The sequence below is a fragment of the Polyodon spathula genome, chromosome 12 (genome assembly GCF_017654505.1).
Source record: "Polyodon spathula isolate WHYD16114869_AA chromosome 12, ASM1765450v1, whole genome shotgun sequence".
In the NCBI taxonomy this organism is placed as follows: Eukaryota; Metazoa; Chordata; class Actinopteri; order Acipenseriformes; family Polyodontidae; genus Polyodon; species Polyodon spathula.
In genome coordinates, this window is record NC_054545.1 from 37,260,241 (window position 1) to 37,321,188 (window position 60,948).

At 41.9% G+C, this 60,948-nt stretch overlaps 3 protein-coding genes and 1 pseudogene across 3 annotated transcripts; 2 read left to right on the plus strand and 2 right to left on the minus strand.

Annotated features, from left to right (window-relative positions):
- Positions 1–13,249: 13,249 nt before the first annotated feature.
- On the minus strand, positions 13,250–23,512 carry LOC121324885 (rho guanine nucleotide exchange factor 37-like). Its single transcript, XM_041267089.1, has 12 exons — positions 22,962–23,512; positions 19,925–20,048; positions 19,401–19,548; positions 18,792–18,991; positions 18,490–18,620; positions 17,891–17,995; positions 17,039–17,152; positions 16,617–16,943; positions 16,125–16,214; positions 15,548–15,743; positions 15,174–15,418; positions 13,250–14,270 (listed from the first exon to the last, which is right to left on the minus strand). Exons 1-12 carry the CDS (start codon positions 23,160–23,162, stop codon positions 14,043–14,045), a joined length of 2,109 nt encoding a protein of 702 aa, XP_041123023.1. The 5' UTR covers positions 23,163–23,512; the 3' UTR covers positions 13,250–14,042.
- A 6,403-nt stretch (positions 23,513–29,915) lies between these two features.
- LOC121324886 lies at positions 29,916–32,141 on the plus strand (annotated as a pseudogene).
- An 824-nt stretch (positions 32,142–32,965) lies between these two features.
- On the plus strand, positions 32,966–39,498 carry LOC121324931 (toll-like receptor 13). The gene is made up of 2 exons (XM_041267137.1): positions 32,966–33,245; positions 34,442–39,498. Exon 2 carries the CDS (start codon positions 34,598–34,600, stop codon positions 37,484–37,486), a length of 2,889 nt encoding a protein of 962 aa, XP_041123071.1. The 5' UTR covers positions 32,966–33,245; positions 34,442–34,597; the 3' UTR covers positions 37,487–39,498.
- Positions 39,499–39,768: 270 nt separating this feature from the next.
- Positions 39,769–41,853, minus strand: LOC121324887 (toll-like receptor 13). Its single transcript, XM_041267091.1, has 3 exons — positions 41,644–41,853; positions 41,326–41,531; positions 39,769–40,238 (listed from the first exon to the last, which is right to left on the minus strand). Exons 1-3 carry the CDS (start codon positions 41,851–41,853, stop codon positions 39,794–39,796), a joined length of 861 nt encoding a protein of 286 aa, XP_041123025.1. The 3' UTR covers positions 39,769–39,793.
- Between the last annotated feature and the right edge of the window lie 19,095 nt (positions 41,854–60,948).

The window sequence follows — 60,948 nt, forward strand, 5'->3', positions numbered from 1 at the left end:
TAAAAAACCTCTGTGTTTCTAGGGAAAGTTTATCAACGAAATTAATTATTCGTACATTGATTAATATTTAAGCAGCCACAGACTAGAAGGGGCCCAACTGGGATTACTAGCAGAGACCCAATCCTGCTCCATCTGTCAGAAATCCCTCTCCATCCTGCAGTGACTGCTCTCAATTACATCTCTCCTGAGACCGCAACACCCCCTCCAGCCAACTTCCTGTTTGACCCTGATCAAACCCAACTGAAAGGGGAATGTGAAGGCCAGCTCTGCCTTTCCACCCTTCACTGCACATGGTAGGGCATCGTCCACCTTAACGCAATTCATATGCATAGACTAATATCCCAAGGTCATGGCACTGCCCTTCAGCTCCTATTGTTACTCCAGAGAGCTGGCTTTAGCAATGGGAGACCTCGCAGCTGGGAGGAGCCCCCTGTGTGTGTGTGTGCGTGTGTGAGTGAGTGTGTGAGTGAGAGTGTGGGAGCCATGTGGGAGCCTGCTGTACAGAACACATCATGTGTGTGAATCAGTAGTCGTGCTTCAGTGGGAAATCTGGTAGAAACCCTGCTAGTGCCTTCTTCAGAGCATGCTACATTAGGGATGCTTTTACTTGATAATTCTGACGGAGCGTTCTGAAGTCATTGTATTGCCCTTCTAGAATGTTAGCACGGTGACTTCAAGTTGAAGTTACAATGCAGGAAAAATGCAGCTAAACTAAAGTTACACTGCAACAGTATGAGGTTGGGTTTATGAGTTTTATGGCTGTAGCCTCGTGGCTATAGATATTGACTTGGCCATTGAAATAGTAAGTCTGCCACCAAATGTTGGAATGTGACAGCCAAAGGTTTTAGCACTGATGCCAGCTACTGCATTTCTCACCCTTTGAACAATATTCAGGACGATGGGGCATATTTTTGTTGAATTTTTCCTCTGACGGTACCACGAAATTAAAATCACGTTAAAGTATTTGAGTGAAGACACTCCATCAACTTGTAAAAGATGAAGCAAGATGTGCAAATTGAACTGGGACAAATAATCTGGAGTTTAACTCATTAACTAATTGCAGATTCATTAGAACGAACTGCACTTCCCCATGAATGGAACTCTGAAGTAACAGCAGTTCTAGTTTCATAATCTGCTGGCAAACTAAATTACTTTCCTGCTGGAAAGGAGATGGGAGAATGGTGACAGCAGCTTTATAACCCCCCAAAAAACCTTGGCACGGTAATAGATGAGAATATCAGAGCAGAGCCTTGGCTGCATCTTGGCTGGGGGACCAAAAGGAGTGTTGAGTCGGCCCTCACATTCCCATGGGAAGGGTTCAAGTTCAGCACTCTGCACATGCAAGTGGAGACTCTTCCAAGGCTGGATACTTGCTTACGGGGTTCAGCAGCTTGGCTCTTGAAGCTTGGAGCATCTTTAACTTTGGTTCAGCAGGTTTAAGGGGGCATTTGACTTGACAGTGGGAATGGAGGTCGTCCATTGATCTTCAGTCCTCCTGGTCAGTGGCGGGGTGAAATTGGGCATTTAGGACGGGGTAGAAAAACGGGGAGAATTATTTTTTTCTTTAACCAGAATGGGAACTTATTGAATGGAGACAAAGGGGGTCCAAGACAGAGATGAAATGCAACCAAACAGAAGCTGGTTATACTTCTCTCTGCATTAAATTCAGATTATTTTTATGATCCGAGGAAGAAACGAAACAAAACATTAGAGCTTGTGTAATGCTTATAATGCAGATATAATGTGTGATAGTGTGCCACTCTGTGCCCTAGTCCTGCTCTATTTGCTGCTCTCACTTTTGAGAAAGTTAAAGAGACTGTTTAACAATAGGATTTGTACTTTGTACTGTAAGCACTTCCTTCAAATAACATACAGAGGGGACCATTAGACACACTGCCCTGAATATTATATCACTCTACCAAAAGACTGCAGTAGATAAGGCTGACAGCTTATTGTGGTTCGGTGCTGCTTTACTGTGGAGTGCTTTGAGGGCTCCAGCACTTTAAGGTTGTTCTCAGTGACCTGCAGTGGAGGAAGCCAGACTTGCCCCAGCCTGCGCTCACCTGTTCTATGTGGAAGGGAAATGCTGACTGTGAAAGATTTGTTCAGTATGAGCAGCCTATGAACCATCTGGTCTCTGTCCGAAAACAAAACCCAAGCGACAGCTTTTTCCTTCAGCTGAGAACGCTGACCTTGAAACACAATTTACATTGAAATCCATTCACCTCGTCCTGCCAGTCTCCTACCATAACAATCCTTTCATGCTGTGGACTGGCAACTATAACAGCTTTCTTAAAATTGTCACCCTGACACCGAGGGGATCTGAATTGAATATTTTTCAGATTGTTGTAGGAAACAATAGTCTCTTGAGGCCTTGATTGATTTCTTTGAAACAGCTGAAGGTTGGCGCATAAACGGCTAGAAAGCTGGAGCAACCTGGCTGATCTTTTATGATGCAAGCAGAGTCTTCCAGTCCTAATGGGTTTTGGCTGCAAGCTCAGCAGTGGCCATGAACAACCCCGATTGAAACACAACCTTGCATTCAGGCCGGTGCCATCCTTTGTCCTATAAATATCTTGTAGTATAAATCTCTACTCCACAGCTTGTAAAGCTGGAAGCTGAGCGATGGGATAAGAATAGAACTAGACTAAAAATGATGTATTAGCCTCTCACACTCCTTCCTGTCAGCCCTGTCCAAAATACGAATAATTATACTTATAGATTTATACGCAGACCCACACAACCTGTACATGTCTGACAATGGTTACGGCTATTGCTAACCGAAACGGTAACACATTGGACTATATATATATATATATATATATATATATATATATATATATATATATATATGTGTGTGTGTGTGTGTGTGTGTGTGTGTGTGTGTGTGTGTGTGTGTGTGTGTGTGTGTGTATAATATATATATATATATATATATATATATATATATATATATATATATATATAAAGCATGAAATGCAAAATATTGTACCTTTGGAGCCACACTGTCACATCTAGCAAGAAGGTCATTTTCTATTCTGTAGCTTTTTCAAACTTCCTTTGGATTAATACTGGAGACTGTTGAATCCTCCTTGTTGCGAGCTCAGGTTACCCTATACTGTAAATTATTCAGTGGTTTTAATGCCTCAATGAACTCTCCTGCGGCAGTCTCTCTAGTCTGACCATGAAGCATATGGCTCTGGCTGAGTGTAAGTTTGCTTATTCCCAAGGAGCAATTTTTACTCTGAAGACTGAACCTGAAGTGCTGCTCTCCCCAGCTCTGTTTGTTGTCCTGTCTCGCTATGCTTGTGACGTTATTCAATTATAAAGATAGGCACAGAGATACACACGCAAGCACGCGCACTGTGACAGAAAAAGATGCACACGAATACAGAGATGCATAGATTCACTGAACTGCAAATGGCACTCTATTAGACAAGACTGAAGCAAGAAGAGCGCTACAGGGGATTAGAGTCTTACAAGGTAAGGAAAACTTGGATCAGCATAAGGTGTAAACACCAATACAGTCTAACCATCTGTGAGCAGGGGGATTCAAACCAACCACCACCCGAAGGAGGGCAGGGCTCTTCAATTGTCGATCCAGTCTGGCAGTCTGTAAATCCCTAGTTTGAGTTGCAAAGGAAAGCGACCCACACGAGTCAACACCAAGCAGGTCAGCTCTGCAGAAATTACTGCTCTCATATGCAAGGTTGATCAGAGACCTTGCTGAGTTTTGTGATCCTGTGACCTTTTCCCCTTATCCAGCAGAGCATATAACCTTATAATGTGTTACCTATTAGGTATTATACAGTATATTACTGTTTTGTCTTTAAGTGTCTGGACATCCAAAAGAGTTATGGGATCTCTGCAGCTGCAGATCATGAGCAGACGCTGGAGGAGTTGCCCTGACCCCTCATGTGGTTGAATGTTTGTACCTTAGCATTTTGCAAATAATAAACTCGAGAATGCAGACTCTTACAGTGACAGTCAAGCAATGGAAAAATGATAGTAGTCAAAACCAATTCAAAAGATGAGCACTTTTAAATGCTGTTCCCCAATGTCCCAGCAGAATGTACATTACAGGTGCAAAGTTTCAACCATTTCAATGACGAGTGAAAACATTACAGCGTATCAGAAGACAATGTTTCCTGGCACGTATGCTGCAGTAAAGCAGAAATGACTTGGAAATAAAAACATAAGTACAGGTTTATAAGAAGCATGAACAAAAAACAAGATGGATAAAGTCGTGACTTTGTCCCTCGCTGATTATTTTGGTATAGTCACTTTAACTCATGCTCTGTCGAGATCAAGGTTAACAAAAGAAGAAAAACACATTCTGGATGCTGGCATCTCTCACAGGACAGATGATAGGAATCATACGTTATTGAAGAGCGGTTTTCTCAATGGTTAATCTTGCTGTTCAATGCAGCGTTAAAAGTTTAGCTGTAATACAAACATCAGCAGATCCATTTACTATTATATGCAATTTATTTTGTGAGAATCTAGCTCCCCCTTGGTGTTTTTTGACTCAGTTCATTGGGAAGAAAAGAAAATGAGTCAAGAGACTCACTTAGAGACTCATAAACACCTTGACAATAAATGACACAAGCATATCATGACATGTTTTACTCTCTCAAACACCTTTCTCTAGAGTGGTTTCTTGCTGTTTCTCCTGCTACTACTATGACCACTGCCAAGACTTTGTGCTTTCCAAAAATGTCCAGAGAGTGCTTTGTGCTTTTGCATTAAATCTTCTCCAATGCCATGTTTATTACTGTACTTTACCAAACCGCTCTCCAGTCCTTACTTGTGCTTTGCCATGCTTTCGTTGTGCTTTATTACACTTTGCTATGATTTTACTATGAGACACTTTTATAAGAGTGGTAGTATCCACTTGAAACTTAAAGTTTCCAAGCCAGGCCTCCAGAGATAAGAAGTTCTCCATCTACAAGTGTGTCCTTTGCAAAACAGACCCATAATACAGTGAGCTCCCAGTTACAGAAGAGGAGCCAGGAGCCAAGAGCCACCAGTAAGTGGAATCCTGGATCCTGGCTCCTGGTTAATGTGTGTCCTCTCCAGGAATTACTCCTGAACTACTATAAATGAGTTGCCATTGATTTTTCCACATCAATTATTTTGTGTTAAGAAATGTATGCACCTAGTCCCAGTTCTTTTCTATTTTTAAGATGCTAAAAGTAAACATAAATCATTTAGTCAATGGATATGTGGGTTTTAGTTTTATTTTAAAAATGAATTATTCAAAGATTTATATAGTGGACGTCTGGCTGATTTAAGATTCAGAACTGCAAGCTACCCTGGCTTCCTGAATGTAGACTGAATTTTGTACAAACTAGAATAACTGCAAATAACAATACTGCAGCCCAGCACTCTAACCACTGAGCTACTCAAACCTACTACCTTTCACACTGCAACCCAGCACGCTAACCACTGAGCTACTCAAACACACTGCCTTCCACACAGCAGCCCAGCACTCTCACCACTGAGCTACTCAACTCCGGTAGCTTCACAATCCAGATCTCTCCCTACCAAACCTCTTATTCCATTGAATTGTCTTTTTTTCTCAGAACATGTCGTCTTTCTTTTTTACCCAACCCTATAGGGTGGGACTGCTCACTCTTCACATATCAGATGAAAGGCATTGCATATCACAGCTTCTGTAGAAAGCAAATAATACAGTCTGTTTGAACAAACAACACTGAGGTGAAGGACATTTTCAAGACAAGAGTCTGTGTGATATTCATCAGAAGATATATCCAAAAAAGCTAAACAAAAACAAAAAACAAAACAAAAAAACTTGAATGGCTGTAAAACAAAATGTGATAGATAGATAGATCAGCATCGTGTATATTATGGTGTATATATGTGTGTGTGTGTGTGTGTGTGTGTGTGTGTGTGTTAGGGAAGCAAGAAAAGAAAATATATCAAATCCGTCTCTGATATTAAAAAATACAATCTGTGAACTGTATTTCATTCCCTCTCATCCCATCCTGTCACTGTGACTAACAGTCTGTGGGATTAAGAAGCTGACACCCATTTTTCACTTCCTCAGGGTGGCTGAGTTAGTTTCAGGAGATTACAAACTGCAGAGTTTGTGTGCTGTGTCACACAGCCAGGCCGAGGGGAAAATCAGCAGAGCCAGGCAGCTCTGCAACACCCCATGTTTGGCTTGCATGCATTGCATAACAACAATGCATGCAGGCCTATCTTTGTGCTGGTGCAGATACAGAAGCATTGCATTGCCAGTGTAGCTCCGAGAGTTAACACGATAGGATCTGCTACTGATACAGCTGCACTAGCTCTGCAGGTAGAAATATTGCATGGCTACTCAAACGTCAGGAGCCTAGTTTTCCTCCTTACTGCACTTCTGTTATTTATAAATCAGAAAGGAAACATTTTTCAACCAAAATGCATCTCCAAACAACAGCCAACCCTTTCTAGGCTGTTAATACGGGGCGGGGAGAGCCAATAAGCTGAGAGACCCACGAGGTCAAGGGCATGATCATTTCTCTCTCTTGACATTTCATTGAAATTCTTATAACAAAATGTATAAAGAAATTGCAGATTTAACAAATGGCACAGAAGCAGAGCGTGAGAGCACAGAGCAGCAGATTGTACCAGCTTCAGCTTCTAGTCAGTATTGCAGCATTGCAGAATTTGCTGTCTGAGGACAACACATTTGCCCATGGACACGGTATTGAGGAACACTGTATAAGAGATAAAAACACAGAACTGAACTGCAGACATACGTACCTGTAACCTGTGTGTTAAAGGAGCTGGGGGAGCACACATTATGAGCACAAAATTCATTGAAGTTGTTGTATTGAATTAGTAACATGGCAGGCTGTGGTCTTGATAGTAAATACTGTGGAACATACTATGATGTTACTCCAGACCACTGGTGTGTTAACAGTAAGGCTTATTTGTTTCTAGCCTCATTTTGTACAAGCCTTGCTCAGCACCATTCACCATCACTTTCATCCTCTTCCATTCTTCTTCTCGTGGCCAGTGAGCAACCACAATGCACTAAAGCATTATGTGCGCTAAACTGAAATATAACATAGATTCAAATGCACAGGGATCAGCTTGTGCACCTGTAGTGAGGACCTGCACCTCTATTGAAACACTCAGCTGTGTAAGTGTTCAATTATGTGATAAGTATTAGGATTTCATATTCCACCTCAATAGACGTGCAAGATGACCCCGCTATTAAACTCACTGAGTTGCTGCTTAGAACAGACCTGAGATGCATTAGAAACTTGGCTTTATAAGGATGACCTTGTCACATTAGGGCAAGCCAGTCTTAATATCATAAATTACATCACATACCTTCCAAAATGCAACTTTAGGTCCCTCTGGTGGGAAAAGCGAGCACTGCAGAGCTCCAGGCTAACCTTTTAATGGTAATGCTTGTGTATTTTAAAGTATTATAAAACAGAGTGCATAAGTGGCAACTGCCTGACGAGATTGGATCCATTCAAGGTTATAATGAAACCCCATTACTTATCTGTTGAGAACTTTTCTAATGAAATATAAAAGGATGAAATGCATTCGCAGTGAGGAAGGCGTTTAGTGAAACAACTAGACCAGGGGTGGGCATTCCGGTCCTGGAGGGCCGCTGTCCCTCCTGGTTTTTGTTCTAACTGTACCCTAATTTACTTAATTGGACCAATTAAATGTTTATTAGAAGCTTAATCGGTCAGTTAGAATGAACATCAGGAGGCACACCGGCGCTCCAGGACTGGAATTGTCCACCCCTGAACTAGACAATACTCTTAGTCAACCCTCAGGCACTTAGCTCACACTGGACCACTCTTAATGGTATAACAAGTTAATAGTTCTTATGTTTGCACAGTTTTCCTATGCCTTTCCCATGGTTATACTATGCATTTACCATAGTTAACATGCTTCACCGTACTTCTCTGTGAGTATGGATGCCCTTTGCTTTCACTGTACTTTATTACATGTACTGCAGTAAACTTTAATAATGCTATGCCACCCAGCTTCCATTCTGTCCAGTTCCTGTTTTTTCCGCTTGCCACTCTACATCACTCCTACATTGTTGTATTTTTTCTACATCACTCCTTCACTGTTGTATTCTGTTGCCAGGGTTGGCTGTGATGCATTTGGTCTCCATGGTTTTGTTTTGTTGTTTTTTTCTCCCTTCTCTCCCTGACTGTGCACCACAATCCAAACCTGACTCTTTGTTTAAACATTCAAGCCTTTCAAACATTCCTGTCCCTTCTCTTAATGCATGTCTTCCCTAAAGTCACAAGGTGAGGCAGCAGGGAATCTGTCTGCTTTAACACGCTTTGGGCTTGCATCTGCACAGCATGCAAGATCTAGAATTAGAATTTAAGTTTGCACGGCGAAATCCAATATGGCTTGTAATTCTATTCAAGAGATGTGGCACATGTGATGAGATAGCCTTGACTGGTCTGCAATTCCTCAGCCTCAATCATGCATTGTGAATGTGATAACTGATGAGAGACAGGTAGTGTGGCTGAAGCAGGGACCAAGACACAGGTTCTACCCACACTGCAGTTACAGACTGGCGACTGCATACAACCCCCAGACACAGGTTCTACCCACACTGCAGTTACAGGCTGGCGACTGCATACAACCCCCAGACACAGGTTCTACCCACACTCCAGTTATAGGCAGGTGACTGAATGCAACCCCCAGGGAGATTCATTTGACCTTTTTCCATTCCATCTAGATCACAAGTCCCGGTGTCTGGCTCATTGTAAAACCAGACACCTTTCAGCAGATTCACAACTTATAGGTGACATCTGTCAAGCAATATTCCCCACGTTTCTCCCTGCTGATGTTGCTTCCCATCACCCATTTATATTAGACTTCCTTTAAAACTGTTCTTCGGTTATACCTGGCTATAGTTCCTCCGTAAACGGTGAGGACAAAGTGCCTAAAAGAACAGAGTGACCCACTTATTATTATTATAATAAAGCTAGGGCTGCGTCACTGAAATAGCTTTACTATTCTCTTTATTGAGGACAAAGCAAAGCACAGCACATGGGATCACAAAATACTTCTGGTTGTGCATCTCATACATGCTCTGCCCTTCATGCAATAGTGTTAGGGTTAGACAACACTGTGCATTCCTTCAAAGTCCTGTACAGAGCAGATGTACCTCACCAGCAGGGTTTCAGAAGCCCAGTCACACTTTTCATTAGGGGCTGCAGAGTCCCTACGCTACCTGCTGCATGGGGAAACACAGCGCTACACAGCCAGGTCTCTTCAGTGTGCAGGGACTGGACTGCCAAATTGATCTGGGGAGGGCTGTGCCAAGTGGTCCCCCAGTCTAGTCCTAGGGGACAATGCTAGTACTGTGTACTATAAATATGCTATTAAATGCTGTTGTAAAGCTGAACAGGGTAAAGCAGCAGAAAAACCCAACTGTGTTCCAATTCCCCCCAGAAGCAGTTAGCCAACAGATCTGCAGATCCCTGAATCCCAGTCTGTGGGAGGCCTGGTTTGCTCAGGAGGAAGCATACCACCAGAAATCAAAACCACCAACAGATTTGAGTCACTTCAGAATTTTGATGAGCAGAACCAACAACAAGAGAATGAAAGGAACAACATCCAGGACCCTATTGACAGTGGTGACCAGACAGCAAAAAGAAGGGAGGTCATGATTGTTGGGGACTCCATATTGAGAAACACAGCAAGTTCAATTCGCAGTTTGGACCCCCTTACTACAACAGTGTGCTGCCTTCCGGGAGCCTCGGTCAAGCACATCACTGAGAACGTGGACAGGCTCCTAGAACGAACAGGAGACGACCCAGTAGTAGTCGTCCACATTGGTACAAACAACATTGGAAGAGACAGACCAAAATCCCTGCAAAACAAATTCAGAGAGCTAGGAAGGAAATTAAAAGAGAAAACCAAAACTGTGGTATTTTCTGGTATACTACCCGCACCTTGCAAAGGACCATATGGACAGCTGGAAATAATTAATCAAAACGAATGGCTGAAGACGTGGTGCACACGGGAAGGCTTCACCTATCTTGATCATTGGAGCACATTCTACAACGAGGACTATCTGTATAGACGGGATGGACTGCATTTAAATAACAAGGGAACTAGTCTACTCGGAGAAAAGATCCTCGAGCAGGTTCGGAAGCATTTAAACTAGAAAGGAAGGGGGGAGAAATCAACAAAAAAACAGAAGGGAGACCGCATCAAAACAAGAACAACAACTCAGGTAAGACAACCATTAAATGTATTTATCTAAATGCTAGAAGTATCAGAAACAAAATTCTAGAACTTGAAGCTACTGCACTAACAGGTAACTATGATGTGATAGGTGTTACAGAAACGTGGTTATCTGAGAGTGATGGGGACGAATATAATATTTGTGGGTATACACTGTATAGGAAAGACAGGCAGGACAGAAGAGGAGGAGGGGTAGCGCTATACATAAGAAACAGTCTTGAAGCCCAGGTGTTAAACCTGGACAAAGAAAATAAAACCGAATCAATATGGGTCAGAATAACAGACAAAAATTCAAAAGGCATAATAATAGGAGCATGCTATAGACCGCCAGATTCAGATGGTGAGCACAATAATCTGTTATACAATGACATTAGAAATGTGTGTAGCAAAGGAGAAGCCATACTAATGGGGGATTTCAACTTCCCCCAAATAAAATGGGAAAACCCGGTGGGTAGCGCGAAGGATGAAATAGAAATGGTGGAAATGACAAATGACTGCTTCCTAACACAATTTGTGAAGGCACCCACTAGAGGGGAGGCATGCCTTGATTTAGTCTTTTCAAATAACGAAGATAGAATAACTAAAACAGAGGTCAGAGAACCACTGGCAAACTCAGACCACAACATGGTCTCATTTGAAGTGTTTTTTAAATCCCCAAAAGTAAAGACTAAAGCTAAGGTTTACAATTTTAGAAAAGCAAACTATGAAGGTATGAAACAGAGACTAACAGAAGTAGATTGGAGTAAAATAGAGAAAACACCCACAGAAGAAGGATGGTTGTTCTTCAAAAATGTAGTACTAGAGGCGCAAAACAATTACATCCCTAAAGTAGACAAATCTAAATGTAAAACTAAATTGCCAAAATGGTTTAATAGATCAATTAAAAAAAATATTCAGCGAAAAAAGGCACTTTACAGAGCATTAAAAAAGGACCAAAAAGAAAGTACGCAGAAAGAGTACACAGAACTGCAAACGCAAGTCAAAAAGGAAGTTAGAAAGGCCAAGAGAGAAATAGAAATGAACATTGCTAAGGGAGCTAAAACCAATTCCAAAATGTTTTTCCAATATTACAACAGCAAGAGAACATTCAAAGAGGAGATTAAATGTTTAAGAGATACAAATGGCAAAATCGTAGATGAAGAAAAAAAAATAGCAAATATGTTAAATGATTACTTTTCACAAGTTTTTACAAAGGAAGATACTGACAACATGCCCCACATGTCATCCAGTTCCTATCCAGTTTTAAATAACTTTAGCATAACTGAGGCAGAAGTGTTAAAGGGACTAGGAGCTCTTAAAATAAACAAATCCCCTGGGCCGGATGAGATCCTCCCAGTAGTACTCAAAGAAATGAAAGAAGTAATTTACAAACCGCTAACCAAGATCATGCAGCAGTCTCTTGACACAGGGGTGGTACCGACAGACTGGAAAATTGCAAACGTAATACCGATCCACAAAAAGGGAAACAAAACTGAACCAGGTAACTACAGACCAGTAAGCCTGACTTCTATTATATGCAAACTTATGGAAACTATAATAAGATCCAAAATGGAAAATTACCTATATGGTAACAGGGTACTGGGAGACAGTCAACATGGTTTTAGGAAAGGGAGATCGTGCCTAACTAACTTGCTTGATTTTTTTGAGGATGCAACATCGATAATGGATAATTGCAAAGCATATGACATGGTTTATTTAGATTTCCAGAAAGCTTTTGACAAAGTCCCGCACAAAAGATTAATTCTCAAACTGAACGCAGTTGGGATTCAAGGAAACGCATGTACATGGATTAGGGAGTGGTTAACATGTAGAAAACAGAAAGTACTGATTAGAGGAAAAACCTCAGAATGGAGTGTGGTAACCAGCGGTGTACCATAGGGATCAGTATTAGGTCCTCTGCTATTCCTAATCTACATTAATGATTTAGATTCTGGTATAGTAAGCAAACTTGTTAAATTTGCAGACGACACAAAAGTAGGAGGAGTGGCAAACACTGTTGCAGCAGCAAAGGTCATTCAAAATGATCTAGACAAGATTCAGAACTGGGCAGACACATGGCAAATGACATTTAATAGAGAAAAGTGTAAGGTACTGCACGCAGGAAATAAAAATGTACATTATAAATATCATATGGGAGATATTGAAATTGGAGAAGGAATCTATGAAAAAGACCTAGGAGTTTTTGTTGACTCAGAAATGTCTTCATCTAGACAATGTGGGGAAGCTATAAAAAAGGCTAACAAGATGCTCGGATACATTGTGAAAAGTGTTGAATTTAAATCAAGGGAAGTAATGTTAAAACTGCACAATGCACTTGTAAGACCTCATCTTGAATATTGTGTGCAGTTCTGGTCACCTCGCTATAAAAAAGATATTGCTGCTCTAGAAAGAGTGCAAAGAAGAGCAACCAGAATTATTCCGGGCTTAAAAGGCATGTCATATGCAGACAGGCTAAAAGAATTGAATCTGTTCAGTCTTGAACAAAGAAGACTACGTGGCGACCTAATTCAAGCATTCAAAATTCTAAAAGGTATTGACAGTGTCGACCCAAGGGACTTTTTCAGCCTGAAAAAAGAAACAAGGACCAGGGGTCACAAATGGAGTTTAGAAAAAGGGGCATTCAGAACAGAAAATAGGAGACACTTTTTTACACAGAGAATTGTGAGGGTCTGGAATCAACTCCCCAGAAATGTTGTTGAAGCTGACACCCTGAGATCCTTCAAGAAGCTGCTTGATGAGATTTTGGGATCAATAAGCTACTAACAACCAAACGAGCAAGATGGGCCGAATGGCCTCCTCTCGTTTGTAAACTTTCTTATGTTCTTATGTTCTTATGTTCTTAAGCTATTCTTTGCATCCTTCACATCTTATTTTAGAGGCTGCAGTTTGTTCTGTGTATTGCAGTCTGTCAGCAAGAGTGCTCTCTAGTGTTAATCTATAAAGAAAGAAACTGACAATTACACTGTGTGCAGAAACAACAATCATTGGAACAGTATCATGCTAAAAACATCGCGTGATGTTTAATATGCAAACAGAGTTTAGTTATTTAAAAACAAAACAAAAACAAGGTGCCGTGCAAAAGGTCAAACCCCAGGCCCCTTAGGAGTGGATTAAAACGTAAGTAAAAAGAGTTTCACTACAATCTCTGAACTCCTTTTCCCTGTGCAACCCTCACTGCTCAACTCACAGCACACACCAGAGGACTGAGTCTGAGGATCTGGGTGCAGCAACATTGGGGTTCACAGCATTCACCAGAGGACTGAGTCTAAGGATCTGGGTGCAGTGACGTTGGGGTTAGGAATCTTGTGCCCCACACCCATGTAGCTGCAGGCACAGAAACCAAAAACAAGGAAGATATAAAGCGGCACATTTCCAATGCATGCTTGAAACTGGTTTAACCTCCATGCCAGTATCAGGACTTGCAGCTGGGGATGCAGTCAGTCAGAATACTTTATTCAGCAGTGTTGCACTACCAGCTATATTAATAACAATGAAAACACTCCAGCTATTATATAATCACCAGGGTCTTCATTCCTGGTTACTGTGTAATTAAAGCACTGCCTCTTGGAATCCGGACAGATCTGTATCAGTGCTCTGGCCAACCAGTGGTGTCCAATGGACTGAACATTTGCCAAGGATGGTGTTACAAGAGAAACGCTGTCCACTTTGTGCAGGCCCTTTAAAAGCAAGCTTCTTCAGACCAGAGCCTTGGATGTCCAGGGCTAGTGGCCACTGTGTTTTTTTTGCAAGGACTAGTGGCTTAGTAAAGAATAGTGCATGTGGGAGTTTCATTTTGTCAGCAGATTGGGGGAGCTGGGGGCGCTGGCATTGTCCCCCACCATTGACACCACCATGAGGTAGTTGGATGGGACGTACCCCCTCTGGCCCCGGACCTCCACCAGGCTCCATTCGGTGCTCCCTCGTTTGTCGTGGGGCTCCAGCACCTTCACCTGTTCCCCAGCCTGCAGGCTCAATTCGTGGGAGCCCCGCGCTGAGAAGTCATAGCCCGCTAACACCTGGAGGACAAAGAAAACGCACATGTGCTGCATTCGACCTGTGATTCCAGATGCATGCAAATACTACATCATCTGTATCGTGAACAAGCCACTGTGTGTGCATGTAAACATGTAATTGTGACATACCTTAAAGACAGACAGACAGGCAGGCATCTGCATACACAGTACCTCCATATTCTGATAATCTCAGTGCTAAAGAATGCCCTAACCAAGTTTCATTACAATTGGATCTCTCTCTCTCTCTCTCTCTCTCTCTCTCTCTCTCCCAGGATAGAGAGTTTGTGATGGATCACACGAACTGAATTTTTTCGCTTACTTAATAGAGATCACATTAACTAAATTATCTCTACAGTACATTTAGATTTACATTATATATATAGATATATATATATATATATATATATATATATATATATATATATTATATCAATATATAGATATATATACTATATATATAAATATATAGATATATATATAACGTATACTATATATATATATATATATATATATACTATATATATAGATATATATATATATAACCATTGACGTTTGACAATTTGGTTTAGCACTGGGATTATCAGATTCTCTTCAGTGAAAATAAATTAGAGATGGCAGGCTAACCACACTTATATCTGCTTCCGTAGCATTCATCAGAGGAAGAGAACACTCTGTGGATCTCTCAGTACATTGACTGCTCCACTGCTCCACCTGCTGGCATGTTGTGGGAACTTCTTAAACATGGTCTCGCTCCAGCACTAATCTGCTGTGGGGCTCCACATTTTACTATGGGGTCCTTGGACCAGCTCTTCTAACATGCCTGGTGTGAAGTGCAGCTTTGGCTGTGGGTGCGCCCAGGGCACTAGGGTAGTCATGTCTCTGTGATGTCACTGTAATTTCACTAACCTGGAAGCAGGGAGGGGCTGTAGTCCTGTCTGTCACTGTCATCTCAGTGTAGGAGTGTCTCCTGCACTCTGCACCGCCCACAACAGGAGATAAATACTGGGAAGAGGGGAAACAGGAGGGAGAGATGGAGATGGATGTAGAGCGGGAGCAGGAGGGGGAGAGGGATGGAGACGGGGAAAGGGAGGGTGTCAACGTAACCTGGTGGTAGGGTTTTAGTTTTCCAGCTGGGACGTACCCCCTTCGACCTGAAAGAGACCCCAATGGGATACAGTCAAACAAAACCACAGGTGATCCTTCAGTCTGTGTTAGAAATGTACAAAATAAAGGAATATGCAACGTTGTATTGTATTATACTATACAGGATGTACCAGTACCTCCAGCCTCCACCAGCCACCGATGCTGGTCTCCGCGCGTGTCCATCTCTTGCAGGACCCCTACCAGCTCTCCCCTCGGCAGGGTCAGGTCCAGCTCGCGGCTGCCCTCCACGTTGCTGCTCACCTGGTAGATGTGCTCCGGTCTGTATTTCAGGGAGAGCATTCTCAGTCGTTGCTGGCTGGAGGGGCTCAGGGGCTGGAAGGAGAGCAGGAGAAGAGTTAGAGCAGAACGCCATGATCACAACATTTAAGACACTCACACACAGAAAGCAGAGCTGTTTAACGGAGTCACAATCCTAATTCAGTCTGTTCTTGGAAAAAAAAATCCAATACAAGGCAATCCATATTTTGTAGGCTTGCTGGAGGAACTTCGCTGTGCTTTGTACACCTATACCAGTAGAGCCACACACCTTCTTTTGCATTTTTGCAAGTAAACCGCATTTGGCAAATCACAATAAATGCAAAGTAGGAGCATGGAAAAAGCAAGGCAAAATGCAAAATTCCCAGCAGAATATTTATTTAGTAAGTGCTTCTTTACCACTGCTATTGGGGTGTTGAGATGTCCTCCGATGCTCTAGCTGGCACTCTGCACCTTCTGGGTCCCTTCTTGGATAGCATCTCCCACCCAGCCCCAGAAAGCACTGTGGGGCAGGTGGCTGTGAGGGAGCTGAGAGGAGCACAGAATGCAGCATGAGAAACCGCAGGAACTGGCAAGGGGTACAGTCTGGGGAAATGGTCCCCCAATCCTGTGATAATAATTAGTTTTTGAACTATCCCATGTTTTAACTCTTCAATGGTTACCAACTAGATATTCCTGTTAATAATATAGAGTTATAGTGCTATAAGTCAAGCATCACAAAGACAATATCATATATTCTGCTGGTTAGCATGTTCTCTGTGAAAATCAGGAGGACACACCCCATTGACTATCTGCACCACACATCAAAATGATCTGAATTCACTTAATTTCACTCCTGAAAGTAACAGAAAGACATGCGATATGAACATGCCTATGATGGCTGACTTATTGCGCCCCCTGCAGTCTGCCCCATGCTGGTCCAGGGCACACCTGTTGCTGGTACCCTTCGCAGAGCCGCTCCACCTCCGCAGCCAGGTCCCTCTGTATGCAGCTGAAGGCCCCCACGGTGTTCAGGAGGAGCTGGGTGCCTGTTGCATTGAGCCGTGGCAGCTCGGACAGCAGCAGTGCATTGAGGGCCTGATAAGTGTTTGCGACCTCCTGCTCCTCGTAGCTCATGGAGCCCGACTGACGCTTCTCCTCAATCTGCTCGAAGTCCAGCAGCTTGTGCAGGCGTTTCCGGATCAGGTTACGAGGGCCGGCCATCAGCTCTCTGAGCGTGCAGAGTGGCCTGAACACCAGGGCTTCCAGCCTACGCCTCTGGAGAGAGAAAGGGAGAGAGAGAGGGGGGCAGAGAGAGGGATAGGCTGCATCTGTTCTGGATAGAGCGCCAGGGTTTGGAAATCATTACTCACGAACGTGGGGTATATCCACTGGTGCATTGCTTCTGAAATCTCATTATAGCACCTGACAGACTCTCCATTTTCAATGTCCAGATCCTGCTCATGTGGTCTACTTCTGAGGAAGTCCTTCAGAGAGAGAGACAGAGCGAGAGAGAGAGCGAGAAAGATGATTACCTCACCCTCTCTACTGTAATCAGGGAGCTTGTCCAAGTTGTAAGAGATTAGAAAGAGAGTGTGTGCTTTTTTTGGGATACTCCTTCAAATACACAACCTGTATACCCAAGACCTATAATGATAATCCTGGTTAGGTCTTCATGATAACCAAGGGGAGGAGGTGGTCAGGGCTCAAGCAATCAATGTATTGCAGCTCTCCGTACTCCTCGACTCAGCAAAGCCGCCACACAGAACGAGGAAAGCACTTCAAGAGCAGCTGCTTTGCCTCATTGTCACCCTCAGAACAATTACAGGAACAGAACAAGCCAAGTCACAAACACACTCACTGGTTTGGCTGCATGCTTGTGCTTTAGAATTCACTTTTCTTAATCCTCATGCTTGGGAGAATCAAAGGTAACGCCCTTTATTGCCCAAGCAATGCTTGGGTAAGCTGAAGGCTTGGCAGGCAGGTGCGGTGGAGAAGCCAAAAGAAAACTATAATAAAAACTCCCTACTGTACATTACATTATGTATTCTAAAACCCCACCACAACACAATGCTAAAACAAGAACTCTCTGTAGTACATAATCTCCATATTAAAAAGGGCACGTCTTTTCCTTTGGGATTCCGCAGTCATGTAAATGAGAACTGATTATCTATTTGAATTGTATTTTACAGTATAACTGCAGCAATGGTGAGAGTAACCCTTACCTCTAAATGCTTCAGATAGACGGCCATGTTCTCCTGCAGGTCTGCAACCCCCTTTTCCAGGACACACATATATTCTTCCAGGGCGACAAACTCTTTGTCTTCTGTCTAGAATCATAGAAAGGTTTGAGTAACATTTACCATTTACTTGCTTACTTGCTTAATCAAACCCTGTGTTTCAGATATCTTACTTCTAACTGTAGCCTAACTGCTAGCTGCACAGCTTTGAACAATGTACTCTTTAAAATGTACACAGAAAGGTTTCCCCATTTATAGCCTTGCTGACCCGTGTTCTGTCAGCACAGTGGTTTAGATTCTCAAAGCTATTTACTCCAAATCGTCGTAAATGCAATTTTGTTTCGTAAAGGAAAAGATAAACTATTACAAGCCCTTGAATTAAAAAGTCATTTCTGATTTGCTATCTTTACTGGGTGTGTTTTTCTTTTCTGTAATAAAATAAATACACAGGGATTTAAGAATCAAGCCCAGTCTATAAAAACACAAAATTAATTATAAAGACGTAGACAAGATGTTTTAGCCTAGCCCCACTCATAAACACCACAGCCAAGCAGCGCAGCAAGGGGTTTTATTAGAAAGCTTACCTTGGGTACAATGCCAGCTTCATGCTTCATCATCTGGCTCAGCCTGGCTGTCTTCTTGGCGATACTGTGCTTGTTGATCCGGCAAAGTTTATCCATGATTGTAAGGCTCTCAGTTTTCTTGTATTTGTCGGCTGCAAGGATTACAAGTCAAGCAAGTCACATGTGTTTGTGTTAGTGGCTTACTTGATAAAGATCTAGACTGGAATAGCCTTCAAGGAAGGGTATTGAGGACCGGCGCTTTAGCGAATGATTGAAAGAACTAAAGAACTAAAGAATGAATGGTGTGGAGTTCTCATCCTTACCCACTTCCTTGAGGCGCTTGTACTCGTTAATGCGGACATTGAGCTCCACAGCGGCAGTTGCAGCCTCCTGCAAGGACTGGTAGCCAGGGTGAGAGGGCTCTGTGTTCTTCAGCACATTCTGTAGGAGCAGTGGGTAGCGGGAAATCCTCTGGACTGGCATCACCATGAAGAAGGACAGGCTCGAGGCGTTGGTCTGGGGTCTGGAGGGGGCGCACAAACAGAAACTGAGTCATTGAGTGACAGGAGAGACGGTTCCGAGGTTACTAGGGTTTCCAAGGTTACTCAAGAGCAAGGTTAAGTCGTAATCTGGTGAGGATCCACAAGACAAAACCAACCTCAGTTTAACTGTTGAATAAAATCCACAGAAGAGGAGGAGAACTTCAGGATGGAGCTAGGCCACAGCTGCACCATTTAATAACACAGTTAAACTGAATTTTTAGTGTAGCGATACCCTAAGTCTGGAACAGCCTTAGCCTTGCTTTCTCTGGGCTGTGCATCCCCAAGAGCGAACGGGACACTACTTTTCTCCAGCATTGTTTATCCATGTGCAAGTCAGTTATGAAGCAATACAAAGCCCTGCTAGAGGTGTAGTTAAACAAAATAACCTACGCCACAGTCTTTATCGTTTGCATGATCTCCTGCCAGAGTCCCTCGCTCTGCTTGTAGCTGGACTCCAGTGCAAGCGTGTTGGTGTAGCTGGCACAATACTCCTTGTAAACACTCTCCAAGTCTTCTTTCAGGCCCAGAAACGCATCGCCTATACAAAACACAGGAAGACACTGTGGGACTTGTAAAAACTGGCAATATACTGTTCAACATATTGCCTCATCAAGACTACTGTCCTTACTGTAACACTGCTTGTTTTCTGTTCCCCTAATAGTCATTAATTTCAATTGAGGGCATACGAATTGTTGCAGGATGCACTGAGCATGATGCACTGTATGTTGCACACAAGCCAAATACTCCTCCTTTTGGGTGCAGGTTGACACATTTTTCTCTGTGACTGTATATTTCCTATCTGGTTTATTGCTCTTCTTAGCCTGAACGATGCAGGCAATGAGGGTTGAACTCCCTGTGCCCCCGAGCTGCAGCGGAACACAGGTGCATGGAAGTATAAGTGTAGGTGTCTTTACCGATGCAGCCAAGGAACTGTGGGTCTGTGGGGGCAGTCCTCTTTAGGAGGCTCAGCAATCGAATGGAGACATCAGTCACATCATCAATGTTCGCAAACAGTCCTACCAGGTCCACTGCGGGAAGCTGAAGGGGAAATCAGGGACAATGACTTTCCGGCTGTTTCAATCCCCTTCCCTCCTCGAGTCAAAAACTACAGATTACAGATTACTTGCTTAAATAACGTTTCCTAACATATTGATTGTCTCACCAGCACATGTAACCAACCCTAGAATTATACTGTAATTACAATACTGTTATCCTTAAAGTAGCTTTCACCCAGTGCGTGCCCATTCAGAGAGTCCTCATTACACAATTTTTGTTCCTGGGTAGTAAGTGTTATTTCCTAATTGCTTATGCCTCAGAAGTATAGAAAATGGCTATTATTCCCCACAAACTTTGCTTTTGTGACCAGGACAGTGATATTTTGAAATTTTCCTATTTCCAATGAGAAAACGGGCGAATTTGTGTCTTTTCGTTCACATAAAGTCAGAAAAAAACAACATATGAATCTAAATTAACATGTATTTATACTAAAGTAATACAAAAATGACTACAAAAAATTTAGAAGTGAGTAGTTTTTCGAGATTTACGATTATAAATCTGTAAATCACTTTCACGAATCAGCCCCCAAATGTAGTCAAATGTTCTCGTTATACTGTCCTTGGTAGCGGCATTCAAAGTCCAGTATATCCTGGTGGAAGCGCTTGCCTTCTCATGCTCCCATGTTCTCCTTGAATTTATCAAGATGAGCATCAAGGATATGGACTTTGAGGGACATCCTACAGCCCATTGTGTCGTAGTTCTTCACCAGAGTCTCAACCAGCTCCACATAGTTTTCGGCCTTGTGATTGCCCAGGAAGCCCCGAACCACTGCGACAAAGCTGTTCCAAACCGCTTTCTCCTTACTAGTGAGCTTCTTGGGGAATTCATTGCACTCCAGGATCTTCTTTATCTGTGGTCCGACGAAGACACCGGCTTTGACCTTTGCCTCAGACAGCTTAGGGAAGAAGTATTGAAGGTACTTGAAGGCTGCCGACTCCTTATCTAGAGCTCTGACAAATTGTTTCATAAGGCCCAATTTGATGTGCAGTGGTGGCATCAGCACCTTCCGGGGGTCCACCAGTGGCTCCCACTTGACGTTGTTCCTCCCCACAGAGAACTCGGTCCGCTGTGGCCAGTCCCACCTGTGGTAGTGCGCCTTGGTGTCCCTGCTGTCCCAAAGGCAAAGATAGCAGGGAAACTTGGTAAAACCGCCTTGGAGACCCATCAGGAATGCCACCATTTTGAAGTCTCCTATGACCTCCCAGCCGTACTCATCATACTTCAAGGCATCCAGCAAGGTCTTGATGCTGTTGTAATCCTCTTTGAGGTGCACCGAGTGAGCCAGGGGAAGAGACGGGTACTTGTTACCATTATGGAGCAGCACGGCTTTGAGGCTCCTGGATGAGCTGTCAATGAAGAGGCGCCACTCATTCTGGTTACAGGTGATTCCGATTGCCTCGAACAGACTGGTCACATTGTGGCAGAAGCAGAGCCCATCTTGACGGGTGAAGAAGCTGGAAAAAGGTTGGTGACGCTTCCTCTGATCTGCGACTTGCACACTTTCATCCAACAAGTTCCACTGCTTGAGCCTAGACGTCAAAAGCTCGGCATTGGACTTGGTGAGACCAAGATCTCTAATCAAGTCGTTGAGGTCTTTTTGGTTGGGGTAGTATGGGTTTCTCTCCTCAGCTCCACCTCTGAAATTGTCATCTGGATCTACAACGTCTTCCTCGCTCTCTGACTTGCTGCTCTCTTCTAAAGACGGCTGCTCTCTCTCCGGAGGAGTGGGTACGGGGAGCTCATGGCAGTGTGGCACCGGGGCGATGGATGAAGGAAGGTCCGGATACGTGATAGCAGGTGCATTCTTGCCAGTCCGACGTTTGGAAGGGTCCACCATGCAGAAGTAGCAGTTGCTTGAGTGGTCAGTGGGTTCCCGCCAAATTCTTGGGATAGCGAACTTCATGGCTCTCTTTTCCCCTCTGTACCATCCTACAAAAATACATTTATTTCACCCATGACTAATGTGTAAGAGATTCTCGCAACATTTTTCATATATGATATATTTTTTCAATAACATTGAAAATTGTAAAACATTTTAAAATTAAAAACTTTTACAATTTTAAAAATGTTAACAAATTTTATAACATAAAATTCCGAGCAACAATTGTCCATCTTACCTTCCAGAGTTTTTTTGCAGTGCTCGCAGGTGAAATGAGGTGCCCAGGGTTTGTCTTGATCCCCGACAGGCATGCCGAAATATGCCTTGTAGGCCTCACACATCTTAGCAGTGCTTCCACGGAGTACTTTTTCGCTCTTGTCTTGATAAATTGGCCGCAGACATAGCAAAATGCGTCTGCCGGATGCTTGCAGCCTCTTGATGCCATCTCAGAAAAATGCAGATATGTATCCACTTAGGCAGCTGGAACTAAACTGAACTGGTGGGCTTAAGGCCCCTGTATTTATACTACTATTTATATTACTGGAAAGTTCTAGAAAGTTCTAGAAGTTACTCCAAGTTTACTCAGCACTGAATCTATCTGGAATGTTCTGGAAAATAGGTACATTTCAAAATATCACTGTCCTGGTCACAAAAGCAAAGTTTGTCGGGAATAATAGCCATTTTCTATACTTTTGAGGCATAAGCAATTAGGAAATAACACTTACTACCCAGGAACCAAAAAAAAAAAAAAAATTGTTACACGGTGTAATCATATCATTATCTAGAAACATATTTGTGTAAAAATAGAGAGCCCAACACAATCAGGAAAAGTCCATAGGCTGTGATAAACATTTGTTGAAGATTTGCAAAAAGTTTGCAAAATAAAGGCAGTTGTCGTGTTCACCCTGTAGAGTGAAAGCTGATGGACTGGCACACATAACCGCATAGGGGGTTCCCATTGAATGAGGACCCCACAAAGAACCTGCTGACATTTATTATTCATTGAGATTCAGCACCTGTTTGAGCTGCAGGCTGCTTCGGATGTCCAGAGTGCAGAGCTGCAGCATGTTAAGGTAGTTCATCTCGGTGGACACCAGCTCCTCAACGGCTAGCAGCTGCTTCTGTTTCATTCTGTCAGGGACAGGGGTAGCTTCAGCGGGCACCTCCTCTCTGGAGCTCTCCATCTTGGGAGCGCTGCTCTCAGGATCACCCTCCATCTCGGCAGAGTCTGAGAGAAAAGGACAGAGGGAACCAAATCTGTGAGGTGCTATATCCCCATCTACATTGTACCGCAGCACTGTGGCACAGATAGAGTAAGAAGAATTTTATGATTTAGGTTTAGACGCCTGCTGTGCTGAAGGACTGTGCAGCGTTATTTAAGAACTTCTATAATGGCCTAAACTCCCCTAAGCTGACTCAAAATTTTCCGAAAGCGTGTCAGATATAAACCATGCTTTGCATTATGCATAACACAAACCACACCATACGTTCTGCTAGAGCTCAAACGCATATACAACAAACAAAAAAAAACAATAATGATTTGAAATCAGTTAAATGTACAGTATTTCCACTGACAGAAAAACTCTGAAGGAAAAAGAAAAAGTAAAAGCAAAAGCAAAAAAAAGGAGAAACATCTGTGGAATAAAGAAATCAAGGAAAGGTAGAAAACATCAGAGCATAAATGATGGGTGTGACTGTGTGTGTGCGTGTGTGTGTGCATGTGCGTGTGCGTGTGCGTGTGTGTGTGTGTGTGAGTTCTTATAAGCCTCCCTAGCAACACATAGTCAGGCACCTGCAACACAGCAACTCACATGTTCTGTAAATCAGTGATCAGATATCTAATCCAGAGGCTAGATCACACAGAAAAAAGAACAACTTTACCTTCTGTCCCGATGGTGGTTCTGCTCCGAGCACACAGTAAACAAGCTCACACAGTGGCAGTGCTAGCCGACACGCAGGCACACAGACACACACTGCGCTGTCATTGTGACAGGGCTGGAGGCCAGGAGAGTCAGCTGTCCTGTTTGTGAGGGCATAGCCAGGGACAGGCTGGCCAGCACAGACTCAATAATGAAAGAGCTGATTGATCAGAGCAGTGAGCCAAGGGGAATGATGTAAGCTGTGTGGAAACTGCTCCACTGCAGTGGTGCACTTTCACTCTGGGGTCAGCTGTACATGGGGAGTCAACGACTTTAGAAGTGGAACTATGGGTACCATAAGCATGGGCTCAGATTGTACTAGAATTTGCATGTTTTGTGCCATTGTTAAATGAATTCTGCAGAAACAGGCCCTGGTCTTGTATTTTCCGATACAGCAACACTGCTGATATATCCCAGTTGATATAAGTTTGACCCCGTCAATCTGCACAGTCAATACATTTGCAGTTTCCTCTGTGCATTTTTCATGGTTATACTTTGCATTTCTCATAGTTTGCCATTGTTTTTAAACATGTGCTTTACAGTGCTTACCCATGCTTGACCATGCTTTAACTGTGCTGTATTACACTTTGTTATGTGTGTCTGTGTTTGTGTCTATATAAGAATAAGCACTCACACAAAAAGCCCCATGCACATGATAACTCCTTCATCATGCTTCTGTAACTGCCAGACCTGTAAAACCACTGCCTACTTTAAATATTTGAGATATGACGGTATTTGTTTTATGATTACACATACCTTTTCAGAAATGTGCATGCTAACGTATAATGGAAAAAGGTCACATATTTTCACACTATTTGGCTACAGCTTTCATAAGACCTCTAGAGTTTGCAAGAATCAGCAGGGCCAGATTAACCCCTAGGCTAATAAGGCTACAGCCTTAGGCATTCATTTTGTAGGTCCTCCATTAGCCCTCCATTCCATATTGAAGTAACAGTTGAGCGAGGGTAGCACGGCCATCGGAAATGTTTTGTCTCTTTCGATGTTGCTTTGTACAAATTGACGACATTAGCAGCACGAATTGCAGCACCCTTGTGGTCAGTTAGCAAACTGCTCACTTAGTCTTCAGCCTCCACTAGCTGAACACAGTGGCAGTGACCCATTTTTCAAGCCTTTTCAATCTTGAGTCTGCCTGCGTTTTTATTTCCTTTATTTCAGCAATCGCGCTTGTTTGCTTCATTGTATATAGTGCTATTTATTTATAGTTTATTGCATAGACATTTTACATTCTAAGGATTGTACACTGAGCATCAAAATAAACTTATCACTTGTATTTGAGCATCAAAAGAAATGTTTCACTTATATTTGGATAACATTCACTCTTTTTTAGAGCAGGTACAGTGACTTTTTATTGTGCTCATTAACAACTGACATCACGAAGATGCTGCAAAATTATTTGTCGATCTTGGGCAGGTGTTGTGAATCTTGGTCTCCCAGTTCATGGCCTGTCAATGACAGAGTGTGTCTGGTTATACAGTCTCGCCAGGTTTGAAATTGATAGCTGTGAGCACCCAAGACGACGAGCCACAGTACGCTGCCCTAGTCCAGCCTCCAACATGCCGATTGCACGAAGGCGCTGCTCTCTTGACAAATGTGGCATATTGCTTTGTTTTGGTTTTTTTCTGTGATTTTCTTATTGTTTTTATTCAAGCTTGCAATTCAACAGCTGAAATCAATCTATATCCAGTATCCAGGCAACTGTCTCACTAATTAGGTGATTATGTGCATATGCTTCAGTCATAGTCATGGTCATGAATGCATGATTGAGTGATTAAAAAGGAACCAAATGTCCATCATGTCGTCAATGTCCATCATTTATATACCTTATTTTATTTAAAAAAGAAATGTGTTATAATAGTGATAAGTTTCTTTTGATGCTTGGTATCAATTGTATTTGTAATTATAATTTTGGAACCTTGTGGTCAGACGAATCGATTCTTCAGAAAGCAAGGTCCATTTCCATGTTTTTATTATGTTTATTTTGATATTTTTTAATCTTTATGTTAAGACGCAACAATTACTATAAAAAAACATTTAACAGTTTTTATTTTTATAATCTAAAAAAATAAAATCAACATGATTTTCTAACAACTAAATAGTCGGAAAATGCCATGAACAAAAGTTGTATTCCTATTCCAGCCTAGAGAGACAGTCTAGCCACAGCTGTAAAAATATTTGGGTCAGGAATCAAGATTAGCTGGGAGTGATCATTCAAAAACAGTATGGAAAGTTACATCATCTTATCTACAAAGTCACATTTCTGAGGTCAAAGTACTGATAAACACAGAACAGAACAGTCTCCTGATCAGCTCTCATCAGGAAGCCATGCATTCATTTTCATGCCTGGTAGTTTTGGTTGACGTGTAATTTACTCTGATGACGTCGGATAAAGTGCATGAATCAAAATATATAACCAAATCAATTCAATGACATTTGCAACACTGTAGACATTGAAAAAAACCACACGTAGCTCTGTAGAGCTTACCAGAGTTATGGACGGTCGTACCATTCGTATATAAGGGACGGTGAACACTCGGGTTTAAAGGGAGCGAGCTGATGACGTTTTACTCTGTTTAAAGCTAATGAAGGATGGAGTCAATTGCAGATAATTGATGCTGTATGCAGTACGACATCAGCGCACGGAATTCATTGCTAAACCTTGAATGGCTTTCAACGCGCACGTTCGCGACTAACACGATATTCTATTTTACTAATGCAGTTCCTGTAAACAATAATTGAGCGCTGCCTGTTCGCCAATGCTCTAAAACTTCCATCTTTTGTCACCTTTAAAAAAATATTAAAACTATTATTTTCTATATAGCTCTATTTTCAAAAGCAGTACAGCATACCAAATATAACTACATTTGGACCCGATAGCTAACAATTTTGTAATACAGATAAATGCCTTACACAGCACTCCTGTATTACAATTGTCTTCATGGTGGGGAGGAGGGTAGGGTCATATTAAAAGCATATTTAAGAATGAGATGACAGATGCATTGGACCAATTAAAATATGATTTATATTTTCAAAGGCTTTTCTCATTTCCTGAAGTAGCTACTACAGGCACCGGCTCGGTGCAAGCACAGCGAGGGAAGGTTAAATATAAACATCCTGGTTGTCAGAACAACAACAACAACAACAACAACAAAAACAACAATTTAATAATTAAAATACAATAATAATAAATATAATGCATAAAGCACGTCATGTACCAACCACTGAGAGATCCCAGTTGGCGCCGCAGTGTAGGTCTGTGTAATCCAGCCACAGTCTTCACAAACCCGTCACCTCAACCTGAAATACGTAAAAGGATGAAACGAAATTAAAGACCCCCCGAAGATATAAAACAATAGCAATGCCAGCCAAATCTAGTGTCGACACAGCCCCACAACAGGGAAGAATAGCGACGGTCACCGGCACATTCTATCCCGCTCATACCGGGTTACAGGTAGGCGGAGAAGCGGCTGTTCTTTAAGCAGGGCTACCGCTTACATACAGTGGTGCTGGGAGGAAGCTTGTTTGCTCGGACTGATGGTGTGTTTGTTTACCAGGCGTTGAAGGCTGTATACTGTATAGTACCAAGAGCGCGCACCTGCTATGATTCTATGCTACCTTAATGCAAGGCTATGCGCATAACAGGTTATTCTGCGTTCTGGCATCTACAAGATGCATCCTATTCCACGGACAATCTTGGAAAGGTGCAGTTAGTTTATGAGGAGGATAAAACAAGCAAACAAAATATGTTTAGAATGATATGCGGAAACAAAGAGATGAATACATCTTGCGCACTTTCTAAAATCAATTAAAAAAAAAAAAAAAACTTGAATAAATGTAGAAGTCCTTAGGGTGATGAAATGCCAGCTAAAATCTGTAGAAAGGATTTCCTTTGATGAAGAAACATTAAAGCAGATGGAGAATCATTTGAAAGGGTTTGTTCCTGGTTCTGTTTTTTTTTTTTTTGTTTGTTTGTTTGTTTTTCTAGATCTCCCAAACAAGATACACTTTTCTACAAAATGAAATGTTTGTGGGTTTGTAGGTTTTCCCCCAGAAAAAAAAAAAATTAAAACAAAATCTGTCAAGGTGGTCTGCCTTACTATGTGTTCTTATACACTTAGATTTGAAATATCCATGTAAAACCAAGAGCAGTATATATTCCGGTGGTCTCCCTTTACTGTGTGTTCTATACACTTATATGTTCTTATGTGTTCTATACAAATATTTCAAATACACTACATATGAAAAGCTGTTGTTGTTTCTTCCTGGTACCTAATCACTTATTTTACATTGTAGGTCAGACTCATTGCAATCTTATGACTTACAGCAGAGGTACCAGCATCCTGCAGTTGATTAAAAAAAATCTTGAACTTCCTGATTTAACATAGAAAAAGACAAGTGACAAGAACTCAGATATTCCCAGGACAATAAAAGTAAATAATAATGCTAAAAAACGACAGGAAAGACAACTGATTTGAAAGCATTAGATAGCAACATGAAGGTATCGAATCCAGAAGTGCAGGGTGGCTGGGAGGAAAGCCACAATGAGAGACATGTAGTCTACTATCATCAGACATCTGGAGAGACACGTTCTCCACTATCATCAGACATCTGGAGAGACATGTACTCCACTATCATCAGACATCTGGAGAGACACGTTCTCCACTATCATCAGACATCTGGAGAGACATGTACTCCACTATCATCAGACATCTGGAGAGACACGTACTCCACTATCATCAGACATCTGGAGAGACACGTATTCCACTATCATCAGACATCTGGAGAGACATGTACTCCACTATCATCAGACATCTGAAGAGACATGTACTCTACTATCATCAGACATCTGGAGAGACACGTACTCCACTATCATCAGACATCTGAAGAGACATGTACTCCACTATCATCAGACAATGAGAGACACGTACTCCACTATCATCAGACAATGAGAGACACATACTCCACTAACATCAAACAGTGAAAGACAAGATAGAGTGACTGACCACTACTCACAAAGAGAACCTTATTCTTCTTTTAATAAATAAATTTCATGAAACAGTTCTAGACAGCTGTTGGCTTACTTTTTTTTTGTAAGCAATGTAGAGTCACAATGATGGGGAGCAATCCTATAACACTCTTGTGATCTGCAGCTGGTGTGCAATGATTTTTTTTTGTGGGAATATCTGTGCTGAGTGCTTTGAAAAGCAGAACTTCAAGACAATACCTATGTAACACTTTCTGGAGACTATGTTGTTCAGAAAGTAGAGAGGAAGCCGACATGGTCAGGTGATGTTTTTACATGCCAAAAAGGCATAGGCAGAATAACAAGCACAATATCATAGGCAGAAGAACAAGCACAAGACCATTCGTAAAGGAGTAAGTCAGCCCTCGTTATTACAAGCCCATTTCACTTCAAAGATTGCAGGGTGTGTGGATTGAGTTTGCAAGAGAAAGGAATTTCTCTCTATTTGAAACCACTCAAGTGCAGGAATTCTGTTAACAATTTGAATTATTTTTTAGTTGTTACTTTTTTGTAAAGGCATGTCTAGAACAAGGGACACATTGAACAGGTTAAGGTGTCTGTGACGTGTGTAAAGGCATAGCAAAGTGTAGACACAGGAAAAAAGAACAGAACGATAAATGTAATGTGCAGCCTTTATAAAAGCTTCCCATGGCATTTTTGCACTTTTACCATGCTTCATTACACTTTGCTATGCTTTTATTAGGGTCCATTTTTCCAAGCAGTAATAGCATGGGAGACTGTATACTGCAACAGCGGAGCCTGTGATTGTGAAGTCCCTGCATTGTGCAGGTGTTGTGTTGAGTTTGCTATGCAGAAGGTATTTTGGCACCTTGTAAAGATTAGATCATTTCTGTTCAGTGTTAAGCTGCTGTGGTAGAGTGTCATCTTTTTCAATGTCAGATTATTAACAAAGTTAATTCACAGCTTTTTCATCAGCGAACATATGGTTTAAAATATTTACAGCAAAGTGTAATAAACCACAGTGAAGGCATGTTGAAGCACATCAAAGAATGGTAAAGAAGTTTTTAAGCGTAATTTTTAAAACAAATGGTAAGTGTATAGTATAACTTTGGAAAAAAGCATGTGAAAACTGCAAAATTACAAAGCACATTACTGTGGTAAACTTTTATAAGGGGAACCCCTTTGCAGTAGCCACTGTTTTGTGTTCTCGTGGTAAAATGCAGATACAATATAGCTGTCTAGAATGGAGACACATAGTGGAGGCTCATATACATTACACGAGAAGTAAGACTACACAATACAATACAGTACAGTGTTTAACTTACTGACTATGAGAACACCCAAAACAGCTTGTTCCATTTATTACTGATCACACAGGGTATCTACCAGAACAAGTCTCACTTTGTATTAGCATTATGTTGTTTCTCAATCATGTAGAAAAGAGCAGGGTATCCACACAGCCCTCATGTAAAATAGTATGTCTTGATTTTAAATACACATGAATTTATAGCCATATCTGCTGAGATCTAGGTTACTGATACAAAACAGAAAAGTATGAGACACAGGTAACAAGTATAACAAGCGTTCCCTTGAATTTGAGAGTGCTCGACCTGTCTAGTAACCCATTCACCAGTTTTAATGTTAGCACAGACGTTTTCCCCCACCTCATGGATCTGGATCTCTCGCACTCAGGTCCAAAGGATGGGCTGCACTGGATGATGAGAAATCACTCTTTTTTAACCGGTGTGAAGACACTGTCTTTAAATGGCACCCGCATTTCAACACCTGGGATCTTCCCTGTGATAGAAAGCTTTGCTAGCTCTTTAGAAGTTCTCCACCTAAACGATTTACATGTAGATACAGTGGATAACATCTTAAAGAATGTCTGCCTCTCTTTACCTAAACTCCAGATCCTCAGCCTGCGAGGAGATAACCTTAGCGCTCTCCAGGACAGGCTCTTTGAATGCTGTTTGCTGGTGAACCTTTTGGATTTATCAGACAATCAACTGAAAAGCGTGTCAGGTTTCTCTTTCAGAGGTATGGACAGCTTACGTGTCCTGTACTTGTCCCACAAGCAGCTGGTCACTGTTCCCAATGCCAACCAGAGCATCAGCAACCTAGAATATTTGGACTTCAGCTACAATCAGATCGATCATCTACAGAGCTGGGATTTCAACGACTTGACCAGGCTTAAGCATCTCATCCTGGTGGGGAACAAAATATCGACAATCACGGGTTCTCTGTTTGGGTCCTTGGTCAACCTACAGGAGCTGAAGCTTGGTATTAACCTGATCCTGTCCATCCCGGAGCCATTGTCAGGCAGCCTGCATAAACTTGAGATCCTGGAACTGCGATCCAACAAGCTGAGCACCATCAAGAAAGGCACCTTTCAGAACCTGGGTTCCCTTAAATCCCTCAACCTAGTGGACAATCAGATAGCTGACATTGAGGAGGGGGCTTTTAAAGGGTTAGTCCAGCTGAGAGTGTTGCTACTGGGAAGCAACAAGCTTACCAGAGACACTTTTACAAGAGAGAATGTCTTGACAGGCATGCCTTCCCTCACTCAACTTCAGCTCTTTGATAACTACTTGGAGTATGAGAGCAACGCAGTACTAAAGACCCCTCCTTTCAAAGCCCTGAAGTCTTTGATCTACCTTGCCATTAATAGCCAAGGTCACAATGGCCTCGTCCATCTGCCTTCCAATTTTCTGGAAGGGTTAAGCTCCCTCAAAGAACTACATGCTGGCAACCTGAACTTGGACTTTATACACCCTAGTACCTTCAACCACACTCCCCAGATGTCCTTCCTTAACATTAGCAAAAATGCCTTCAGTTCTGTTGACCCAAAAACCTTCCAGACGATGCCTAACCTCACAGAATTCATCTTGAGCTAGGCCCGTCTGCCATCATTTGATTTTCTGGCCCAGGCCAACCTTTCCAAGCTTAAGTTCCTGCGAGCGAGGGGCAATGAGGTTTCTGTGGTCAACAAGACTTTGATCCTCTCCCTCCCTGCACTCAAGTACCTGGACCTGCAGCAGAACCCGTTCACCTTTGGCTGTGAGAACGCCTGGTTCCTTAACTGGTCCAGGCAGGACCACTACACACAGGTTATCTACCTGAACAAATATTCCTGTGGATACCTGGACAATCTCAGAGAAATGAAGTTAGAGGACTTGAGGATAGAGTCTTGCACTGTGGACCGTGGCAGTTTGTATGACACAATGACAGCTCAGATAGCACGCCCTGAAATGTCAAACAATAACTATATTCAGTGAACTCACAGCGCTGTTAGTGCAAAGCCGCTTTGGATTCAGTGAGAGACACTATACAAGACAGCACAGTATTGTCAGTGCTAGTGCTTTACTCTTAATACTCACAGGGGGGAGCTCTTGCACTGGATAAAAGCCACAATACCTGAGCTTCTGCAACCTGAATATTTAACACTGCTGTGTGGGAAATGATGGAGAAGGGATCTCAGAGTACAAGAAACATAAAAATGAAAAAGAAAAAAAAAGTTTAATTTATTTATTATTTATTGCTGTTTGGCAAGTTTTGTTGTTGCAGTCAATATTCTTCTGTGAATTCTACTCTGTTATAAACCATTAGGCCTACTAGGATTTTAACATAAAGGTTAAGAAACTGCTTTTTTTTTTTTTTGGGGGGGGGGGGGTAGTCAAACAAAGTGAGACAAGCAAATCTTATATAAAAAGAAGCACACACATTGATCCCCACCCCCTGTGCTTCCATTACTCTTCAGAAAACCTTTCTTTGCTTTCACCAAAACTCTGCGTTGCACTTTGTGCTGACATCCTTCACAGGAACTGGTGAGGTAATCAGGTCAGCTGACGACTGTTCTGAACCTGGGAAAGGGAATCTAATAAGAGCTGTTTCCCTTTGCAACCACCTTCTCAAGGGCCCATTGGTTGCAATCACGGCTGCAGTGTGTGCCCCCACACTGTCTGTGCGTGTTTCATCATGTAGACTCTTGAAACCCCAGTATGATTCACTCTGGAGCTGCACCCAAAAGAGTCTACCGCCTACCCTTTAGCATATTTCATCACCATTCCCAGATGATGTGCCAGCTCTCACTTCCATATTTAAAGAAGTATACATATATATCACCATGTCTTGAGGAATATTTTCTGAGTAGACTCCAGACAGAACTCTCAAAGAGCCACACACAGGGCTGTGAACATGGGGCTGAATGCATTTAGACAGTGGTAACCAGGACATGTTGGGCATGGCTGTTCCATTGTAATCCACTTTGAAGCTTTTTTACAATCACCTGGCGATTTATCCTCCCAAGCAGGGCTCTCACACGTCTCAGAGTCTATGCTGCAGTCTTCCCTCTGTATGTGAATACAACACTCTCATTCCAGGTATGTTGTCATCTTACATTCTTCTCACACACGATTAAAAGACAAAAAACTTTGCTTGGATTACTTCAGCTTAGAGTATGTTGCAAAGTTTGCAAACTTTGTTTTAGATAAAAGATTGGTTTGGGTCGAGGAGGACACGTTCACCTATGATCTGCTTATCAATGATTAACTTCAAATGCCTCGAAGTAGTTACTATCCAAATGCACATTTAGCCATGCAGGAGAAATTCACGCAGACACTGTGTAAAAGTGAATAAAAGGGCTACTCTTGAGGATTCAATTTGTTAACACTCTTTTTAACTTGTACAATCAATCGATTGTTTTTTTAATCAATTAAAACCACTACTATTAAAAAACCACTACTTTTAATCAATTAAAACCACTATTAAAACCAGGTATATATTTTATGGTTCACATGTAAAATCAGTACATCTATGGATTAACCAGTACTTGTGTAGATTAACCAGCTCAGCGGACAATCTATAAAATATATGTGCAGATTTATCTAAGGAGACAGGATTTAATGTTACAGCATTTGAAGCACATTTGGAAATAAAGTAATGTCATGGAGCGTAATGGCAAAAAAACAAATAAATACAAAAATAAGGATTTCTCTAAGATCTGTTACGCATTTGGGTAAAATAACTAATTTATTATTTATTTTTCTTAAACTCCAGTTTCAGGATTTTTTTGGTATTATTTGATGAATCTTTTTAAACTTCACTGCATCCCTTCTTGCATTATTATTATTATTATTATTATTATTATTATTATTATTATTATTATTATTATTATTATTATTAATATACGTATTATGCAGAGACCGTGTATTAATGTTTTGTGCTATATTCAGACATGATTAGAGACAGATTTCTGTTTTTATTTCTAACCATTTTATCCCCCTTGTCTTTTGCTTTATGTGTGCTGCGGCACTGTGCTGTCCTGTCCTGTCCTGTCCTGTCCTGTTCTGTCCTGTTCTGTCATGTCTTTTTGTGCAGACCTTTTGTTTTGGCCTTTGTGCCTTTTCATTTGTTAATGTGTTTTGTTTGCTTCGTGTTTGTATTTGCAAATAAAGTGTGCATTTGCTCATGAAACTGCAGCTTCTGTGTTGAAAGTCTCTCTCCCTGCCAATAGCATCCTGGCCGCGACATTGCCCTGTCACAGATACCTAATAGTTTTGTTTCTTCTTTGCATTAGGAGCCAAACACGGATACTGAACACAAGCAAACGTTCTCTGCAGTTTTCCTGGTCGTTCTGTCTGCTGCCTGCCAGCTCTCTCAGCTTGGGGCCTGGGTTCAGTCAGAGGAACCAAGGGGTCTGCAGATATTCATTGGTTTTGGTTGGTGCAACAACATGGGCGCCCCTAAAGGCAGTGTGAGCGGGATCCACTTCCTCTTCCTAGCCTCACTAGTGTATGATTTAGTGCTGATATTGCCAACGTCAGGCTTCTCCCTGATGAACTGCACTGTTCATAGTTCCCCAAATGCCACAAACCTGAAGGTGCGCTGCTTTAATAAGAAATTCTACCACGTGCCAACTGATAAGCCTGCCAAAACAAGGCTCCTGGATATATCAGGGAACCTCATCTCAGAGCTACGGAGAGGAGATTTCACAAACCTGATGTATATGAGGGAGCTGAACATATCTCACAATCAGATCCACCACATAGATGAAGGCACCTTCAGGGACCTGGTCGCTCTGAAAGAGCTCAATCTGGCAGAGAATAATTTGAGCATCCTGTGCGGGAGATTGTTTGAGGGTCTGAAGAACCTGACTGTGTTGCAGCTGGGAGGGAATCGCATACAAGAGATCCAACAATCAACCTTCCAGCCCCTGGTCAATGTCAAGGTTGTGAACTTGAGCTTCAATGCACTTCACCAACCACAGAGAGTCCAGCCCGTGTTCAGAGCATCTGGTTTGGAGAGGCTCTATGTTGGAGGCAATCAATTTCAAAGTTTTAACACCGAAGATTTTGTTAAAGCTCCCGTACACTTGAAAGCGCTCGACATGTCCTACAACCCTTTTACACATTTTAATATTGCAAGCGACATCTTTCCAGGGCTCATGGTTTTGAACCTGTCTTATTCAGGTTCACAGAATGGGCTACGCTGGGAGTTAAGGAACAAAACGTTTGTAAAGGGAGTGAAGGAACTGTATTTGAATGGCTTTCACATGACAATACAAGGGATTTTATCAGTGATAAAAAACTTCACCAATTCGTCACTGGAAGATCTACAGCTTAATAACTTAAACTTCAGCCAAGCTGTTCATATTTTGAAAGACATCTGCCTCTTGCTCCCTAAACTAAAGAGTCTCAGCCTTCAAGGTAACAGCATATCCATTCTCGAGGACAGTACGTTTGTCAATTGCTCCTCGCCAAACCATTTGGATTTATCGAGGAATAGTTTGAGGAACCTATCAGATATGTCTTTCAGAGCCATGCCCCAGTTGCATCTCCTAGTACTGTCCTATAACCAGCTGAACACCGTCCCCAATGCAACCCAGAACCTCACCAGCCTGGTAACCTTGGACCTCAGCTACAACCTTATTGAGACGCTACAGAGCTATGATTTCAAAGGCTTGAGAAGGCTGAGCTGCCTCAATCTGAGAGGGAACTACATCATCATACTCAACAAATTGTTATTCACCGACCTAGTGAACCTGCAAGACCTGAAGCTTCACAACAATCTGATCCTGGATATCCCGGAGCCACTGGCACCTAGCTTGCGTAACCTGAAGACCCTGAATCTAGGGGTCAACAAGCTGAGTATCATCAAGAATGCCACCTTCCTTAACTTGAATTCACTGAGGATTCTTTACATGTCAACCAACCAGATTTCAGTCATTGAGGAGGGGGCTTTCAGTGGGCTGACGAAGCTCAGAACGTTGCACCTGGGGAACAATAAGCTGACCAAGAACACTTTCAGAGGAGAGAATGTCTTCACAGGGATGCCTACCCTAAAGATTTTGATGCTGTATAACAACCACATTAACTATGAGAAGTCAGATGAGCTAGAGCACCCTCCTTTCGTTGCTCTGAAGTCCCTGACTCACCTATCCTTCAACAGTCAGGGTCCCAAGGGTATATTGCATTTGCCTTCTAACTTTCTGAAGGAGCTGTCTTTACTCAGGATACTGTATGCTGGCAGCCTGAGCCTGAGTTCTCTTCATCCAGATACATTCAGCTACACACCTCTTTTAACTTACATAGACCTCAACAGTAACCCACTCGCTTTTATTGACCCTAGAATCTTCCAGAACATGTCAGCCCTGGAAATATTGTACCTGGACAAAATGCGTCTGCAGTCACTGGATTTCCTGATTAATGCCAACCTCACCAAGGTCAAGTTCCTATCAGCAATGGAAAACGAGTTTAACACACTAAACAAGTCTCATATCCAGTCCCTCCCCTCCCTAAAGCTGCTCAAACTATCTCTGAACCCCTTCACCTGCGGCTGTGTCAATGCCTGGTTCCAGAACTGGTCCCTGCAGGACACTAACACCCAGGTCCTGGACTTATATCAGCTCTCCTGTGGGTACCCTCCAACCCTGCGCAACAGCAGACTGGCTGATTTCAAGTTTGACTCCTGCGCTCTTGACCTGGAGTTTATCTTTTTTGTCTCAACTTCCACCCTTGTGACTCTAACCATGGTGACCTCCTTCATTTACCACTTCCTCCGCTGGCAGGTTGTCTATGCCTACCATCTCTTCCAAGCATTCTTATATGACAGGAAGCAGAAGCCGTCCCGACGTTACGAGTTTGATGCCTTTGTTTCGTACAACGCTCACGATGAGCCTTGGGTCCTGAGGGAGCTGCTGCCCAACCTGGAGCAGGGCCGTGGCTGGAAGCTGTGTCTGCACCATCGAGACTTTCAGCCCGGCAAGCCCATAATTGACAACATCGTGGACAACATCTACAAGAGCCGCAAGACCCTTTGCATCATCAGCCGCCACTACCTGGAGAGCGAGTGGTGCTCCAGGGAGATCCAGGTGGCCAGCTTCCGTCTCTTTGACGAGCAGAAGGATGTGCTGGTCCTGGTGTTCCTGGAGGACATCCCTGACTGCCAGCTCTCCCCCTACCACAGGATGAGGAAGCTGGTGAAAAAGAAGACCTACCTGAACTGGCCCAAATGTGAGGAAGAAACCAGGCTGTTCTGGCACAAGCTGAACACAGCACTGGAGACCCGAGAAGAACCTGATGAAGAAAATCCAATTCTAACTGGCTTAGAGACTCCTGACTGAAACTTTATGCTTTATGCTGTTATAGTTAAATAAGACTCCCATTGCAAAGCAGTTTGAGCCATTGCTAGCTTTTAATAAAACACACCTAACACACCTAACACCTAACATCAAGCCGCGGCTGTGAGTCTATTTACTCCGAAGCTCTCCATGTGGAGCTCATTCAACATTCAAACTCTCCACTCTGCACATCTACTTACTGTCTGCATCTGCTGTTCTGTGTCCTGGCATTCCTGTTACAGGGATCTGGGTCTACATTCAGCTCTGCATTGTTCACTGTTTGTTTCTCACCTGGCCCCGCTGTTCAAGAAAACTGTGACTCAAATCCCAGTAACTTTTGACCTACTGGAGGCAGGGCAGGTGACTATGTTATCAGGCCGCGGCTAGGAGGCTATTTACACCAAAGTTCACCACGGTGCTCCTCTGTGCTCGTCCGTGCCTGTACTGCCTTGTCCTCCACCACCCAGCTTTGTTTCTGACGGTTTCTATCCAATCTGGTCTGATAAGTACCTGCTACGGAACCAACAGCCAACAACCAATTTAGTATCTTTCTTTCTGTCTTCCCCCGCACCCTACCTAAATTACTCCTACTCCCCTCACCCCTTGCTTTTGGTATAGACCCTTAATCCTTTTTTTCCCACCCTCCCATACACTCTGGTCACCATTTCTCTCTGGTACTTGCTCCCTCCTACTGGACCCCTACCCCTCCTCCCCCAATAACTACCACATTCCCCTCTTTTGAGTACCAACTTCCTTCTTTGCCTCCCCTCACCGCACTATCTTTCTCATCATCTATCATCCCCCCGGCCCCCCCTCCTCATTATTTGACCATCTTGATTGCCTCCTCTCCTCCCGCCTCCCTCTCCCCCCACCCTTTCATTATCCTAAGAGATTCCAACCTTGCTTCTGCCCTTTTCCCTCTCACCAACTCGCAGACACAGAGGTGGAAGACTGCTGCTCAGCACGGCTGGAAGCTGTTATTTAAGTATAAAAAAACAAGCAAAAGAGACCAAACAAAACACACAAAATAAAATAATTCACTCAAGCAGTGCTAACACAGTGCAGCGTCAGGGAGCACAGCCAGTTGCCCCCAGTCCTTTCCTTAAATAAACAAGCCAGACTCAAACCTCTGGCTCCTCTTATATACCATGTGGTCAGGGCTGATTGACAATCAGATCAATCAATCAGCACCTGGCCACGTTCTGCACATGGACTTGGCAGGGATAGGGTTTAACCCCGTCCCTGCCAAATGTACATTCAAACTAAACCAGCTTTAATAAAAAAAAACACACCTTCCCCTATAGCAGATCTTTCAAAACACTGCGTCTAAAACAGGAAGTGAGAGTCATTTGCATCTTTAGAGGAAACTAGACTTGCAACATGTCCTGTGGCAGGAGTTGGTCATGCATTTGTCTGAGTGCTTCTTTAAAGTGTTTTGACGTGTTAAAGTATGACAGAACTCTCCAAGCAAGGCATCCATTCCTCTTTAGAGTGCTTCCAAATGACATTTAAACACAGTAGCATTCTTATTCCCATAAATACTAACCTTTTGCATTTGGATTATGAGGATTTTTTTTCATTCCTTATTTCTTGTGTTTGCTGTGATGGTGTGAGTCTCTTGCCAGCTTGTCATTGGAAATTAGAATGGGTTTTCAATTCACTTATCTGGATAAATAAAGGGTTTCATTGACTGACTGGTATGTCTGTGGTCAGTCAACACAGAAATACAGGCAGTATAAAGAAATCCATTTGTTTTTAGAGCTTGTTTAATAATGAACATGTTATAAGGTTACAAGCTGCTCTTCTCAGATCTTAGGGATCTGTTTTCACTGAATGAATTGATTAGAACATTATTACTTCACCTGATCAATAGACAGGAGAATTTCATGTCTGTCTGAGACAATGGAGTGATTACAGGGGGAAACATGATAGGACAGAGGTACAGGGTTTGGATTAAGCATATGATTGTACTTTTCTTACATCGCTGTGGAATGCCACACATGTGTTTTCATCTTCCTAATTGCGTAGCTTCCATAATATTGAAGAAATTACCAATGATTTCAGAAATGGGGATCGACCCCCTTACTGGTAAACAGAAAAAAGGACCAGTCTTTTTACATACCGTTAAAGAAAAATGGATGGCAATTTTTGAAAATATAAAGTTTTTATATATATATAATATATATATTATAATATATATGATATATATATATATTATATATATATATATATATATATATATATTTTTTTTTTTTTTCAATATATTCCACAGGTCCACAGTGCAAGACTCTATCCTCAAGTCCTCTAACTTCATTCCTCTGAGATTGTCTGGGTAAGAGTTACCATCATGGTAAGAGTCACAACGGTGGAGGACACAATAAAGCATATTAAATCGTAGTCCAGTTTGCAAGAGTCTAGATTGAAATCTACAAGTTTCAATCCTGTGTAGTTAGCTGGGTAGTTGCAGGTAGTGTAATAGAAGTTGAGAACTTGAGTGATAGAGTACTGCAGCGACCAGTTTTGGAACCAAGCCTTTTCACAGCTGCAGATGAAGGGATTGTTTTTCAAGTTGAGGAGCCTGAGGAGGGGAAGGGCCTTAATGTGGTCCACATTGACCACAGTGAAGTGATTGCCCGTGGCTGAAAGGAATTTGAGCCTGGTGAGGTTTGCATGAACCAAGAACTCCAGGGACAGCAGATGGGCTTCATTCAAGTGGATTATCGATAGTTTTGGCACTGTGAGAAATATTTGGGATCTAGTGCTTTGAACATGGTGTTACTGAGGTCCAAATAAGTCAAATTGGGGGTGTGGCTGAAGGTTTTAGGGTGCACAAAGTCAATGTTTTGGTGGCCAGCATGGAGTTCTCTGAGAGAGCTAAGCCCTTTCAGAAAGTTTGATGGAATCCTAACAAGGCAGTTGGGACATTGGCTATTGATTGAGAGGTACATGAAAGATTTGAGAGTTGTAAATGGAGGTCGCTTTCGCTCATCTGAGCTCTTGTAACAAAGATTGCAGTCAAAGAGTTTAAGTAACTTTAGTAAGGACATTCCTGCAAACACATCTCCCTCTTTGAGAGATTTCCACTTCAGCAGGTTTTTCCCTGGTTGCAGAGATGTACAATTGCTTAAGTCTTTGAAAGCACCAACATCAAATTTGGAAACATGATTACCAACCACATCAAGATATTTCAAAGAATGCATGTTTTGGAAGATGTCATTACTGATGCAGTCCAGCTTGTTGAATTTTATATCTAGGGATCTCAGATGTCGTAGAGTGGTTGACCATGAGCCTGTAATTTCCTGGATGTTGTTTATTTTAACCCTGAGCTCCTCCAGGTTAGCCAAGTCCTCAAAGTGTGCACTGTTCATTACATTGATATTGTTTCCTTCCAAGATGAAAACTTTCAACCTCACTAATGTGGAGAAGCCTCTGGGCTGCAACTTGCCAATGCGATTGAAGCCAAGGTCCAGAGTTTGCAATGTTTGGATATTCTGGATAACACTGAGAACATCTGAAAGATGATTGTGAGCCAGGGACAGATAATGCAAATGATGCATGCCTTTGAACAAGGACTCTGGTGGATATTTCAGACCCTTCCATGATAGATCTAAATGGTTCACCATTGAGCAATAAACAAATGGATTGTACTAGATAGTAAAATTATTCTCTTTAGGGCCAAGAGTCTGTACTTTGGGCAGCAAGCGGCAGACATTACTTAAGAACATTTTATCTTCTGTCAATTGTAAATCATCGAGTTGGAGATCTTTCAATGAGGAGATAGCAAAGCTTTTTATTATCCCTGATAATATTTCAGGTTTTGCTGTGTGAAAACCACTCAGTGAAGATTCTTAACACTATGCAGAAAAGACTTGTTTGTAACCACCCAGTCCAGTCCTTCTTCTGAATCCAAGAGTTTCAAAGAGACAATGCAGGGAAAGATGTTTGTTGTAAAGTTAAAGTTTCTGAAAGGGTTCAAAGACAGGTCGAGCACTTTCAGTCTTAAGGAAACATTTGAAAAATCTTCAGTTTTGAAACTTGTGAAGTTGTTCTATCTAAGATACAGCTGCTCCAAGTTAGAGGCTCTGAACACAGTCTGGAATCTTTCTATTTGAAGCAATGCATTTGCACTCAAGTCCAAGACCTTGATGTTGTTCATAAACCCAAAAGGTGTAGGTCTCAATCTTTTGTATGTGGTCGCCGCCCAACTGAAACTCAGTGAGGTTTTCCAAACCCTCGAACAGGCCCTCTGTGAGCGTGCTCAAGTGGTTCTGGGAGAGATTCAGCACCTGCAGCTCAGTCAGGTCTTTGAAAGCATGCCTGTCTATGTGACGAATTTGGTTGTTAGATGCATTCAAGCCCTTGAGGTACATTAGGTTTCTGAAATCCCTTGTCGTAGCTGGGATATATTGTTCCATGAAATATCCAAGAACTTGGTGTTGTAAGAGATATCTGGAGGTATGCGGTAGAAGTTTCTACGGAAACAGAGCAGTTTCAGACCGGAGAATATCAGGGAACTGTGGGCTGTGCAGTTCCTGAGTGAATAGCCTGACGTTGGCACAAACTGCACCCAGCAATTAAGGAGATCAGAAAGATGAAGTAAGTCCCAACCATTTTTTTAAGCTCCTCTGTTTTGTTTTTCCTTTAACAAAGATGAGTCCTAAAGGGATTAGCAGCTTTTGGCAGCAGCAGAATGAGAAATCTGCTGGTGATAGCTAAGGGTCTTTCAGAAGCGGTTCCTTAGCCTTTCACATCTGGGAGGAAAATCAAAGGATGTCAGCCTTTATATATACGGGAATCTTCTTATGTTGTAAAAAAAAAAAAAATAAATGCATCATTCAATTATTTTGCTCAACAGAATACAATGTTTTCCAACAGCACTGAGTAGTGAGTTGGAAGTGCTCTCTAATTTTGTAATATTAACAGCCCCATTCATAAGAAAATTGCTTTTCAGTCTAAAGATCATATAGATTAACTCCAGTCGCCCCCCTTCACGTTTGGTATGATTTATGAAAACCTTATGAAAGTCATCAAAATGCAAGAAAAATAAATGTTGCATACCGTACAAAACTACTTTTGAAATTTTAATTAGGAAATCAGAGTTAAGGCTGAGATGTTTCTTACTAGTTCTGTAACACTAACAGCTGGATTATCCTGTGCAAATAGTGTTTTGGTATAAATACCTTAATAAATCTGTCATTCTGTATATATATTGGATGCATAGTTACCTTGACAGAGTTCCAGCCACGAGTGATCTTTCTCTGCACCTGATCAGATGTAACTGTCAGTGACAGCAACAGGTAATCGTATACTAAGAAAGGTTTGAGGAGGAAGTCTAAGCTACACACGTACTCATTTCATAGTTACCTATTGTAACTCATATCTCTACCTACCATTTGCATGCACCAAACCAGACACAGCTGGGGTTGCGTTGTGCAAGTAAAATGACTCATTCCATGCAGGGACCTGAAAAGAAGAGGAAGAAGAAATGGAAGAAGTGAAAGCGGGCTGGAAACAGTTCTGTGTGATATGATCCTGATTGTAATGCTGCTCAGTGGTTATGTGCTAAATTAACCAGTTCAATCCCTGTCCACCTCAAAGAAAAGACATAGGGCTGACCAAGTATGGTAATAGCAAGACTGCAGATGGCCTGCCCAAACCAGGAACTACACAGAGGGTCTGATCTGCTTATTATTTGCATTTCCTCATTCACAATTAAAAATCTGGACCCAAAGATTGTAATGTAAAAATAAAAAACTATAAGCTTCAGGGTTAGCAGTTTTAAACATGTGATGATCGTGCCTTATTTAGGCAGCGTGCATAGGGTAGAACTGCTTCCTAAGAGCCTTTTTACCATGGACTATTGCCGGCAACTCAAAATAGGGTTAGTTCAAAAAGATAAGGTAGCATTCCAGGCTACACAACACAAATTAGTCAGCAGTTAAGTTAAATATACGACAAGGGGTACTAAAAGCTAATAAAAGTACACAAGTCGATATTCTTCCAGTCCTAGCCAAGCAACAGCAATCACTCACGGCATGTGATGGCAGTTTCTCTCTTTGGGCAAACAAGCTGGTAACCTTATCTGTGGGATTCAAGGGAGCATGCAATCAGGAGCACTGTGGACCCACAAACAAGCGACAGCTTCAAATGCATGCACAGAAGCCATCTGATTGCCTGCAGGTGTGACTCAAAGCAAATGTAAAAAAAAAAAAAAAACAGATAATACAATTAATGACCTGCATTGGCACTCTGATTATTTTAGTACTGCTTCTCAACAAGGTAGTTGCTTTGGGACCGGTACCTTTGTGGCAAACCCAACGAACAGACCAGATGAGAAATCACTGCCGTGGGACAGCAGTAGTTTAGAACACTAAAAGGTTAGTTAAAGGCTATTAAACACAAAGCGACCCCCTGCCAACTTTTTGTTGGCAACTTGAGGAGCATCTTAGTAAGAATTGCCATAAAATGTCCCCTCCAGTGAATTGCTTGAAAAGTTGCCAGAATTTTTTTTCCTTAAAGTTGGCATACAAAACCTCACATTGCTTCAGGTCAGTTCTGAAAAACCTCACTCTAATGCTGCAGCACTTACACCAAGTAGAGAGCTACACCATGCTGATTATCTTATTTAGAGTCTTTTGAGTTAGGGGAACACGAAAAGAGGAACGGACTGATCACGTCCTATTTCTTTTTAATAAGCTTGTATCATTTTCCTCATGAAATGCTGGAAATTAAAAAGTATGCTGCATATATGTTTCATGTATTCATCCTTGAGCTATAAAAATCTCTAGCATAAGACAGGTAGAAAATAGTAAAAGAAACTGGTCCAATTTGTCTCTGAATTGAACACAGTTTGTGTATTGTGTGTCGACAATGGCTTTCTGTAAACTATAGCTGTGAGCTGCACTAGTCTATCTCTAAAAACTACATTTTATATTGAACACCATATATTGTATGACAATTATAAAACATTTGATGCTTGTCTACAGAACCTTAACATTGGTGTTATGTGGGGAAAAAAGAAAACAATTATATAGTTGAACTGAGGTTTGTAGGCAAATCAGCTCCCTCTAATTACCACCCCACCCCACACCACACCTGCTTTATTCCAACCATTTCTAAATTGTTTTATTTAACCAATTAAACCCCATCCAGACCTTGTTAATTATACCAGTTTACCTGCTAAACCCGGAATGGAATGGCCCTCCAGGACTGTGACCCGATTTATGGTTCCCCAGAAAGTACATACAAGCTGTTACTTTCCCATCATTAAATTCATATATATATATATATATATATATATATATATATATATATATATATATATATATATATATATATATATTCTGAGTAATTTGAGACAAAAAGGATCTGGCAGACAGAGCCTGTGAAAACCCTACCATTTAGAGAGAGGAAACCTTCAGCCATCAGCTGTCAGAATGGCTCTCTATAAATACAACAGGGGGAGGTTGTGTGGGTCGTGAATGTCCCTAACAGGAAATGTTCTCAGCAGCAGCAGCCCAGGCTGCCTCTTACTGCATTGCTGAGAACTGAACCTGCTCTCTGAAGGGGTGCGACCCAGAGCCAACAGCACAGACAGACGAGGGACAGCCAGCCCCTGAGAAAACGTACCAGTAAAACCATAGCCAAGCGTAAGAAAACATAGCGACAGCTTGGTAAAGCAAAGCTAAGAGAGGTATTGCAAAGTAAATAAACTAAAACATGACAAACCTTGGCAAATGGATAGTGTAACCACAGGAACAGCACTGGAAAACTGCAAAATGAACATGCAAAATGACACTGGTGAACTTTTATAACGATATAAAAAAGAGAGATCTAGAAATACAGATATACTTCCATCGAGCACTAAGTGGCATGCACCAGGCTGCTGGTCGTGTGTCACAGATTCTATTAATCCACAGTTTCCAGAAGGGTGCAGCACAGACAACCAGTAACAGAACAGTAAAGCAATCATAAAAGAAGCAGCTCTCTATACTGCCGTGAAGAAAAGAGTCTGTAAAACTATCAGGCTTGTACGGGTTGGGAAGAAGTGCTGTTCCTTTTCAACTGTATAAAAGTCATAACTGTGAAGTAAGAGCGGCTTTGCTGTGAAAGAAGCAACACGAACCATACATGCATATACCGTTCTGTACGTTAACAGAGTTATGTGTAGGTGTGTGCATGCAACACATTTCAAATATATATATATATATATATATATATATATATATATATATATATATATATATATATATATATAGAGAGAGAGAGAGAGAGAGAGAGAGAGAGAGAGAGAGAGAGAGAGAGAGAGAGATATTAATATATAGTGGAATGATACTGATCCTTCCTATGCGTTTGGAGTCCTTCTGCTAGATCCACCGAAACAAAGCCATAGCTTGTTTTTAAAGGCACGGAGCGTAGCCCCGGGAAGAAGTTAGAGTGAGCCGCTCAGATATGTGGGAGGCACTTATTATCACATATGACGTGAGAGGAGCACCAGAGTCCTGGTCTGGAAGGGACCAGCATTGACATCATCGGAACCGTGGTGGAGGACAGCATCACAGTGATGCCACAGTGTGCTCTGCTGGTCCAGTGCAAAGACCATAGGCACTATCCTTTAAACCCAAATCTGCTGTGTAATTTGTGTATTCAAATTTGGATCTTAATTACATATCTTCAATAGTACCTTCAAAATGAATGAAAATATTGGACACGCACACTGAGCTACGCTCTCAACAAATGCAATAGCAAGCTTTGAAAGCTTTGACAATGTCTGTGTAATTGATGCACTTGTGCTTTGAGGCGTATCCAGAGCGATTTTTTCCTTTGCCTGTCCTTTTTCTTCTGTACATGCGATTCAGGAATCTGATAGCAAATAAGTTTTATGAAAGCAGACAAAGGTTAATGGGAAACAAAGACTGTTGCTATAAATGGAAACGTGGATGACAACGTTTCACCCCCAACACACACACGCACACATACACAAACACACACACACACACACGCACGCACGCACGCACGCACGCACGCACACACGCACGCACACATTCACGCACGCAGAACATCCTTTGTTTTCTTTGACATTTCTGTTCTTGACAAGATGTCACTCTACTCCACATCTACTGGTTTGCACCCAGTAATACCGCATCTACTCAGCCAGCCCCTGCCGTCACCAACATCTTGAACAACTAACACTGACCAAGTTCAAAAGGACAGGTTTGAATGTAATACACTGTTGGCAAGATAGGGTGGGAATGGGAAACCAGCGTGACTAATACTCCTTTTCCACTGGCCCAACCGAGCCGCGTGAGGATGGTTTTCCACTGGCTAATCAAGCCGAGTGAGAACTGAACCATGAGACCTCACAGCACATCTGAATGTCTTGGCGCAGAGCAAGGCCAGGGGCAGGTTTAATGTTCTTTACATTACATCTCAGAGAATCATTCTTCTCTTTGTTTAAATCAGCCATAACCGCTGGATCTTCCATTCTCAACTCGAATCCAGCACCTCTTGACATTGCGTCATCTACACGTGACTCGACATGTTCAGTTTCTCCAGTTTAACCCTTTACTGATCTCCCAGGAGCTGCGTGCATCTACAGATTGTGTTTAGGGGTAACCTGGACCCACTCTTTAAACTGTCCCAGCACCCTCCATTAGCACTAGGGCTTCCAAGTGTCTCTAGTTTTCGATTCCTGGGAGCTTGCTTTGGTTCCTTCTTTTGGAAAAGGCTGGTGGCAGAGAAATGTGCTGTAGGATTGAAACCGATACAGACTCAGAAAAAAAGGATATTGTACTTGACTGCACAATGCCTTGAATGGAAATCAACTTGTTTGTCAAATTCAGAAAATGCATGAATAAAATGGAAAGACAAAGAACGTAAAATAAGACCATGCAAATCCATGTTCCCAGACCCAAGCATTGTTTTTATTCAGTAATAGAAAGGGTCTACAATGTAATGTACTCTGGGTCGCTGTGAGCCTCATTAGGGAGGGCTTTCATTTCAGTCTAATTAAATACAGAGTCAGGTTTGGATTAAACACAAAGGCGTCTGCTGTTTTAATAGAAATGGTAAATGTATTGTATTTATTCATGCTACTGGGAACTATTTCATTAAAATATAACTCATATAACAGTTTGCACTGTAATCTTGCCAGTTTCCCATGGTCATACTATGAATTCACTGTAGTTTACCCTGGTTCAGCATGGCATAATATGCTTTACTATATCTTTCTTTACTATGCTGAACGGTGCATTACCATACTTTCACTGTGTTATATTACACATTGCTGTGCCATTACTATGGTAGACTTTTTAATCAGAGCACAGAACTGGCAGAGCTTAAGGATGCTCAGACATTGAAAGCCACAGCAATGCAATGTTGGTTTTAATACGTTTTGAAAAGCTAAACGTTTTTTAAAGACCCATGTGTATTTAATCTGCATTACATGATGTTGCCACAGTGTTGCCCAGAAGAAATATTTTCAGCGACCTCCTTTCTCTTGCGGCCAGCTCAGTATTCAGAACAGCCTGCCATTAAGACATTGCAAAGACATCCCTGGGCTCTCTAGAGGCCACCCCAATCTCCTAATGGAGGTATTCCACAGTATGACATCAAGGATCAACTAGCCAGGTAAGTAGGATAACACTGCCGACCTCTTGCAGTCAGCATTAATAATGCTTTGTTGCTGTGTTGGCTGTCCCACTATACTGTCCCACTATGAAGGGATAATGCATCTTCAATGGTTTAGTGCAGAGCAGTAACATTATGTGGGTTAAAAGAGCCAAACAAACAAGAAATGTCTCTGTTGTAAAAAGCAGACTCATTTCACATGTCTGAGCATCAATGATGCTGCATTCTGACTACTTGCTTCTACCAAAGACTACAGCTTGTCCTTGCAGTCTTCAAACCCATTCCAAGTATAAATAGGATGCGTTAAGGTCCATACTGTGGCTCTCAGTGAGCAGCATAGGGCTCGAGAGCCCTGGTTAAGAGTAAATGCTGAAATACTGAAGACTCTGACGTAGGAGAGAACAGATAGATTCATCACAGAAGTGTATTCAAAAGCTGCATTAGGAGGAACATCGACATCAATACAAATAGCTTTGGGGCCTATAAAATATTAATCTGTGTCAGTAATATTTAAAGGTAAACCAAGGAATGAATATACACTGTATATCAGCATCATCATCATCATCATCATCATCATCATCATCTTCTTCTGCCTTTTCCAATCCACTGCTGGATGAAGACCTCATCTTCCTGGAGGTCGTCTTCTTGTTTGCATTATATCTCTTGGGAATATATCTATATATGTATATATACTTGGCCAACACTAACCATTATGCTGATGTTATATTGCTGGTGGTCCTCCACAAAAAAAGGCTAGCTGTGTCTATTGTGACGTGGTGATGAAAATATGCACTCCGCTGATGTTTTACTGCCTTGCACATTTACATTGTGGATTTTTAATTGTCATCATAAAACATAACGCGTGCATCTGCTGAAGAACTTGCTGCAGTCACTTCATTTCATTAGCATGCTTCTCTTTCTGCTCTGCACAGTTGATTTCTGGGCACTTGGTTCTAGCTTTAGGGAGGGTCTGGTGTACCAGAAATGTTTGCTCTTATTAAGATTTTGAAGAATATTGTATTTAACTGTGGATTGTGTTGCTTTGTATGGAAATTAACTTGCTATCTTCAATTACCCTGTAGAATGAATCTGTGGGGCTCAGTAATTTCCATTGTTAATCCAGCCTAAATATCAGGCTTGCCTTTCCTAAAATGTTCTGAAGTTCTTTTCGGGGGGTGGATGGTCTTCCATCACCGAGCTTTAGGGCAGCAGTACATTGGCAAGATCATGGTTAAACTGCCTAAGCAGGGCCTCTCACCTACTCTAACCTGCTTCACCCTAATGATGCAAGGACAAAGCACAAGGCAAGTTTTTAGAAAACCATTTGAAACTGTGTAAAATTAGCAAGGAACTACTAAGAACAGCAATTGTTCCTTGTTTGTTTTTTTGGATAATTTTCAGCAGTTTCAATAATATTTTCTTTTCAACTGGCTTCAAAACAGCCTTGATCTTTCTGTTAACAGCAGAGCTACTGACTGACTCCTTCTCTGGTGTTCATGCAGCACAATCTCAGCTGCAGAGTCCAAGCCTCACTCCAATTATTATCAGGATAAATTGTTTAAGGGCTGGAAATTCCTGAGTGAGTGGGTAATGCAGGCACATTAAACCAAAAAGGGGGGGTCGAGATCACTGTGGTCGATAGCATTGAAGCCTCTGAAACACGTCTTCTAAACACAACACCTCTGACAAAAACCCAAACACCCCGCACACTGATTGCTGCCTCTAGTGACGGGCTAGGAAAACGTCCTTCCTCAACACCAATCTGAAACAGTTATCTAGGAAACTGTCTATTGTTGCAGAACACAGCTGTGAGGGCAGATGAGGAGAGATAAGCAGGGGTGCCTCGACTGTAGACGCACTGGGGTCTGTTATTGTTGCCAGGAGGACCACTTCTCTTTGATCAAAGGGATAAAGTAAATACACAATGTCTTCCCCTCCGCTCCTGCCACTCTGCAGCACTGTCACTAGGCGACAGGTAGCACATCCATTCCAGTTTAGCTTATTACTCATGCTTTATATAGAGGTAACTGCGTTATACCATGGCAAAAACCAACCAACAGAGAGCAGTACAACATAATGAAATCCTAGGGAAAGCATGGAGAATTGCAATGCTGGAAAGCATTGTAAAAAGCAATGGCTCGCCAGAATGCAGCAGCTGGTCCTTCAACTGTTTGGATCCTGTTTTGTTTTTATGTGTTGCTAAATGAAAAGCAGGAAGGATGTGTGATACCTGAAAACTATCATCTGCTCACCTGAGTTCCTCTTTCCCTGAAACCACTGCAAAGGAAGCATATATATATATATATATATATAACACACACACACACACACACACACACACACACACGCACACATAGATTCCACCGGCACCCCCTATCCTTGCTGTGACTGCAGTTTGCCATTTACACCAGTTGGCCACAAACACCCATTTCAACAACCAATGTTGCTTATTTTTTAATCGTTCATTAAGAAAAGAACAGCGAGTGCCAGCCTGAACGGTTCCTGACTGGAGTCTGTCGCTGTCTGGGGGGGTGGTATTTGGTTCCATTTCATCCAACATCAGTCATGACTCTTGAAATGATCATAAGAATTTCATAATAACATTTTCTTTTTTAAAGGAATGAGTAATAGCCTTATTAAATGAATTGTTTCATCAGCATTTGGTACTCATTTTAATAAAATGTGTGTGTCTTAAAACAACACCAGTAATTACCCAATTATAAAGTTTGTGGCGAGCGCCTTTGCGTATTTATTCTGCACTCAACTGTTCCTTTGTTAGGGTTCTGTCAGACATGACAGAAAGTGGAAGCGACTCTGTGCTGTACCCATACGAAGCTCTGGGTTTGCTAGAGTGCAGTGCCAATCTCTTATCACTGCAGGTGTTCAGCAAACTTTCCAAACTGCATTGGTTTGGTCTTTGAAAGTGACAAGGCGATCGCAGCTTCTCTGGTTAAGCATTCTGTCATCATCACATTGCAAGCGAGAGCCCATTTTAAAAGTGCCGGGAACATTAAAAATAACTGTTCCATCTCAAAGCAGTTGCTAGGGAACCGAAACAAAACTCTTCCTTTGCCCAGAGCTATCTGTAAGGGACGTCTGCTGATCAAGCTTTTGGATTTCCAAGTAGATTTTGGCGGTGGGGTGGATGGTACTGATTTTAATATAAACACAGGCCCTGTTCTTCAAAGAAATATAAATGGTTTCAATCAAAATGCTGTTGGTTTGCTTGATTTTGAGTTGTACTTACACATAATTGCAATGTTATTATGCATAGTTACAACATACTTAATGTGGAAATCTTTTTGCACAATATAACCCTAACCCTTTTCTGATACAATTGCGTGCTCACAGTAATTAGAGATGCTTACCGAAGAAACGTTGAACTCTGATGGATTTATCTGAGAAAAACAATATGAGGAAAAGAAGTATCCTGGGAAGTTCTTGAAGCTGATTGAAAAGAGATACGCACTGGATGTGCTGCTCTGGAATTTCATAGCTGTTATAATACAACATAAAGAATACGTTTGAGGATTAATCCACGCAAATTCATTTCAATCAATATCTGCCTCAGCTTGTCATCACTTGCTTTCAAATGCCATGGGTTCAACATGATTGCCATATCTTAGAGTTTTTCACTAAATATTATGACAAGCGGATAGTTTTTGTACATTTTTGCGTGGAGAAGGTCTTGCAGATTTAAACTCTGCTATATGTTTAATCTACAATTTGAATGCATGCCAGTTTGAGATGCTTCTCACATCACGCACCACCTACTCAATTACAATGACCCTTCCTGTCAAGCAACTTAGAAAACTCACATCCATCTCGCTGAAATATTACATATGCTGTTAAATATGCAGAAATTAGACCTAACAACTGTACATTACTGCCTCAAGCATGCTCCCTATTGCATCACTACACAGTTTAAACACATACACATTTTGGTCCTGTGCTTTAACAAGCTTCTTTATTCTTTACCATGACTTCTACTGTATAGTCCCTCATCAAAGTCTACCGTGGTATGTTTGTCTGTTAATTTAGCAGGTTTTGCATGCTCTCCCCATTATACAATGCACACTTTACCATGCTTAAATATGGGCTTTATAGTGTTTATCTTTGCTTTAGCATGCTTTCACTGTTCTTTATCATACTTTGCTATGCTTTTACTATGGGTCACTTTTATAATATCTGACCCACATTTACTGCATATAACAGCTCGCAGAGTTACCTGTTATACAACATAGAATGAAAACAGCAGGACACAATTCATATAATCTTTTTTTATTGCATCTCCCTTTTTTGCAATCCTTATTGATGGGACTGAATGTAGCTTCAGTATATTATGGAAACATAATGCATTCTTCAAAGCTGGCACTGTTCTTGTTTTTCCCAGCCAACTCTTTCCTTGCAGGTCCTGTAAAAGGTCATACAATGCCAGTCACATTAATATTGCGTCTGTCATGTGCAAATATCCCTGTGTGTGCTTCACAAACCAAATGCAGCTCAAAGGAATAAAAACTGTGTTTTCCAAGTCACCCATGTCTATGAGAAGTGGTTATTGGGGTTTGGCTATTAGTGTTACCCAATAAATCTGTCAGCCTGTCAGCCTCATTAGACCTGGTCTCCAGGGAATGCTGTAATGAATGTGACTCCCAACTCAAAAGAGCTTCCTGCTCCTCTGATCCCCAGGGTTTTATGAAGCTCTGTTTTAAAAGTTTATCTCTGCCCTGTCTAATGCAATTTATGGAACAGATTTCCTGCAACGCTTGGCTGTCTGGATGAAAGACAGCAGACGAGATAACAGCGGAATGGGAACACAAAGGCTTAGGGGAAAATATTCAGAGCAGCAGAGAGTTTGAAAAGAGCTAGGCTGTTTAACTGTATCAGGGACTTTTTCACTGCTGAGTCGCTGGTTTATTTCCAGCCCAGTGTAAGTGGCACAAAAGCAGTAAAGCGAGCATCTTCAAGAGGTGCTGAACCCATTCCACATAAAGTATTCTCAAGGGCTTGCAATAACCAAAGACAGGAACAGTAAGGAGTGATGACTTATATATTGTGAAGAACTGGCTTCAGAACAAGCATTACAATTAGCTATGAAGTAGTATGGAGTGTTTGCCCTTCATTCGGTATGTTTCATACTTTGGGGTCGTGCACACCTTGCCTCAGTTTCTTCATTCAATTAACTTGCATTTATTTTTTGTATGGATTTGATTCATCCATGTTTTTGTGCTATTCTTTGTTCAGCAAAGCTGGGCAACAGAAGCTGATTTTTAGAATGAGAATGGGACAAGATCAGATGGTTGTGTTCATAGAATAGATAAGTAAGCCCAGAATGCATTTTGATCGCAAGGTGCAATGAAAAGGCAGAAGAAAATTACAAAGGACAAACCCAAGTGACTCTTTTCAAACTGTACCCTTCAACGGGCAGCCCTCTGACTACACTGCCAGCTTCATTCTGCTTAAAGAATAGGTTTAGCCCTCTGACTGCATTGCTAGCTTCATTCTGCTTAAAGAAGAATAGATTTAGCCCTCTGACTGCATTGCTAGCTTCATGCTTCTTAAAGAAGAATAGATTTAGCCCTCTGACTACATAGCCAGCTTCATTTTGCTTAAAGAAGAATAGATTTAGCCCTCTGATTACACTGCCAGCTTCATTCTGCTTAAAGAAGAATAGATTTCCACTGGCTAATCATGCTTTGCCTTGCATGATCCCACAATGTCAATCATTTTAATTTGTATAGCACCATGAAATGACAACTGAGCTAAAGCTGAAGTTATAGGGCCCAAGTGTTTCTTGAGGAATCTGCAAACAAGGCCATTGTGGTTGCACATTATTACAAAAATTCATCTTGAAAACGAAAACAGCCCCCTGATTCACTCAGAGGCAAGCCAGGGAAATGCCATTAAACAATTGTAAACTCATTGTGAAAATGAGTATTTCCTGTAAAACATGTTTTTAAAAACTTGTCAGTGTGGTATTGCAAACTAAAACATCTTGTTTTGTTTTCCCTTCCTAAATTATGAAAGAGCTTTTAGACACAATACCTCCAGAACAAGTGTGTTCCTATTTGACTCACAGTGCAGCAGCAGGCAAGTGGTTTCAGTGTGTGTGCGTGTGTGTGTGTGTGTGTGTGGGGGGGGGGGGGGGGGGGGGGCTTCTCCAGCAAAAATGACTATACCTGTAAGGAGTGCCCAGCCAGCTAAAATGTGAGAAGATTGTGGCAAGCAGGCAGACAGAATGAGAATCTCGGTAACACTTTACATGAAGTGCCTCTAATTACTTAGTAAATACATGTCTACTAACACATAATTTCAGTGTTATCATGTATAGTTACAATGTACTTAATGTGGAAATCTTTTTGCTCCATGTAACCCTAACCATAACTCTAACCCTATCTCTAACTCTAACCCTAACCCTAACCCTGACCCTAATCCTTTTCTGACACAAGTGTATGCAAAAAGATGCACACATTAAGTACGTTGTAACTATGCATCATAACACAGTTATGTTGTGTCAGTACACATATATTTACCAAGGGCTCTGCGTTGTAAATACACAGTAATTCGAGACACTTCATGTAAAGTGTGACCAGAATCTCAATGCAGTATAACTATGAACATGCTTGGAAACAGAGCAAACTGATGAAAGCCTTGTGTGCTGAACACGCAGGGTCAGCACCAAAACAACTCCATTTATTCATTAACTCATGACAGAAGCGCTTGTCTAAAACTTGACTGTTTTTTTTGTTTTGTTTTGTTTTTTCGATTACAGCTAAGATGCTGCATTCTTTTTCCATAGATGCCTCGTACTCATTTTAGGAAGGGTGAGGAAACTAATGCATCTAATGGGTGAGTTTAGCAAGGTGAGATTTGATTTCGCGTGAATGAAAGGGATTGGGGTTTATAAGATGGCACTTCCCTGTAAACCCAGGAGCAGCAGATGATTACGAAGCCCCCAGCAAGATCGCTCTCTGACATCTCTTGTTTATAGGCAGGCGAAAGGGGGGCCTGTGATTTGATTTCTCAGGCAGAACCCTCAAACTCATAAAACTGCTGAGCAGCTATCCATTACTGCGTCCATAGACAATTGGGTTTTTAATGGGTCAGGAGACCTGGAGCTTTAAGGGAGCAAGAATTGAATCCTGCAACAAGCCCCCAGAGGATAAAACGCTTTTATTATCTTTTTAAAGTGTCAAGTTTTTTTTTTTTTTTTTTTTTAAGTATTACACCGCTGCTCTGTTCCAGCAGTGCTTGAGCCCTGGGAAATTAATCGAAGTTGTGATTTGTACTCTGCTCAGCATTCTCCATATCTAATGGCGACAGAGACTGCGCTCCACTGTTAGCGGCACCGTTCTTAGAAGAGATCAAACCCAGGTTATTGACTTTCACTACACATGAAAGAAAGAATATTTCATACATAACCTCAAACGCGCACGTCTAGAACCTCCAGTAAAAAGTACTGCTAATGTAGACATGATTTTATACTGCATTGGGATTTTAACAAGAGTATGATCTCAATGTTTTCCTTCAATTGTTAAACTGTGAAAACACTTTATTTCAAAACTGGCTTACCTCTGACTGATGCCAGGAAGACTAATCCATAGGGATTATACCTGGTAAATCTGGGGTCCATTTGTTTCTCAACACAATTTAATCTAAAACAGCCATTAATATATGGTGACAGTCTGGACTATACCTTCTGAAAGGGGCGCAGAGGGGGATTCCTGTCTGAGCTCTGGAGTGACTGACTGGCCTGCACCATATTGCGATTATTTCTTCATACTTTAGCCCCCCCACTAAGTGTGCAACCCCAGTAGGTGTGCTGGCACTAGCCCCTACACATCTGAAAGTAATTGCCGGGTTGCGTGGGGAGCTGTCAGATTCCAGCGCTAACCTCCCTCTGCAGGGGAACAGAAGAGAAACAAACTCCAGGAAACCAGGGAGGACAATTTAAAAATCTCTGCTGTTTGATGGACCCCTCATTGGAATTATTCGACTTGGAATGTTCGCAGCACAAATAGGAAAAGGGCTTTGTTCTTCTTTACTGGGCATACCTGCCTCTTTTGCTGTGCCTTGCTGTTTCTCAGTGGCTTCAGCTTAGACACATTGGGACTCTGCAAGGCTGTTAACAGAGAAAGCTCCTTATTTTTCACTGCACTCTAACAATAAGGCATGGCATATTTCAGTAAGTGAGGTCAAAGTGTGTTATAATGACACTTTCTGCAATTAGACCTGTTTCCTGTTTTCTCTGAACGCATGGTAAATGATGGAAATGCAATCTAATTCAAATGCATATGGTCTCTCTGCAGAATTACCATGCAGCTTTACCACACTAACCCTATGGTATTCTTGCAATTCATCAGCATTCTGCAATAATTACTGCACCAGCTTGATAATGCAGCTATTGCATTACTCTAGTCAAAGGAGGTGTGACCTGAAGGACGAGGAAAGCCATCCATCAGCAGTGACAGGTTACCCAGAGTCTGAACCTGATAGAACATTCCTGGAAACGCCTCACAACGCTAACTGCCAACATATTTACCTTGCTGTCAGAATAATCCATGTGCCTAACGGAGCGGAGCAACATTTCTATATATGTATTTAGTTGTATTTTTTAAAAAACATTAGTGGTGATGTTAGTTGCAGCTAATTACATTTCCTGAGACTGCACACGCTTAATTAAGATGATTAGTTTCCTAAATGGCATAGGCTAGCTTTCACACAGACTGAAGTAGCTTGGCTTGTGAAGTCTTCTTTCATCCTGTCTGCCTCAGATGCATTAACCCCCCTGTAGACCGAAAGCGAAGGTACAAATCCCTATAACTTGAAACAGGTGTGAGCCGGCAGTGAGGGGGGGTGGGTCTGACTCCTCACTGTCACAGTCCCAGACATTTGGATTGGATAGACGAGGATTGTTAAAGAAGCCTCAGCCTGGCTCTATAGACGCTTTCTATACAGCAGGGAGACTGATAGAAGATAATAATATTACTAGCAATAATAGGAAGAATACTAACAGGATAAAGAGGAACAGCAGCTCTATTAATATCAAACATAATATACAACCACAATAGCAGTTACAATAATACTACTACTAATAATACTGCTAATAATAATAATAATAATAATAATAATAATAATAATAATAATAATAGTAGTCATTTTTAAAGAAACTGAAAGAAGCCCGCTGGAGGTTCCTGACTGGGCCCCAATGCTCACATTCCTTCCTGTCTGTTAGATGCTCTTATCTGCCAGTGATAAAGGTGCTGACTGCGAGAAGCACATTGGGCTTTTCAGTAACATCAACACATTCCAGCTGGCATTCCTCCCAGTCAGTGAAAAACACAGCCGTCCTGATAAAAGAAAGGGCAATCAAAACCCTGCCTAACCAAACCCGTGGAGGGTTCAATAAACACTTTCCCTTACTGCTCTGGACGGATGTAATTCTCTCTATAAGTGGTGGGTATATTTTCATGATCCCCGTATCCCCCTCGTGCCTCCAAAGCCTGTTTAGAAAGCTCAGCCTTCTGCTCCACCTCCTTATTTAATGACTGCAGTAAGACACTGTGCTGGCTGTGAAGCCTGGGAGTTTCTCCTCGTTGCTCTGCAAAGGAACCCCAATCCTGCACTTCATCTCCAGATATTCAGTCCTTGGCCTCCCTCCATCTCAAGAATAGGCTGCCAATTCTGACAAACTGTTAACCGGTTCTGTGATGAACGGTCCACTGGGGGCAAAGCTCAGACCATCAAGCTCATTTTATCCATCACCTGAGCTGGATCCAAATCCAGTCCCCCAGGGTGAAAGTAGCTGGAGAATTAGACTACTGTACCATCTAACCCCTCCATCTCCATCTCTTTGAGCATTAGAGAATGCTGAATATCAGCCTATCTCAAAGTTCTATCTGCATGGAGCCTGTGTGGAGTTCAGTTCTGGGCCATCTAACTCAGTCCCTTAGGAAAGGCTCCCTGTGGGCAGCTGGCTAATTTCCTTCCTTGATCGGTGGGGTTACGGTGTTTTGAATAATCAGAAAGCCTAATGGGGAAAGAATTCCCCGTTCCGGTAGGTTTGTGAGAGTGCAGGGATTGAGAGAGGGCTTATCACTGATCTCTAATCTCCATTTCTAAATCTCCCCCTTCAAAAGCAGAAAATGCTGTAGTAATGTGAAACACCTGTCTGAGGGAAGTATTTGGTGAAAAGGGAGATTCAGGATAAAGCCTTTTGATAATAGACACAGTCTCTAATACACACACATACAAGTCTCTACTGCTTCGTTCTCATGGGTTGAGGTCTTGAACTGGAGCTTTTGCAGCTTCAGCTAGACCACAAACATTGGGTTATTATCACCCCCATTTCAAAGCCATCTAAGGGTATGTGTAAACAACTGGCTGCCCTTTTAAAAGTCCCTCATAGTAAAAGCACAGCAAAGTGTAACAAAGCAGAGTGCAAGCATGGTGAAGCATAAGTAAGCATCGAAAAGCCCAGAGAGGCATGGTAAAGCATATCTAAAAAAAAAGGTAAACTATGGTAAATGAATAGTAAAGCCAGGGGATGAATTGCAGGATTACTGTGCAAATGTACTGTGCTGAACTCCTATAAGGGTGGTGATTGCCATTGTACATCCGCTATTGGTTTCTCCAAAGTGGTCTAGATAATAATTTGACACCCCCCATAATACCATGCTCCCAGTCGCTGGTCCAGACTGAACTACCACAGTCAGAGAGGTCAGTGGCACCCGGGTATTGCCTGGCAGGTCATGATGATGACGATGACAAGGGTATTACCACGGTATATAGACAGAAGGTGGTCAGTGAAATTAAAAACTACGGTATTGCTATAAAATTACCCATTTTATAATACTGAGGTTCTGGGTTGTTTTTTTTTTTTGCCCTTTTGTTTTTTCAAAAATGGAGCCACATGTCTTTACCAAATGTACATCTATCTCTTGGGATTTTGATGTTTATCTGGCTGCCTCACGTTAATTAGGAAAGTGAATCTGAATCACGCAAGGAACCACTGCAGATTTGCAACAGCAGAAACCCAATGCCGCTCCGAGAGGGTCTATCAACGCTCACATGTCTCTTTTGGGGGGCTGTTTTCACTTGACAGCCTCCTGGCACCACACACTGAACTAGCTGATACTGTGCCACCCCCACCCAAGACACCAGATTGTCTCTATTTTCTGTGCAACACAGACCTTTCAGTCAATATAAATGAGGGTCTTATTTTTTTTCTTTGGGAATCACTTTCAGTGCAGAAAATGGGTTACTGGGCCATGTGACCTGCCCACCCTCTTTCTCATGCTCTCTGCTCCAATCCTGACTCAGATATAGAAGTCTCTGTGATCTAACTCCATCATGGATTTCAGCCTGCTACTCATTCCAAGCTGCTCTTATAAGCTCTGAGAATGATATAATGCTACAGTAACCCCCTCCTTCATTCCCAGGCTCCCTGCTTGCTGTCTCTTCTTCCACACCACTCCGTCGATCACTGGGAATTACAGCCCCCCAAAATTATTTTAAACAACTTTGATTTTATCGACGGTTCGGACCTCATTATCTCGGCATCGGTTGGCTGCTGGGAAGATAGCAGCTTGCCATTTTATCACCCTGTAAAGTTGCTGGGTGTCGGAAGAAGAGCTCCGAACCCAAACAACTGTAATTTTTTCCGATTGCAATTACCATTGTGGATAATTGCTTCCTCCACCTGGGCTTCTCCTCCCACACACCTCCTCCTGTTACCAGCATCGCTCCCCCTTGCAGACCCGCCACGGGAAAGTGCTTTTGAAAACACATTGCAACTTCTGTGTTTAGCCAGATGACCAAAAAAATGACTGAAACCAGATATGAAAGTTGTGCTTCCAGCTTGACCGCTATGCATGTGATGTGGCTCACACTTACCCTAACATTTTATAACATCCGTAACTTTAAAAACTCAAACACAGATTCAGAGTAAACAAAAACAAACCTCCAAGGTCTGTATACTGATCATGTCAAAGTCTTCATCTCTGACATCGGCAAGCTTTTAATGAGTCAACGAGACTATACAGATATATATTTAAGAGTTACTGACTTTTAATAAAACTACAAACTATCAATTACTACATGTCAGGTTTGATTTCAGTACCTCTAGGCACAAATTTGCAGAATCAAACTTTAAACAGTAAAACAGAGAAAGAAGAAAAAAGCCAAGTTACCAAACCTTAGAAACCAGTTTAAATGTACTGGAGCCTTATGAAATTTTACTATACATCTTGTATTTGCTCAATGTTCTTCCTGGCTAATTGGTTTATATTTCTCTTCTTCTGCATTGCAGAGCTGTAATGTATTTTTTGCCCTCGGGCCTATGTTCACCACACACCCCTCACTAATAGGAGGGCTGGTTTCCTGCTGCATTACAGCTCTGTACATTCTGTTTACTTTGGGCTTGTGCCATCCTGGGCATTGTCAAGCCTTTGAAAGTAAACAACATCACAGCTGCTAAATTCCCCGTCTCTCTGGGAGAGATTTTGACGTAAGACCCTAACCTTCACAGGTTTTTCTAATTCTTAGTATTTCAAACCTCTGATCTTCTTAATTGGACTGAAAAAAGGGGATTATAAACAAGGCCATTTTTCAACCCCTGAGGCGGTTTCTAAACTGCACTGAATTTGCTGGCTCACAGATGCACAGAGCGGGATCAAGTCCCCTGCAATGATCTGTCAAACTTTCACATAGAATTTTTAGTCTTCTACACCCCATGTTGAATTCTCAAACTGATGCGTTTTCATAAAAGAGAGTTAAGCTACCCTGGGAGACCAATGTGGTTCATTCAAATCGCTGGCTCTAAGATTGCTGAGTTT

What these genes read in the sequence shown, in the direction of transcription:
- LOC121324885 (XM_041267089.1), bottom strand. Translation starts at nt 23,162, where the DNA reads ATGGAGGGTGATCCTGAGAGCAGCGCTCCCAAGATGGAGAGCTCCAGA. An exon ending in GCAGCCTGCAGCTCAAACAG is followed by an intron (nt 20,049 to 22,961) that starts GTGCTGAATCTC and finishes TTTCCCCTTCAG; the next exon opens with CTTCCCGCAGTGGACCTGGT. An exon ending in AAGCTGGCATTGTACCCAAG is followed by an intron (nt 17,996 to 18,489) that starts GTAAGCTTTCTA and finishes CTATGATTCTAG; the next exon opens with ACAGAAGACAAAGAGTTTGT.
- LOC121324931 (XM_041267137.1), top strand. Translation starts at nt 34,598, where the DNA reads ATGGGCGCCCCTAAAGGCAGTGTGAGCGGGATCCACTTCCTCTTCCTA.
- LOC121324887 (XM_041267091.1), bottom strand. Translation starts at nt 41,853, where the DNA reads ATGTACCTCAAGGGCTTGAATGCATCTAACAACCAAATTCGTCACATA. An exon ending in TTGAGACCTACACCTTTTGG is followed by an intron (nt 41,532 to 41,643) that starts GTTTATGAACAA and finishes TATCTTAGATAG; the next exon opens with AACAACTTCACAAGTTTCAA. An exon ending in CTGCATAGTGTTAAGAATCT is followed by an intron (nt 40,239 to 41,325) that starts TCACTGAGTGGT and finishes TCAAAGCACTAG; the next exon opens with ATCCCAAATATTTCTCACAG.